Here is a 72,089-nt window from a genome sequence, read left to right as displayed (position 1 = left end):
CGCCTCAGGACAAGGTAAGACGTTTCCACATATCGCACATGGTATTAGAGCCTCCTCTTTGAAACCCTAGCTTTCGATCTCCATTAGTGCTAGCCATGTCTTCCTCCAGTGCCATCCAATCAAACCTAAGCAGTCAGGTCACGGAGAAGCTCTCCCGGACGAACTACGTCTTGTGGCGCACCCAAGTCATGCCGCAGTTGAGGGGAGCCGGGTTTTTCGGTTACGTCGACGGCACCATGCCGGAGCCGCCCCGCCTTCTCGTTACCAAGGACAAGGACGGGAAGGAGATGTCCGAGCCCAACCCTCTTCATCCCATCCGGGTTAGGGAGGATCAGCAGGTTCTTGGCTACCTGCTCAATGACCTCACAAAAGAGGTGTTCGTCTCGGTGACCAAGGTCACTACCGCGCACGCCTTCTAGGCGGCGCTGGCAGGTATGTTCTTGTCGTAGTCTTTGAGCCGCGTCAACAACATCCGCACTGCCTTGATCAATGCGCAGAAGGGGAATCAATCGGTGGCCGCCTACTTCGCCTCCATGCGTGGTCTTGCCGATCAGCTCGCCGCCGCTGGCAAGCCCATCCAGGACGACGAACTCATCTCCTATCTGCTGCACGGGCTGGACATGGACTACCAGCCCCATCTTTTTGCCCTTGATGCCCGCGTCACGCCGGTCTCCCTCGACGAGCTCTACGCCATGTTGAGCAACTTCGATCAGCGCGTCGCCCAATACCACAGCACCGACAGCGGGTTCAAGTCTTTTGCGAACGCGGCGACCCGCGAGCGTGGTGGGTACTCCTTCCGTCATCGCGGCCCTCCTCGTTCTAAGGGCAAGCACGGCGGCGGCAACACCAGCAACTCCGGTTCTGCGGCGGCCACCCCATCTCCACCAACAACAGGGGTCGCCGCAGCGGCTCGGGCCGATCACGCCCTGACGCCATTCGCTGCCAAATCTGCGGGAAACCTGGACACACTGCCAAAGATTGCTGGTATCGTTTCGATGAAGACAATGCCTCCTCTGAAGATGATGATAAGGTCGCTGCTGCCACTGATGGATTTTATGGCGTCGATACCAACTGGTATCTTGACAGTGGCGCGACAAACCACCTCACGGGGGAACTTGAGAAGGTAACCCTCTGCGAGAAGTATTACGGGAAAGACCAGATTCACACTGCTAGTGGTGCAGGTATGAGCATACGTCATGTTGGTAATTCGGTTATACGTACCCCTTCTCGTAAAATTCACCTTCGAAAAATTCTACATGTCCCTAGTGCCAACAAGAATCTCCTTCATTACCATTGACTATCATGTTTTCATTGAGTATCATCCTTTTTTATTTTTGATAAAGGATCAGGACACGAAGAAGGTACTATATGAGGTAGATGTGTTCGAGGGTTTTACCCGTTGATTCCGGAGCTTAGGAGATTCAATAAACAAGCCTATGGTGTTGTCAAACTTTCCTCAACACGTTGGCATGATCATTTAGGGCATGCTTATTTTTCTCTTGTTGAACGTTTGCTTAGGAAAAATAAGCTCCCATTTGTTGGTGAGCGCAATGTTGAAACCATTTGTGATTCTTGCCAGAGAGCAAAATGTCATCAATTACCTTATCCTATTTCTACAAGTGTTTCTACTCAACCGTTGCAATTAATATTTTCTGATGTTTGGGGTCCTGCCCCTAGTTCCATTGGTAGACACACATACTACGTAAGCTTCATTGATGACTATAGAAAATTTTCTTGGATATATCTTCTTAAGAAAAGATCCGATGTTTTCCATGTCTTTAAAAATTTCCAAGCACTTGTTGAATGCAAGTTTAATAGAAAAATCATTGTTGTCCAATCTGACTGGGGAGGGGAATACGAGAAATTAAATTCCTTCTTCCAAACACTTGACATATCACACCATGTGTAGTGCCCCCATGCTCACCAACAAAACGGTTCTGCCGAACGCAAGCATAGGCATATAATTGAAGTTGGTCTAGCTCTTCTAGCAGGTGCTTCCATGCCCCTCAAAATTTGGGATGAAGCTTTTCTCAGTGCTGTTCACATCATCAATATGCTTCCTAGCCGTGTCATAAACAGTAAAACTCCCATCGAACGGCTTCTTCACATCAAACCAAACTACACATCCCTACATGTCTTTGGTTGTGCGTGTTGGCCCACTCTCCGTCCATACAATCCTCGGAAACTCATGTTCCGATCAAAACAGTGTGTTTTTCTTGGCTATAGTGCCCAACACAAGGGGGTGAAGTCTCTAGATGTCTTCATCAGCAGTCGTAGAGGATCCGATCATAGATCCTGCCGCCGAATCTACTGCTGCCTCGCCTCGCTTTGCCTCGGGATCGATTCCTGCAGCAACTCCCACAGATCACACGGGATTTTCTGTGCCATCCATGCAGATCACTTCATCTCCACGTTGTACACGGCTGCAACAGGGGGTAATAAAACCAGTTAATTATAAGCATGTTACAAAATATAGCATGGTGTATTCTACAGGTGAACCACACACACTTTAAGAAGCCCTTGCTGATGAAAATTGGAAGATGGCCATGCATGAAGAGTACATGGCATTGAAGAGAAACAGAACATGGCACTTGGTTCCTCCACAACAAAGTAAAAATCTTATTGATTGCAAGTGGGTGTTCAGGATCAATAGAAAATCTGATGGCACCATTGATCGCTACAAGGCAAGACTTTTGGCCAAAGGATTCAAACAACGGTATGATATAGACTATGAGGACACATTTAGTCCAGTTGTAAAAGTTGCAACCATCCGTCTTGTTTTGTCTATTGCTGTGTCCAGGGGCTGGAGTCTCAGACAGATAGATGTACAGAATGCGTTCCTTCATGGTGTTCCGGAAGAGGAAGTGTACATGAAGCAACCTCCTGGGTTTGAAAACCAACATGCACCGTTGCATGTGTGCAGGCTTGACAAAGCATTATATGGGCTAAAGCAGGTTCCAAGGGCGTGGTATTCACGTCTCAGTCAGAAGATGCATACACTTGGTTTTGTTCCTTCTAAGTCTGATACTTCATTGTTTATTTACAACAAGTGCAACACCCACATCTTTGTTCTTATCTATGTTGATGATATTATTGTCACAAGTTCATCTGATGAAGCCATCATAGGACTGTTGAAGGATCTCAATACAGAGTTTGCTCTTAAGGATCTTGGAGATTTGCACTACTTCTTAGGGACAGAAGTGAAGAAACATGAGGATGGACTTCATTTATCCCAAGAAAAATATGCAACAGATCTAGTAAAGAAGGCTAGCTTACAAGGTTGTAAACCCTCACCTACTCAACTATCCAGCTCAAAAAAATTGCGTCTTACAGATGGGCAAGCCTTGAGTCAAGAAGACAACACCAAATACAGTAGTCTAGTAGGTGCACTTCAATATCTCACCCTTACAAGACCTGATATTTCATTTGCTGTTAACAAAGTCTGTCAGTTTCTATGCACCCACTATTATTCACTTGACTGCTACTAAACGAATAGTTAGATATGTCAAGAGCACTCTTAGCATTGGTCTCAATTTCAGCAAGTCATCGTCCACACTTATTAGTGCTTTCTCAGATTTTGACTGAGCAGGATGTTTGGATGACAGACGTTCCACCGGGGGATTTGCAGTGTTCTTTGGTCCTAAGTTGATTTCGTGGTGTGCAAGGAAACATGCTACTGTCTCCAGGTCCAGTACTGAGGCAGAATACAAAGCATTAGCAAATGCTACAACTGAAATCATATGGGTGCAGTATTTATTGAAAGAGCTTGGTGTAAAAAGTAAACAAGCTCCATGCCTATGGTGTGATAATCTGGGTGCTACTTATTTGTCTGCTAATCCGTTTTTCATGCCAGGACAAAACATATTGAAATTGATTTTCACTTTGTCAGAGAACGAGTGGCTCAAAAACAACTTGATATTCGCTTTGTGCATTCCAAAGATCAAATTGCAGATGGTTTTACCAAGGCTTTACCCACTAGAAGTTTTGAAGACGTCAAGCATAATCTCAACTTGATGAAGTTGTGATTAAGAGAGGGTGTTAAACATAATATACACAATATACATTGTGTCACGTATGGAGACTTGGCGTATGATCTAGAATAGATAGTTGGTTCAGTTCACATGTAATCTTATATCTTGTAACTACTTCTATCTCTTGTCCTCCAAGTTGTATACCTCCTGTAATATCTCCAACAATGTATGCGCTTCCAGGGACGTGCGCCCCTGCCTATAAACACGAAGCACGTCGCCTCAGGACGAGGTAAGACATTTCCGCGTACCGCACAGCTCATTGATCGACTAGCTTTGTGTACAATGTGATCGATGAGAGCATGATGATCATATCGATTAAGATTAATTAGGTCACCGATTCTTTTAACCCTCCAGGTTAGCTCTTCACTGATTGACACCTACCCTCGCCTATAAGACTAGCGCAAAAGTCAACCCTTTTATAGTCTGGCTTTAAGCTTTTCGTTGTCCATGGATTGGTCACCACCATGGTGGCTTTGGTTAACTAGTCAATGCAGGCAACTTGTTATGATTACACTGACATTACATCACAAAATAACCACCAGGGGATTCACAAGTACTATACTTGGCTGGCGGTGCCATGGACTTTCAAGTAAACACTACAATATAATGATGTAATTAACCACGACTCAGTTCCTTTGGTGGCTTAAAAACAACCGCCCCTTCTCTAAGCCGCTAAATTAACCGGGCCTATACACAAGCTAGGCAAGCATGGGGCACTTATATCCTTCAGTGAAATGCTTCCTATAGAGAAATTGTTTGCATTTCTATGACCAGGTGGCCTAATCCAATGCGTTGAACATGCATCGGCTCGACCAACTGACCCCGATGGAGTCAAATCTCCCCCCAGGATCATCATTTACCAGCAGAGTTCGGTTAATTATTGAAACAAGTACCCCTCATTTTCTTAGTTTATACATCATATATATGTGAATGCTATTTGTTTAGTTTAGACATCATATGCGAATGTCATCTGCTTTGTTTATAAATCATATGTGTGAATTATATCGTGTCATCTTGTTTACTTAGACAGCATGCTTGTGAATTATGTCATGCATACCTATTTAGTAAGGCATCATATAATTATATCATGCCATCCTGTCTAGTTAGGCATCATACTTTGTGTAAAGTGCCCTGTTCTGTTATGTAGGTGCAATTTTCTGCTTTACTCTCTGATGTACATGTACAGTAGGAAAGGAAACTTTCTCTAGAGAAATAATTAGTAGTAGAACTTTTGTTGAGGAAAGCCCCCTTTCCTCTTTGATTTAATGTGCTTATATAGTACAATTATTAATGGTGGTGTTGCATTCCACTTGAACTGTTGCTTAGGCTAAAAGGAACTGTTGACTGATAAGAGCCCCAATGCCAACAGCTACCTGAAAGCTCAAAAGGTCCAAAAGCACATATAGGCTAATAGACTCTTCACACCTGGATATTATTGGAATATGCATCACTAAAAGCAGAGAAGAGCGTCCGTCCAGGAAGGAAGGAAGATGATCATGACTGGTTGAAGAAGCTGTCCAATTCCTAACCCAGCCAAGGAAAATATCTAGGCCAGCGTGCACTTTAATTGAATACGAATTCAAAGACGGCAGAAGAAAAACATCTACTACTGAAGTGGAGACAGTTGCTCCTTAAAATCAGCCTTGCCTTGTTTGCCAATTCAAAGTCGGGGATGTAATTACAAACATTTTATTCTTTGTACTTGTGCCGTGTTGATAGGGACGTCGTCAGATCCGATGTATGTGTCCACCAGCTACGTGTAGCCCCATAACAAGGCCAACTGTAGTAAACAATCCATCTCCCAGTGGGTGAAAAGGACCGAGCTATCTTAATTAACCAGCACGCTCCATGACAGCATGAGAGTAACTGTAGCAGCCAGTTAAGCTCGATCACTGTATCTGCATGTGATGTGATTCTCACTTGCCACATGATGAATCCTGGCCATCACGGCATACCAGACCGGATCAAGACAACCAAGACGCATGGTGCAGGAACCAAGATGCCGACAGCGGCACGGCGGAGCGGAGTGGACGGTGGGGTCGCCGTCGGCTGCACCGTCAGGTTCGGACAGCTCCTCCCAGTGGAGCACCACCCACCTAGGTGAGCCGAGCTGAGCTAGCCAATCGATCCGTGTGTCCATCCGCCAGGAGCTGCCTGCACCTTGCACGGCTGCACTTGGACAGAATCCAGATGGGATCCTTCACCTCTTTTCACCTGGAGCCAGCCTGCATCTATCTGCACGGTCAAGTTTGGCAGGCCAATCACCAATGGTATAATTTTTTTTTGAGCAGACCAATGGTATAATTTGCAGGGGACTAAGCAAAGATAATACTTAACAAAGCAGGTTTGATTAACCAATCTGTGGCCAGCTTAATTAGCACCACATGAAACCAAGGAGGAGACAAATCCGAAGCGTATATTTTATACTAGTATCAGGATTGGATCAGGGCATGGTGCCACACATACATGCGTGCCCATGCATCATGCTGGCCACTTTTAGTTTCCTTTACCCAAGTGAAAGTCCCTGCCTAATTCTAGCTAAGCCTGGCTAACTGGCTTCCATGTGGCTCATCGACTAGCTTCCTGTACGATGTGATGAGCCCATGATGGTCAGGTCCGGCAAGTTTTTTCCTATTTTTTTTGAAAACCAGGGCTAGGTAATTAACTTCTACTCCCTCCGTCCCAAAATAAGTGTCTTCATCTTAGTATAACTTTGTATTAAAATTAGTACAAAGTTGAGACACTTATTTTGGGATGAAGGGAGTACTTGGGTAGCTCTTGCTAGTAATTGACAGCTAGGTTTGCCTCCAAGATTAGTACAAAAGCCAACTTAACCCTTTTTTAGTCTAACTTCAAGCTCTCATTGTCTACGGATTGGTCATGTCGTGACGATGGTGGCTTTGGTTAATTATGACCAACTTGTTTGTGATTACTGTGATATTGCATCACAGATTAACCACCGGCAATTAAGAAATTCTACTCGATTGACGGTGTTTGGACTTTCAACCAAATATTAGTAGAATATTTCCAAGCTAAGCAATGATGTTTTGGTTATATTAGTCGACCATTCCACATACGAGCTTCACTTAAAAATACTAGAAAGTCAGTCTTAACCAGTTTCTCCGCTGAGATAATCTTTTTAGACAAATCTCGAGATTCAGGTGCACTGCAATCGATTCGTCAATCATGCATTTCCTCGATCAACTGATGTTGATGCAGTCAGAACTTACTCTGCGTCACCATTTAAACGCAGGGTTCTTTTCAGTTGAGCTAATTAATACAGGTGGTAGGCCTCATTTTCCTCTGTGACGTATATGATATTTTGATGCTGACATAAATATGATATCTTGTGGCCCACTGATATACTAGCCAGGGAAGGAGAATCATACACGGTCTTCTTTTCGTATGCATGAGAATGGCACCACACTAGATTTATATCTGCATGCCCATCATGTCTACTTTTCGTTTCCCTTACACAAGTGAAAGTGCTCACCCAATTCTACCTTAGCTTGATAAGTTTCCACGTGCCTGATCGACTAGCTTTATGTAGGATGAGATCAGCCCATGATCAGATCAAGTTAGGTCTCCACCACTTCTGCCTCGAGGTAACTGACATCAGACTGAATACCATTGGACAAATAGCTTCACATCCAAGATAACTGCATTCATCCGCCCATGTGCAAAAACCTATAAACATGGCGTCCTGTTTCTTTCTTAATTCCCCTTTTTTCGCCTAAATGTCAAGCATCCGCTGTCAATGGTCTTGATCATAACATCTTTGCTTAATAAATGCACACCACTTATTATGATTACCGAACATTACATAACAAATTAATCATCTGCACTTAAGAAATTATAGACGATTGACGGGGCCTTTGGAGTTTCAAGTAAATATTAATTTGTAGAATCCCAGTCAGGATATTCGTTTTTCTAAACCCTTTTTTGTGTTAAAAGGCCATCATGGCTAGCTTTATTACGATCAAATAATAAAGATACATCGTCTACGAGCTTGCTGAACAAAACATCAGATGACTTGTGCAACCAAAAAGAAGAGATCTTATTACAATAAGTATGATTCGCTAGCACATGAGCTGCTTGATTAGCAGACCGATAACCATGTTTATAGACCACATACACGTTTTTTCTAAACCTGGTGCACTGCACCCATTATCTGTGTTGTCCAATACTGCTTTGAGATCCATGCTAACCAACTAACTTACAACATATATTTTTCTCTTTTTTTGTCTCTCTAAAATGTAAAAAAAGAAATGGACTTCAAACTTTGTAGGTCAACAAAACTTTAGAACTACAATATGTGAAAAAAGTTCAAGATTTTTTGGCCAAAAAATAAATATACAAAACTTGTATTTTCTATTAAGAAATACTATTTTTAGTATTTCATTCATTAAAAAAAATCAGATTTTTTGGACACATTGTACTTATAATATTTTCTTGACCTACAAAGTTTGAAGTTCATAGTTGTTTCATTTGGGAGAAACAAAAACAAAGTCATGCACGGATCAGGAAGCAACATATGGATGGTTGGATAAGGGGGTGTGGTGCACCAATGCTCAGCCACAACTTTCCCGACCTCAATGCGCCCCCAACCTCTCGTTGTTAACCCCGTCAGACCGGATATTTTTGGCCCCGTCAGATCCGATGTATCCAACAGCTACGTGTAGCTCCATAACAAGACCAACTGTGGTAGTAAACCATCAATCTGTCAGTGGGTGAAAATGACCGAGCTGCCTTAATTAACCTGCATGTGATGTGACTCTCTCAGCTGCATCCTGGGGATTCCTGGCCATCACGGCATAAACGGAAGAAGACAATCAAGCTTGTGCGACCAAGATGCATGTGCATGTGATGTGATTCTCACTTGCCATGAATCCTGGCCATCACGGCATACAAGACTGGGTGAACACAATCAAACTTCTGTGATGTGATGAGCATGCTCCATGACATGACAGCATGAGCGACAGCGTAAGTGTAGCAGCCAATTAAGCTCGATCACTGCATGTGCATGTGATGTTCTCACTTGCATCGTGGCCATCGCGGCATACCAAGGCCAGATGAAGACAATCAAGACGCATGGTGCAGGAACCGAGATACCGACAGCGCCCCGGCGGAGGGGAGTGCACGGTGGGGTCGCCGTCGGCTGCACCGTCAGGTTCAGGTTCGGACAGCTCTTCCTGGCTATCATCTACCCAGTGGAGCACCACCTAAGCTGAGCTGGGCTAGCTAGCCAATCGATTTTTCCATCCACCAGGAGCTGCCTGCACTTGAACAGAATCCAGATGGGATCCTTCACCTCATTTCACCTGGACCTAGCCTGTATCGACCTGCACTTGGGATAAATCAATGGTTTAATTCGCAGGGTCAATTTGGGCAGACCAGTGGACAGTTTGGTTAATTTGCAGGGTCAAATTGGCAGACCAATGGTTAATTTGCAGGGTCAATTTGGGCAGCCAATCACCAATATGGCTTATTTTGCAGGGATAATTTGGGCAGGCCCATCACCAACTGTACTAGTTTAAACAGGGAACTAAGCAGGGATAACCCTACTACTTGACACAACAGCTAGCTGCAGCCTTGATTAGTCAATCCGTGGCCGGCTTAATTAGCACCACATGAAACCAAGGAAGAGACAAATCCCAAGTGTATATTGTATACTATGAGGATTGGATCTCGATGGACCAGCATGGGCATCAGGGCGAGGTGCCACACACACATGCGTGCCCATCATGCTACTAGCCACTTTTAGTTTCCTTTACCCCAAGTGAAAGGTGCTGCTGGCCTAATTCTAGCTAAGCCAGGTTAAGTGGCTTCCATGTGGTTCATCAACTAGCTTTCTGTGGTACGATGTGATCGATGAGCCCATGATGATCCGATCAATTTTGGTTTACGAGGTCACCGATACTATTAACCCTTCAGGTTAGCTCTTCACTAATTGACACCTAGCTTCGCGTCTAAGACTAGTGCAAAAGCCATTCCTTTTTATAGTCTGGCTTTCAAGCTTGTTGTCCGTGGATTGGTCATCACCATGGCGGCTTTCGTTAATTAGTCAATTCAGGCAACTTGCTGTGATGACCGTGACATTAGATCACATATTATCCACCGGGCGATTCACATGTACTCCCTCTATAAAGAAATATAAGAGCGTTTAGATCATTATCCTCTCTAAAGAAATATAAGAGCGTCTCTTATATTTATTTACAGGGGGAATACTCTATTTGGTCAATACAAACGTGGACTTTCAAGTAAACACTAGTACAACCATGACCCAATTCTTTTGGTGGCTTAAAAAATAAACCGCTCTGCTCTAAGCCGCTAAAAGAACTGGGCCTACATAGGCTAATCAAGCATTTGGTGAAATGTTTCCTATGGAAAAATTGTGAACATTTCTAGGACCAGGTGGCCTGGATCCAATGCGTTGAACATGCATCGACTCGAACGGCTGACGCTGAAGCAGTCAAATCTTCCCATGCATCATCATTTACCAGCAGGGTTCGCTTAATTATTGTAAAATGTCAACTCAAATCTTCTTACATAAATGGATGTTGGCTGACAGTTTCGTGGGTGTTCCTACCACTGAAGCATATGGCCCATCTGAATCTCTACTAATAGAAGGGAGTTAGTGATTATTCATCATGTGTTTTCGTCCGTAGATCCTCCACTTCATACATTTCCCCTCCTGCCAATTACCCCTTTTCACCCATACTAATTATTTTTTGCATGCCAACATTCCTCGGACAAAAGCGAAAATGCCAAACGGAGACCGAGCTCCATGGAGCCCTTTATTTGAAAACTTCAAAATTCAAACTTTTCAGTTTCAAAAAATTCTGAAAATAAATACACATATACCTAGATACATAATGTACATGTGTGCAAATTTTCAGGTCGAAATACATTAAAATGTGAGCTACACAAAAAAGACAAATCTGGGGCTTTTTAGCATATGTACTGTTCATCTTTAAAGTCCATGATTTTGTGTTTTTTGTGCAGCTCGCAATTTAAGGTATTTCATCCTGAAAAGTTTCACACATACACTTTACATCCTTGCATACATGTGTACTTTTTTCAGATTTTTTTGAAACTGAAATTTATGAATTTTGAATTTTTCAAAATAAAGGGCTCCATGGAGCTCGGTCTCCAAAATGCCCTACTCGGGCAAAAGCCCCTATAATCCTATCCTCTTTTCTCTCTAATTGTGGCGGCTTCCATGTGCCTGATATGTGCAATATGATAGCTGATCTGATCAGATCAGCCCATGATGACCAAGTCGGCCTAGGTTACTTAGGCCACTTTTCCATTTGAGCAACTAGGTAATTAACTTCATTTCGGCTAGCTCTTCACTGGCTGGCACCTAGCGTTGGCTCCAAGGTTAGTGGAAAAGCCAACTTAACCCTTTTTCAATCTTAACTTTCAAGCTTTCGCTGTCCATGGATTGGTGGTCATGGCCATAGTAGTTTGGGTTAAGTAATCAGTACAACCTTTACAGAAGAAGTAACCAATAAAACCAACTTGCTTGTGATTACCGAGACATTGCATCACAGATTAACCACTAGCAATTAAGAAAACTTTCCATCAACAGTGCTTTGGGATTTCATCAAGTAATATTTATATAATATATCCAAGCTAAGCTGTGATATAGCAGTTATATTAGTCTGACCATGGTTCGAGGTATGCGCTCTGTAGTAAAATAACAAAAACAACCTTAACAAGTTTCTTTACATAAATGGTTTTCCTAGGTAAATCTTGGATCTCTAGGATTCAGGTGCCATGAACCCATTGCGTTAATGAGGCACCTCAATCAACTAACGCTGATGTAGTCAAATCTTAATTTGTGTCACCATCTACCGGCAGGGTTCAGTTCAGAGACTCATTTTCCGCTATGACGCATATGCTGTTTCGATGGACTTAATCGATCTCTTGTCCCTATCTCCCACTGATATGCATTGCAGGGTGTCAATCTGCCTAGTTATTTTAGTTTGTCTAATCTAATTGCGCAACACAATCATGCTCCCTATAGTACCAAACACTGAACAACAACAAAAATTGATTCAGAAATTTAGTCAGATAAAAAATAATATAGTCGATACACAGATATGACGTCTTGACAAACCACTACTAGGGAGGAGAATCATAAACAGTCTACTTTTCTTTTGCATGACATGATATGTTCACGCCTATCATGTCCACTTTTCGTTTCCTTTGCACAAGTGAAAGTGCCTTTGCTTGATTAAGTTTCCACGTGGCTGATCGACTAGCTATATATACGGTTAGATCAGTCAATGATCGGACCCAAGTTAGGTCTCCACCACTTTTGCCTTGAGGTAATTAACTACAGACTGGCTAGCTCTGCACGGACAGCTTCACATCCAAAACAAGTTCATGCATCTTTCCTTCAGCAAAATCCTATAGACATGCATTTTTTAGAGTAATACCTTTTTTCGCCTAAGCTGATCGTCAATGGTTTTAATCATAGCAGCTTTCATTAATAATACATATATCGTTACACTTCATCATAGATTAACCACCAACAGTTAATAAATTATACACGATCGATGAAGCCATTGGAATTTCAAGTAAATAGTACTCCATCCATTCAATAATGTAGTGCGTATGTTTTTATTTTAAGTAAAACATTACAAAATTTTGACCATGCCTATAGACAAAATTATGTACGTTTAAAATACCAAATGCATATCATTGGTTACATCATATTATGGAACGGAGGGTGTAGTAGAATACTAGCCAAACACTCTGATTCCTGGAATTGCTTTTCCTTTCATTATATGTTAATTTTGTAGTTCACTTTTACTTTTAAAAATGCGTAGGTAATCTTAAAAATACGTTCATGTTGTATAAGAAACATGGCCTTTTAAAAATGTTCACATATTTACAAAAATGTTCGTGCATTTTAAGAAATGTTTATGAAATTTAAAAATTGCAAAAGCTATTTAAAAAATTGTTCCCATAGTTTACAAAATGTTTATGTAATTAAAAAGTGTTCGCACATTTTGATAAGATGTGTGTGTAACTTTAATAAATTATAATATTGCTAAAGAGTTCTGTAAGTGCATCTAGTGCCCCTTAGTGATTTTGGTGTATTGAAGACTTATAGGTTAAGGGACTAATGTGTTTATGAGTGTACACATGTCTATAAGTCTATGAGGAGTTTGATATTTACAGAGAAAGTCGACCCCTAAAAATGAAGTTCTTCGACTGAAGACTTTGGATTTCTGAAGACTTTCTGAAGACCTTGAAAGTGAAGAAATTGGTGTGACCTTGAAGACTTGGTATTCATTTAGGAACATGAAGCGTGAAGACTTTTGTTTTCGTTGTTTGATATTTACACCGTACTGTTAAAGGGGTCGAGGAAATACTAAGGAAAACTTTTCAAGTGATGCTCAACTCAAAATCCTACACCTATCAATCCCTTCGAGTGAAGCCATTGGAAATCCCATACAGTTCAGTCATATATAACCAATGAATAAAAACTACGGAAACAGTATTCACTTATGGCTAATTCTTCAAGTTGCTTTTTCTGCTAAGTAAATGTGATCGGACTCTTCCCCCTCTATGATATACTCAACCCAATCTATTCACATATTCTTCATGTGCGTTCTATTTGAAAGTCGTTCAAAATCGTCACTGTGTCCTTGTCAGTTGAAGAATTTGCGAATGGAACGTTAAAACTTATCTTATCCAAATTTTTCCGTTTTGCCGCTCAAACCGTTCCGCAACCCACGAAATACTTATCTATTCACCCACGATCTAACACGATCTCCACTTCTCAGTACGTGGGTGACACATGTCAAGCGAATGAGAAGGGTCAGGGGCACGTTCGTCCAAAATCTTCGGGCGAACAGTTTTTCACCGTGGCTATAAATACCCCCTTCCCTTCCTCACTTCCTTTACTCCGCTTGACCTCTCTCTAGCTCGAGCTTCTCAAACCCTAGCGCCGCCGCTACTTCATCGTCGCCGGTGAGGAAGAGCTTCACTGCCTCGACCTCGTCGCTGTCGTACTCGCGTCGGCCGCGGATTTCTTCACTCCGCCGCCGTCGTAGCTGTCTTCCTCCGCCGAGTTAGGGCGTGGAAGATCTACACAGACGAACTTATCATCTCTACATCCCAGTTCATTGTGTTCTTTGTTCAGGGTAATTAAAAGTTACTTTTACTGCCCTCTTTGATTCAAATGATTTCTACAAAATCTTCAAAGGTGTTTTATTCTTCAAATTCTTCACACACTAAACACCTCACATGTCATCTGTTCTTGATTCATTTCTCTAAGCAATATTTTTTCCTCAAGATTCCTCAATTGTGTGGATCTTCGATCTATACAACTCTGGAACCTAAGACAAAGAACGCTTAGTGAAATTCTTCAAGACTCATTTTGTCAAATTCCTCAAACTTGTTCTTTTTACAAAACCTTCTGAGAACGCATATGACCTCTCCAAATTCCTCGCAACTATATACTCTGTTCACAGGTACTCATGTCCGCTGCTGAATCACTAGGTTCTCATCAACTTAACTCATTTACAGCGTTCCTCGAAGAAAAGTTGCATACTTCTTCAGAGAATTCAATTGTTCAAAATCCTCAACTGAAGAAAATGGCTGATGAAAAGAAGCCATAGAAAGGAGGAAAGAGGCCTGAAATCAACACTGCCTTTGAGATCCCTGATGACATATACAAAGACTATTGCACTCCTGATGAGGCCAAGTTTGGTAAGGAGGACAAGAATCAGCGCAAGGTGTGCATACAGAGGATAGAGAGTAGATGGGCAAGGGAGTACAGATATGTTACTCCTAAATACATGAAGAAATTCACACTCAATCCTCCATGCCCAAGACCTCCATTGGCACCTGGCCAAATAGCTGATCCCACCAGCCTCAAGCGCGGTGAGGATTATCCTGACGGATGGGCCAAGCGCCAGTCCAAGTTGGCTAGACAAGCCAGAGAAGCAGTGAGGAAATTCAATGAAGACTCTGCTGCTGCTGCTGCTGCCGCTGAGGCCTCTGTCAAGCCGAAGAAATCCATGGCAAAGAAGCCTGCGCACAAGTCAAGTGCTTCACCTTCAGTGCCCTCGAGGACAAGTTCCTCAGCTATGCCCTCACGGCCAGAATCCTCAAAGCCCTCACGTCCAATTCCTCATGCTGCTTCTCCTCCTCCAAAGTCCTCAGCTGCTCCAACCAAGTCATCAGCACCTGTGCATCTTGCCACGTGCCAAAGGACTACAAGCATCTCTATTGCCTCAGGAGCTTCTGCTAGTTCCTCAGCTGCACCAAATTCTTCAACAACACCCTCTCTGCTGAAGACAACGAACACTGCTGGACGAGGTTCTCGCCCAACTCCTCACAAGAAGCAGGTCGCCTTTCAAGTGCCGTCTGATGAAGACGAAGCTGGTGATGAAGAACTTGCTGAAATCATCAGAGATAGGCAAGTCAGGGCCGCTAGAGCCAAGGGCAGAATGTGCCTCTGCTTTTGGATCCAAAGTTGATTCTCGACTACATTGATCTCGGGCACAAGGATCCAAACACTCTTATGCCTGATTTCAAGTTGACTCCTGGCCAAAGTCATATGCTGACTGCCTTCATCCAAGAAGAGAAATGGAAATTTGAGAAGGCCATGCAGATCAACAAAGCGCAGTACATGAAAGAAAAATTCCTGAAGAACAACGTTGTCACCATGACAACTGATGAACTTGTGAAGATCCAGTCTGAAATCAAAGTCCTCAGCGATGATTTCAATGCTTACTATGCTGATTGGCAAGGAGCCAAGGTCAGGTTTGTGAAACTGACTGAAAAGTTCACCTCCAATGTTGCAGCCCCATCGCAACAAGAAATTCCTCAGGCTGAAGCATCTGCTCAGCCAACTGAAGAACATGCTAGCACCGTTGATGACAATCAGGCTGCTGAAGAAAATGTGAGTTCCAGGGCTGATGACTACATTCCAGCCGCTGATGAAATTGCCAGGGCATCCACTAGTGGTGCGCCTGAAGAAAATGAAGAGGTCAGGGCAACTGCATCTGTCGTGGAATTGTCACGGCAGATGTCCTTAGTGTCAGGACTTAGTCGCGAGGCCAGCGCATCTATGTGGTAGCTTGAGAGGGGTTGGGCGGAATCGAGAGACGCAAGACAAGACAAGGATTTAGACAGCTTCGGGCCCCGGGAAACATCATCCGGTAATAGCCCTACATGCTGTTTGTGGCTAGGTCTCATTATGCTCATGAGAGAGTCGCCGGTAAGCCGGCTCTTTGTGTCTGTCCCTAGAGATTGTTTCTTGTTGCTTGTCCCTCTTTGGGGTGCCCTGCCCCTCCTTATATAAGTTAGAGGGGCGGGTTACATGACTAGTCCTAGTAGCACTAGGACTAGTCTATCTTCTCTTACAAGTTAATTACAAGTCCGGGTCTTGCTTCCTCGTAAAGGAAATATTCGTCATCCCTTTCTTCTTAAACCGGCCCATCATAAACGTGAGCCGGCCTTCTGGGCCTTGGGCCTTGTCCTCTATCTGACCCGTCGTCGGGGCCATCCATGAGTCATCTAGTTCATGAGCTGTCTGACTAATGAGCCACCAGACCCATGAGTCGCTAGTCCTCCGCCGGGTCATCAGCGAAATGCCAAGTCCGGCCGGGTCATACTTCCGGCCGGGTCATACTGCGGGGTATATCCCCGACATTAGCCCCCAGTTTAATTTGGATTTATCCATGTTAAACTAATCCTGCAACATAAACACAAGAACAAATTTGACAGGTTGTGCTCCGGGTTAAATATTCTTGTAAACCGGCACCTGATCATCCTTGAGTCCTTGACATTTTCTCCTGGAATATCCGGGTCAATAGGCCAGCTTCATAACCCATTTGCTGATATTGGCTCTTGTAAATAAAGAATCCATTTGAATTGGCCTTCAATGCTCTGACTTGACAAAAATATTAGTCTCTGAAATATTCAACTGATATCCAGCTGGCTTGAAGATGTAAAACTTGCCGGTTTATGATTACCACCATTGTCGGGTTATAAAAGCTGATAATTCCGGGTCATGATTGTTGCCAACGCCGGTTCATGATTATTGATGACGCCGGATTGTAGACACATGGTCATAATGATTGGTGACGCCGGGTCAATCTGGTTTGCTCAAAACAAAGAATTTGAAAATATTTCTTCGATAATAATATAATACCTGTAGCCCCCAAGTCTTGAGTAGAACAAAGTGATGGCTTAAGACTTGCTTCAATATAAATGCTGCCACTTTGAAGAAATCCATATTGTTCATCTCAGTCACTAGTAAAAACTGAATACTCCATATTATGTAGCCCCCAAGTGCCGGGTTGTCATGCTTGCAGCAACCTGGGACTTGTAATTGCCTTATGCTCATATAAACTTCAACCAGCGTAGCCCCCAAGGGCCGGGTCATTATGCAATAATGAGCAGGGACTTTGTAAATATGATCATGTAAACTTGACCAGCAACGTGTAGCCCCCAAGGGCCGGGTCAGTAAGATATTACCGAGCTGGGACTTTGTATATGATTCATTGATAATAACAGTATATGATGTAATCTCCACCATGGGGCTTGAACCCACCTCGACAAGGTTAAGAGCTTTGTACTCTACCAACTGAATAGTGGATCTTTCAATATAATGGATTAAGGCTTGTGTACCTTGAATTTTTGACAGGAGCAATTGGTAGCCCCTAAGGGCCGGCTCATTTAGAATGTGATGAGTCGGGTCTTCAATAAGTTGAGCAAAAAATGACTTTGCATTAGCCCCCAAGTGCCATGGTGCATGCTGGCAGTGACATGGGACTTGTATGTTTGATGTAATATCAATTTGAATAATGTAGCCTCCAAGTGCCGGGTCGTAAGCCTGCAGCGACTCAGGACTATTTCCTCCATTGTAAAATAAATCATGCCCATTGATAAAAATAATAGCCGTTGCGCTAAAGCGACTTTGAAAACCTCAATCATAACACTGGTTATTGATAATCACAATAGAAATCCAGCCATGATGGCTATTCAAGATTTGAATAATATAATCCGGTATGAAAACCTCAATCATTCAATATCATCATGAAAATCCAGCCAGTTTTGGCTATTAAAGATTTGAATAGCTCATCGGTTGACAAGTAAATCCGGAGTTTAAATACCTGGCGGCTCTTGGCCGATGACGACTTAATGCGCATTCATTGTAAGCCGGAATTTTTGTAATCCGGTGGCCCATATCCCTTGAGAAAATCAATAATTGATAACCCTTTTGAAACACTAATTTCAGTGATGAGTTTGGACTGAAGCATTTATATAAGTCATAGTTCTGCAAATCCTGCACAGAGTTTAAACAACATATGCCCTGGCGACTTAACGTCAAGAGCCAGGGCGGGTAACCACCCAAATGTAGTCTTACCCTGCACACAAGTAGATCACAAGAACCCTTGGCGGTTTGCCGCGGGGCGGGTCATAATACCTCACATATAACCACTGTGATATTGAATTTGTACTGCCGGTTTACATGACCTGTGTAGTAAGGGTGATAACCCAATCCTTAGAAGCCAATGCTTCCACATAGATGATGATTGTCATAAGCTGGCGACTTATAGTCAAAAGTCAAGCCGGGTTAAGCATAAAACACTTATATACATTTGAGATATAATCCAAAAAAGGTCTCAAGTCAAACCCAAAATTGTTCGGCAAAAAGACTTAAAAAACTTAAGGCTTCTGATTCGTATACGATCAGAAAACCGTTCCAAAGGGGTTGAGCTAAGATTCAAATACGATCATATAGCCCCCAGTGGCTTTGGCGTTGCCGATCAAAGTGGGTATCGACAGCTATGTTCTCTTTGGTTCGAATACGACCTATATTTGAACAGGAAGCCCCCAAATGACCTTAAGAGTTGTTTAGCGACGCTGATTCGAATACGATCCACGTCGATTCCCAAAGGGGTTGAGCTATGATTCGGATACGATCAAGAAGCCCCCAAGTAGGTTCAACAGTTTGCCAATCAAAAGGGTATCGACAGCTATGTTCTCTTTGGTTCGAATACGACCTATGTTTCAACAGGAAGCCCCCAAGTGACCATATAAGTTTTGGCATTGCGCTGATCAAAAGGGTACTGATAGCTATGCTCGATGAGCAGGAAGCCCCCAAGTGATCATAATAAGATAAGCCGTAAAGCAGGATACCCAAGTTTGAACGGCGCATCATGGCAGCAGGTTCTTTGGCAACCTTTAATTTTTCTGAGAACTCGATCTTGCGAGAGATTAATTCTTTTTGAACCGGAAGTTTAAACCGGATGTGAAAGCTTCAAAACTTTGTGAGAGATAAATTTACCTTGAGCCGGATTTGAACCGGATTTGAGAGCTTCAAAGCCTTGTGGTAAACAAATTTCCCTTGAACCGGTTTTTAAACCGGATATTAAGAGCTTCAGTGTTTTGTTGGAGAGAGATGTCTCTCGAACCGGATTTTAAACTGGAATCCTTCTTTTTAAACCGGAAATTTTTCTGACGGCCTTTAAATTTGCATTGATAGAGCAGTAATCTCCAGGGCCGGGTTATTTTTTCCTCCAATGACCCAGAGTTCTTGAGCCTGCTGAAACTGGCACGAGTTGTTGAGTCATGTCATTGTAGCCCCCGAGTCTCAAGACGACTCAAGGAGTTGGCTTGAGATTCTCCATATTTGACCATAGCAGAAGGTGTATATCATTGGCGTTGTAGCGCGATGTGAATCCACAGAAGGTTGAAAGTGACTGTGGCGGGTTATAAATGATTCCGTATGAGCCATGTCAGCAACTCGGTCAATGGTTCCTTCCAACTGGCTACTTGAAGTTAACCTGAACTATAGTGGCGGCGATTTGTGCGCCTGCCCATTGAATCATCCAGTGCAGACGGCGGCTGATAACATATGATAATTTGCCTCCAATTTGTTGGAAGAAAACCGGGCTTCCCAAGTAGTGACCTGCTCATACTCAATACACAGCTCATCCAGACAGGTGCGGCTCGGTGTGTTGATGTAGACCAGGCCGCGAGAGGCGAACGGAAAAGATGACCTCAGCATCAGAGGCGGCTCAGACAGATGAACTGGCCGCGGTGTTGTAAACCGGCGCGGTCGGGCGAGTTAACCACGTCGTTTTGATGTAGTGAACAATTGTCCTGCATCAAGAATATTGCAGACCAAGACAAAGATAAACTGCTCTTTGACAAAAAATAATATGTACCAATAAAATATATTTTAGATGGATATCACCTGATGTGCCAGGCCGGAAGTAATCCGCCATGAAATTGATGATCGCTAGGTGAAGTTGAAGTCGCTCACGGGTGAACCGGCCACGGCGTGGCAAACCGGTGTGGACGGGTGAGTCGGCCGTGACATTTGTAAGCCGGCGCGGACACGTGAACCGGCCGCGAGGGCGGACGGGCGAGTCGTCCGTGGCGTTGTAAGATGGTGCGGACGGGCGAGTCAGCTGGCGCGTTTGATGTAAACTGGACCGCAACACGCGTGCCCGTGAAGCCATGCAGCACCGCCGAACGTGCATCCGCGGTATAACACCACCCTTTTTTTTAATAGTCGTCCTGCGTAAAAATATTACAGGCCAGAGTAATTGTTCCTTGATGAAAAAATATATGACAAAATAGACTCAGACGGATATCACCTGATTTGCTCGGACGGCTGATGGTCAGTACTGTGCACGTCGCCGGTTTTGTTCAGATCATAGTACCGGCGACCCGCAGCAACAGCAGTACGCGGTTGATGAGGCGAATCCGTGCGACGGCGGCTCACGCAGGCGCGAGGGCGCACGAGCGGCAGACATGTGGCCATGTCAGAAGGGCACCGACGACTTGAGGCGGACCGTGGCTTGGCGCTTTTGAGCCGGCGGTGGCTTACAGTAGCGAAGGCGATTCGTGCGGCAAGGCGGGCGGCGGCTCTCAGCGCGGCGGCTCAGGGCCGTGGGTGCGAGCTCGTGCGGGGGCAGCTCAAGGTGGCCGTGGACCGCAGCGACTTGAGACGCCCATGGGCCGCAGCTGCTGGAACCCATTAGCACTCCGGCAGCCGGCGGAGCAAGTTGAACAGGGACGGCGTGTTGCAGCGCCGGAAGTGGCCAGTCATCAGAGGCGGCCGAGGCGGCTTGAGGGCACAAGTGGAATTATCACATGGATCAGTGCGGACGGGCGGCTCGAGGAGTAGAGGTACGGCCGGCCCGTGGCGCGGCCGAGACGGCGGGTCACAAAGCAGGCCATAGGTGGAGTACGAGCCCGCAAACCATCCGTGTCTGGGTCGTATCCATCTGAATTGAATCCGGTTTGGAGCAGCAATATTGATAGTCTCAGCCTGATTTTGGTATATTCCCAGTCACGTGTATCCTAGGCAACCCGTACAGGCATTGACTTCAGGGTTTTCCTCATGGACTTATCCCATTGATTTGCTTTTGCTTGGAAAGATGCTTTCTAATCCACTGCTTTTGGCAAACATGCTCTATCGCGCACATGCATGGCTAGTTGGAGTTTCCTTCGGGAGCACTAGCTCTGTCCAAGAGTATTTCATGCCAGCTGTTCTTATCTTTGGGCTTACAGCAGAGGCGAGCGGCTTGCGAGACGACTCAAAGCCGGAGCGAGGCGCGGCGACGGCGGCTCACAACAGACGCGGGCGGCTCAAGGTCAGAGCGAGATACGGCAACGGCGGTGGTCAGTTCAGATGGTGACAGCTTGGAGCAGGCGATGGTGACTCAACGCACAACCAGAGTCGTCCGAGTCCGTGCTCATGCTTGGGTCCTTCTCCAAGTCGTGGCCGGATTGACCAATCCGTCTCAGTCGTGGTTGATTTCCGATTTTGTGTTTGACTGCGCGCGTGTGGATCCGATCGGCAGCGTGTCTTCCTGACGAATAGTAGTACACAAGTAATACTGCTTGATTAATCTTGACAGGAGTAGTTGGCTTGTTTTTGATCTTCACCTGGAATAAACAATAGCTTTGATTGACGGCCCCTGGACTTGTAGCGCCGTAGCCAATAATTCCTTATCCATCGACCTGCATCATGATGAATCGCACAAGGCTAACTCGGACTCGGCAGAACCTCCACTGCCCGTGAGGCGGCGGCACAACAATTAACCCTAAAATAGTCTTCAATCTCATGCCCGCCATCGCAGCACACTTCGTCAATCTTGACCAATGAACTCATAGTTAATGTGAATTTTTCCACGCCGGCTTGTTGAACCGGAAAAATTGTAAACTTCTCACTCCCTGTGACAGATCCCTTCAAGAACTCAACACCACCGTGCGCAGGTCCCATGGTGGGCGCCAACTGTCGTGGAATTGTCACGGCAGATGTCCTTAGTGTCAGGACTTAGTCGCGAGGCCAGCGCATCTATGTGGTAGCTTGAGAGGGGTTGGGCGGAATCGAGAGACGCAAGACAAGACAAGGATTTAGACAGCTTCGGGCCCCGGGAAACATCATCCGGTAATAGCCCTACATGCTGTTTGTGGCTAGGTCTCATTATGCTCATGAGAGAGTCGCCGGTAAGCCGGCTCTTTGTGTCTGTCCCTAGAGATTGTTTCTTGTTGCTTGTCCCTCTTTGGGGTGCCCTGCCCCTCCTTATATAAGTTAGAGGGGCGGGTTACATGACTAGTCCTAGTAGCACTAGGACTAGTCTATCTTCTCTTACAAGTTAATTACAAGTCCGGGTCTTGCTTCCTCGTAAAGGAAATATTCGTCATCCCTTTCTTCTTAAACCGGCCCATCATAAACGTGAGCCGGCCTTCTGGGCCTTGGGCCTTGTCCTCTATCTGACTCGTCGTCGGGGCCATCCACGAGTCGTCTAGTTCATGAGCTGTCTGACCAATGAGCCGCCAGACCCATGAGTCGCTAGTCCTCCGCCGGGTCATCAGCGAAATGCCAAGTCCGGCCGGGTCATACTTCCGGCCGGGACATACCGCGGGGTATATCCCCGACAACATCAGTTGTGCCTGAAGAAAATCAACCACATTCCTCTGCTCCTCTTGCACCTACCCCAACTCCAATTCTTCCATCTGCATCAGATGCAACGAAGACCAAGGCTGCAGAGCGTGCAGTAGTGAAGAAAAGGAAGGCATCAGCTTCTTCAGATTCTTCAGCTCCGAAGAAGATGAAGTCAATGACCAGCTCATTTGCAAACCCAATTGATGCCGTTCCTCTCACTACCATGCCATCAAAGGAAATCGTCCCTTTTGACGAAGAATACGTGATCCCTAGCGGATCTGATGAAGAAAGTCCTTCTGCTGCTACGTCAGAGCAGATGGATGAAGGAATTGAAGTGGATGAAACGCCTTCAACTCCAGTTGTTTCCTCGCCTATGCCTCAGTTTACTACTGAAGAGGCCGGCGTTGAAGAAATGGAAGATGAAGATGTGGACATTGGCTGTACCACACCTGTGCTGAATGATGACTTTTGGGAAAGTTAGCACCCCAACTCTCCACTCTTCACACCATTGCAACAAATTCCTCAGTCCCCAGCAACTACAGTTCAAATGGGATCTGATGAACCACATGCCACACCGTCTGTCCATGAAGAACCTGAGATTGCGATTCCTGATGTGATAATGCAATTGACTGACACTCCTCAGCCCAAACCAAAGGATCCATTCTCAAAGAAGCAGAGATTCAAGGCTGATGATTTCTTCAGCGAGCACGTGTTCTTCACTGACTACAATCCCTACGATTCTTCTCGTCTTAGAAGGAAGCACTTCTGGACCGCCAGCCAGGCCAACTTCTATTCTTCACTGCTCTTCAACAAGGACAAAGTCTTCGACCACGAGCATATTCCTCATGTGGACATGGAATCACTGCCGTGTTTCTCACCTGTCCTCAGTGTGCTTCATGACACAGGCCTCCTCAACTTTTGCACAGACAAAGTTGATTGGAATGAAGAACTCATTCTTCAATTCTACGCCACTTTGCACATCACAAGAGATGCTGACGATGTGAACTCCTGGGTTTTGGACTGGATGACCGAAAATACTCACTATAAGGCACCAGCCACTGAATTACTTCACGCCCTGCCCATCAATCCTCCACCTGAAGGAGCTCGTTGCATGTACCAAGAGCCTGAGCTTACAGATCACTATATGCAAGTGCTGATGAAGCCATTGAAACCTGGTCAAGCCTCAAGGACAAAATTCCTCGTGAAGGAATTGTAGTATGTACCAAGGACAGTCTATGGCATTCTGACGAAGACTATGAGTCCAATCAAAGGCCACGACTCATCTGATGAGGAAATTGTTGGCATCATGAAGAATCTGGTATTCAACATCATTCATGGCATTCCTGTCAATTATCACGATTTCTTCATGAGGACTTTGGCAAACGTTGCACTTTCTCCGTTTGAGTTGAAGCCTTATGCTCCCTGGATCATGAGATTCCTCAGAACAAGGTCTTCATCAACTACAAGGCTGATTTTCAGAATCACCTCAGCTACTTGCCCCCGATTGAAGTCCTCAAGCGGACCTATTCCTCAGCTGACGAAAAGGGAAAGGCACCAGCTATTATAGATGAAGGCATTCATCCATTGGATGGTCAATTTCGCAAGGCCGCATCCTATTCCACCAATGATGACTCTGCCACTCATGATTCTTCTGCCCATGCCTCCAAGCCAAATCCTCAAGCTACTGCTCCTCGTGTGATGACTGACCGTGAGCTTCTGCTAAGTCTTCACCAGAAGGTGGATCGAAACCATAAATGGGTTAAGCGTCAGTTTGGTTCAATTCTTCACAACATGACTGCTACACATAATGCAGTGAAGAAAAACCATTACTACGTCCATGAAGTCTTCGATCGCACCTGGGCTATTTTGTCACATGTATATGGTGAAGAAGAACTGAAGAACATGGGACTCAAGGAGGACTTTGACTGTCTGCACCTCCACCGAAGAAATACAAGAAGGTCAAGGTTCTTCCTTGGTGGCCAGCTCCTATTCTTCATCGCGCGACACCGATGAGCATGAAGACTTGGACGACACTGCGGCAGGCCCTACTACGACAAACGACCCCAACAACGCTGGCGCTCCTTCATCAACCTGATATTCTTCAGGGGCATTAGTCCTCATTTTCAATCCTTTTGGTCATTCGATGACAAAGGGGGAGAAATTTGAGTTAGTCTTCAAGCGGGTCTATCTTATATGGGCGTTTTTTTCTTAAGTTACAACTCTCGTTCTTTTCATGACTTTGCTGGATCGAGTTGTAAACTTAAACTCTATGGTGGTCTGATACTTTTGCTGTGTTTTTCTGCATGCTTATTCCTCATTAATGTTAATGCACGCATGCTGAATTACATCAGTCACCATATTTCATCATGCATTTCAAATTCTTCATATATTATGTCAAATGCGTGTGATCTCCATGATTCTACTTTTCAAGTGTGCATTGCTTCAAAAGCAAATTCCTCACTATGCACATCTTCAGGGGGAGTTCTTCTATATCTTGCAATCAAATTCCTCAGTTTCAGTATTTACACTTCATATGTTTATCCCCGTTGAAAACTTAACCTATATTGTCATCAATCACCAAAAAGGGGGAGATTGTAAGTGCATCTAGTGCCCCTCAGTGATTTTGGTGTATTGAAGACTTATAGGTTAAGGGACTAATGTGTTTATGAGTGTACACAGGTCTATAAGTCTATGAAGAGTTTGATATTTACAGAGAAAGTCGACCCCTAAAAATGAAGTTCTTCGACTGAAGATTTTGGATTTCTGAAGCCTTTCTGAAGACTTTGAAAGTGAAGAAATTGGTGTGACCTTGAAGACTTGGTATTCATTTGAGGAACATGAAGCGTGAAGACTTTTGTTTTCGTAGTTTCATTTTCTCTTTCTTGAGTCATAGGAAACACCGTACTGTTAAAGGGGGTCGAGGAAATACTAAGAAAGAATTTCCAAGTGATGCTCAACTCAAAATCCTACACCTACCAATCCCTTCGAGTGAAGCCATTGGAAATCCCATACAGTTCAGTCATATTCTTCAGTGACAGAGACGAAGTTCTTCTGGTCTGTGAGGAATTTGTTCTGACTGAGGAGTTAGGAATTCGCCAGTGCGGATTGCCTACACAATGAGGAACATGATAGCCCTAAGGAATTTGATACTCAAATTTCCGACCGTTGTTGTGCTTTGTGCCAGCTGTCCCAAAATATCTACCCACCTAACGGTCATATCATTGAAGGGCATTTATGTCTTATCATGTCGGGCTGCTCCCTGGGCTATAAATAGCCGTCCCCTACACCCACTAGCTGGTTGGCTGCTCCAAGAGAAACTGACACTAGTCATTTGAGAGCATCCAATCCTTCGAGGACTTTGAGTGAAAATCATCGAATGAGGAAAATCCAAACCTAAACACCTACAAACCCAAAGTGATTGAGCATCACTGAAGAGATTGATCCTGCGTGGATCCGACGCTTGTTACATTTGAAGACTGTGCTTCTTCCAGACGGTTAGGTGTCATGGTCTAGAGCATCCAAGAGGAATTGTGGATCGCCGAGTGACCGAGTTTGTGAAGGTTCGAAAGTCACCTGAAGACTTACCACGAGTGATTGGGCGAGGTCTGTGTGACCTTAGCTCAAGGAGAATACGGTGAGGACTGTGTGTCCTCAGGTTTAAATACCTAGCCGCTCCAACCAGATGTACAACTGAGACAACAGTTGGAACTGGTCTACCAAATCGTTGTCTTCACCAAGCCAACTGGTTCTATTTCCTCAACTCTTTCATTTCCTCATTACTGTGTTGTGTGCTTGTCATATCTGTGTTTGAAGACTTTGACTGAAGACTTTCTCAATTTCCTCAGTTCAATTTCTTTAGTCTGTTTGTCTTCATCCTGTGTTATCCTGTGTTTACGCTTTCTGTACTCTGTGCCTGTCTTCATTTCATCATGATGACCATACTTGTATTATGTTATGTTTACTTCTGAGTGCTTATTCCGCTGCAAGTAGTTCTTCGCTAAGGAATTTCCTCACCGGCAAATTCCTTAGTGAAAATTTTATAAAAATCGCCTATTCACCCCCCTCCCTCTAGTCGATATAACGCACTTTCAAGTCCATCAAGATAGGTCCAATTTGCACGGTTAGTTTGGACAGGTTAGAGAACATTTAGTTTGTTTAGTTTAGGCAAGGTAGATAATTTTGGGACCTAGGGGGCACTTGCAACTGTATTAGTTTCAAAATAACTAAGCAAGGATAATACTAATACTACTGAACAAAGCAGGCCTAATTGGTAGGCCTGATTAGGCCAACTTTGGCCAGCTTAATTAGCATCACATGAAACGAAGGAACAGACAAATCCCAAGTGTATATTTTACTATCAGGATTGAATTTCACAGTTCTCGACCAGCGTGAGCATGCAGTACGACATGGTGCCACACATGCAAATATGATACATACATGCTACCCACTTTCCGTTTCCTTTACACACATGAAAGTGCTGACCTAATTCTATCTCAGCTTGGCTTAGTTCCATGTGGCCTAATCTGTACGATGTAATCACTGATCTGATCAGATCAGCCCATGATGATCACATAGGGCTAGGTTAATTAGGTCACCCCTGCTATTGAGCCTCCAGGGAATTATCTTCAGTTTTTCTAGCTCTTCACTGGTTGACAGTTGACACCTAGCTTTGCCTCCAAGATTATTTCAAAAGCCACCTTTTTTTTCTAACACTGAACTTTTCGTTGTCCATGGATTGATCATCCATATTAATTGTTGCTACTGAAACAGAGGTATCTAGATGTGTTTTAGTGCTAGATAGATCCATTTGAGTGACAAGTAATATGGATCGGAGAGAGTACTAGAATACATCCAAGCTAAGCGATCATGCATTCATGTGGCAGTTATGTTAGTCGAACTGTTTCACGTACGTGCTCCACTGTGAAATAAACTAATAGACCTTAACTAAAGTGATATTTTACACACAAATCATAGATCTCTAGGATTCAGGTGCCCTGAATACAATTGGTAATCATGCATCTCCTCAGTTGACTAACGCAATGGAGACGGGCCTCCAGGAAGGAAGTATCATAAATGGTGTTTTTTTCTAACAAAGGAAGGATGAGTCTCTTGTAGTCTGCACAACTTCTGCCATGACACTACTAAAATGTGAGGACACAAAACAGTATTCAGGCGGGTGGGCAGTTGCAGTCGCGGATAAGATTTCGGCAAAAATAAAAGAAAGCAGAGAGCATTTTGATGCAACCCAGGCTCCGAGAAAACCATACACATAGAAAAAGCTGACCATGCACCGTTTTCATTTATCTTAGATATATACTCCCCCGTCCCATAATATAAGAACGTTTTTTAAGCTAACATTGTTTGAAAGAGTAAATGTGAGATAAGTCATGGTCGATACAAAAATAGTTGGACAACAATATCCAATCGATACATAAATACTAAAACATCCTGACAAAAACTAGGGAAGGTGAATCATATATGGTCCCCAATATTAGACACAAGGAGAATCAATCATGTCATCTTGGACTCAACAAGTTAGTGGGCGTATTCTACAGTGGAGTTCCAGACCCGACACATTGCTCTCTTACTTCTGTTTCCACTTTCCTTTACAACTATTGTGAGTAATATGGCTTAAGCTTTCAGCTCTATCGATTAATGAAGGGAATTCAATGCATCATTGTACTAAATATTCATGCAATAGGTCATACGTTTGAAGAGAAATTGGAAGTCAATAAATATCTATTCATTTAAGTTCCACCCATTTTATTTCTTACTAGTTATTATTCCTAGATATTTATATGTGGCCTTTCATCACATTTTATATTAACATTCTTGTCCTTCTTGTAGGTCGACTTGTAGTAGCATGCATACAACACGATCCCGAATAGTGCACCGAGGCCACTGGGGGTCTACAGTGTATGAACAAAGACAAGAGCCATCATGGTTGGAGAGACACTCTCAAGTTATATAAGTTGAGGTTGGAACCTGGAGATGGAGATAACACTAACCTCTATCTCATGGTCAAGATTATCTCCATGTCAGGTTCACGGTTAGTAATCGAGGCACTTGTCTTCTTTCGTGCACCACATATCCCTAATGGGCACCGTACACTATTCGGCCTCGTCCCGTATGTTTGCTACTACAAGTCAACCCGCAAGAAAAAGAACAACATCAAGCTAAAATGTGATTGAAGGCCAAACATCAATATGTTGGAAGAATAACCAGTAGGAAATAACATAAGTGTGACTAAAATGAATAGATTTTTAATGTCTTCCATCTTCTCTTGAAATGTATGACCTAACACATGAATAATTAGTCCAAGCATGAATTGAATCCCTTCAGTAATTGATGGAACCGAAAGCCTTAGCCATATCACTTACAATAGTTTGGAAGGAAGGGTATTTCGAAGTATAGAGCAATGTGCCAAGTCTTGAACTCCACCAAAGCCTACACCCACTAATCTTTCAAGTATAAGAGGGTGTCAAACAATCTAGCCCAGTGGGTCTTTTTAGCAATGTGAGAAGCATCGGTAGGCTAAACCACGATTCAAGCATCAACTCACAACAGGGCTTGAACATATTGGAACTGCTTTATTTTTTACTCGTGTAGGATGGGTCACCTATTTTCCTCCGACGAAGCCTACAGTGACTCTAGCTGAGGTACTTAGGCCTATCAATGACATTCTAGGCATCACTTCTTCTCATTTGATAATATCATCTATCTGTCTTGCAAGTCGGGCTAAGAAAAAAAGTCCTAATAAGATGAGTTGGCCAGAAAAAATATGGCATTCATTCCAAACTGATTCCATAACAGCTCTGTCAATTCGTATGTTGCTCTAAGTATGGCATTCATTCCAAACTGATTGGTTGGTATATGTCAGTCAGCCATCAGTCTCGTATCCATTCATGCATTCTCTTATTAATGTAGTCTTGCTCACTTGATGGTTGGAAAGACAAGGATAAGAAGAATAGATAAAGATCTTGAAATGAATTTTCGAGAAGCCCATATGGATTGCAACGAAGGCGCTTGGAATATCAAACCATGAATGGCAGGAATGCCCGGATGTGACTGTCTTCTCCTGATGTGAACATATTTTCCATACAACCAATTTTTACGGGTGGTGTAATGCCAACGAAAGTGCTGACATTGTAGGTGGGCACCTCGCTTGGGGTAGCCTCCTTATGGGCAGCATGGTTATGAGAGAAGGTTTGGAACCATGTGGTGAGAGGTGTGTTGTTATGTGAATGTCTGACTTTTGTAATCATTTAAGGGATCATTTTCTGTTCAATTTGAATAAGCATGGGGTGTCTTTCTTCCAAAACCTCACAATCATCAGTGTCTAAAGTTTCATGGTGAATATTGGTTTCACATTTTACTGCTTAGGTGAGGTAATATAAATTTGGAACTACAATTTTTATTTTAGTTATGATCATGAGTGATGAAGATTCAAATAGTTTTTTTTCGCGAATACGCAAAAGCTTTGCGTATCATTGCATTGATAGGGGGAAAAAGGAGTAGCAATTACAGCGGTAGCCTCACAAGCATGTACACTAGAGGCGTGAGCGAGAGCTACAAGGGTCAAATCGTTGGAAAAGTGAACAAAAAGGATGATGCTATGGATTGGTTGTGCCTCTTTTTTCTTCGAGGCTGCCTCTTTTTTCTGTTGACTAGTCTCGGGCATAATGGTTTCAATATCTTTTGTAAAGAAAATGCGGCATAGTAACAATAATAGCATGAAGTAAATTGCCGGGTCCACGAGTGCATGAAAGATCCGGTAACATGGAAACTTTGGCTATAAAAACTTCATATATTAATTTAAAAAGTTACTGTAATGGTAAAGAGAAAATTCGAATATGCGAGCAAACCTATTGACTTATACCTATGAACTTTTGGAAATAGAAAATCTCGACTATAGGAATACTGGAGATCCAGTTGTTAATGTCGAGGAGCTAGCCCCGGCGTGCAGTGTGCGAAGTGCATATGTAGGGCACAATGCGTCTGCAGTAGCAAATGAAATAAGTGACAGTCATACACATTCTAAGTTTCTAAGATTGGATGGTTATTTATGCATGCATGCATACTCACAGGTGCGTCTTCCTAGCAGCATCTGGCAAAGAGGCTCTGCCTCCTCCATCTCCTCCTCGCTCCCTAGAGATCCAGGTACGAGCGTGTGAGGTCATCCCGTGGCAGCTCCGGCGTCTCCCTCTCCTCCCGCTCTAAGGTCTCGAGCAAGCGGGCCTGCATCGCCGACGCCGCCCTATCAAACCGGTTTCAGGAGGGCGCGGAGGTTCTGACTCTACGACTAAGAGATCCGGCGCCGAGGCTCCGAGACGTCGCCGTCGTTTCACCGCGCAGCTGCCTCCCTGCTCCCCCTGCTGCTGCTTGATGTCGCGGGTTTGATCATTGCGCAAAGCAAAGACGCCGCCGCATCCATCTCCATCTGATCGTGGTGGCGAGTGGTTCCCCGGCCCATCTCCATGCCGTGCGTTCGCCGCCGCCTCGATCACCAATGATCTTGTTGTGGTACGCTGACCTAGGGTTTCACGATTTATATAATTGATTGAGTACTGGCAGAAAATAAGGGGGCCACCAGCACGTCGCCTGAAAGTTCTATTTGGGCCGGTTAATTTCCGCGAGCCATTGCATTGAAAAAGGAACCGCCTGATGGCTTTCTTCTTGGGCAGATCCTATTTTGCGCTTTAGGCGTCCTGGGAGATGGGCCGACCCGCTTAAATTTCTCAGTCTTCTCTGTTAAAGGGCAAAAAAAAGGGGTGCGGCAGCTAGGTCCAAACTAAAGACCTCTCTGTCCAGAGCATACAGAATTAATCACTATGTCATTCAATCAGCTATGCCAACTCACATCTAATCATCTTTTTATCATCTTCATTTTGCGTAACTTTTTTCTTTTTCTTTTAGTTTTTATTTTGTTGGAACAGTTTTCTTTGGTTTTTTACTTTCCTTTTCTTTTTGCTAAATGAGTGAAATTTTTCTTCAAATTCATTAACTTTTTTCAAAATTGATGAACTTTTCTTCGATATCGATGAAGTTTTCTTTGAGATCCTTGAAAGTTTTTTCAAAATCAATGATCTTTTTTCAGAATCGATATTTTTTTTCAAATTCCGGTGAACTTTTTCAAATTCGTGAACGTTGTTCAAAATACCAGTGAACTTTTTAAAAAATTGTGAACTATTTCCAAAATTGATGAACGTATGCTTGATTTTGTGAACATTTTTTAATCCGATGAATTTTTTCAAATTTGTGAAGATTTTTCAAAACTGATGAACTTTATTCGATTTTGTGAAAAAAATCGAGATCTGTGAATTAATTTATGAAAATCGATGAACTTTTAAAAATTTGTGAATTCTGTTTCAAAATAAGGTTTTCTTTTGTCAATAATTTATAATAGAACTGAAACAAGAGTGCGGCGAATCTGCACCCGGGCTCAGCTGCACCCGCGCTCACGGAAAAAATCAAAAAAAATACTAGAAAAATTCAAAAAATTCCAAAACAAATTGGGGTGGTAGATAATTAGATGCGTGAGGTTCGCTGCGAAATTCAGCTCGTTTGGACATTTGAGCAGGTCTGTGCAAAAAAGACAAAATCGGGGTCTGTGAAAAAGTTTACTGTTCACAAACTGTTTTGACCCGATTTGTCTTTTTTGCCGAGGCCTACTCAGATATCCAAATGAGTTGAAATTTGGAGCGGACCTCATGCATCAAATTATCTACCACCCCAATTTTTTTTGGATTTTTTTGAATTTTTCTAGTATTTGTTTTTCCGTGAGTGGGTGCAGCTGAGCCCGGGCTCCAGGATGAATTATCGCTGAAACAAGGGCTAAATAACACTGTCTTCGGATGTAAAACGTCAAAGTTATTGTGGTGCATTGGTTATTGCCTTCAGTGTGTCCATGATTCCGTGTGAGTTCGAACCTCCAAATGTTTTGTGGAGTAGATAGCGAAATAGTGCACAATCTCAACCCCCCCCCCCCCTAATGATTCTTCTCCATCCGTCATCCGCTATTTGATTTTGGCGACGATCAAATACGAAAGGACCTTTGCCCCTCAACCAACACATGTTAATCCTCGTCCTCATTGCCGCCAGCGACTGTACAGCTCGCGTCACCGTCCTCGTCTCCGGCGAAGACCTGGCTCGACCTCGCCAGGGCCGTAGCGTCCAGTCCCATCACCCATGTCTCGGCCTTAGAGCTCCACAACGCTTGCCCTTCTTCATTTGGAAATCGATTATAATAAGTATTACCAGAAGATGTCTCGTACAAAAACTGTTACCAACATATAACAAGTATCTTCTAACAATTCATAGTAGTTTTTTTCTTTGAGAAATTACTGAGTAAGCCAAGAAGTAGAAAAAACCATAGACTTAATTAACTAACTTGATACAATTAATGGAAATAAAAAATCTTATAAAATAATTAACCAGCACAAGAAGTAGAAAGTGGACTAGGAACGATGGGTATAAGTAATGTTTGATCATGTCATGAGTGATATGATGCATATGTTATCCCTTGGTTAGATTTGGAGCTTGCTCCTGCCAAAATCACCAGAATGCACGTCCCAATATTATTTGCAAGAGATTTAGGCAAATATAAGTCCTTCACTCAAATAGATCATTCAAGGAGAAATACTTTATACTTAAATTTTTTGTTTACAATAAATATGATATAATTATCCTAGATTGTAAATATTATGTGAAAATTACATACAAAATTTGAATATATTTTCACAACTGTAAACCGCTCATTTAAATAGATCCTTCATTTATTTCATCTACAGGTCAAAAGACTATAGTTAAAAGAATTCTATCAAAAAAATATGGGATAAGTATGGTAGATTTCCATTTTGGGAATTGGAAATTTGTTTTTTAGGGGAAATTACTCATGGTGCGCACCACATTCACGGTAACCAACTCGGTAGCAAATTTTATTTTAAGATTATAAACTCACTAAAAAAGGTTTGGACAAATATAAATATCTCTATTAAATAGATATCCTTATTCATTTAAGTCTAGTGGTAAAAAATTTACAATTAAAGTTTTTTTAACAACATGCCAGTAGGCAGCAGGGTCGACCTGAGTTGCACGATCAGAATTAGACAACTCTTCATGACTATCTATCTAGTGGAACAGTACATAGTTTTTCTAGGGGTGGAACAGTACGTAGCTAAGAGCATCGTCAGCAGATTTCCAAAATAACTTTCCATATAATTGCTTATTGGGGCCCAGTTCTTCTGGCGGTTCTCGGAGAATCTTGAGAATTAGACCTCCTCCAGATTCTTCCGGAATGTTGAACCCATATTTTTTGACAATCTTAGCTAGTTAGGGTTGTCAAAAAAATTGGGTTCAAGATTCTAGAAGAATTAAGTTGGAGCTCCGATTCTCACGATCCTGGGAGAATTAAACAAAAGATCTGGGCCTAGAGCTCTCCCAATAAATTTATGAAGCTTAACAAGTGTTTTGTTTTAGCATATCCCCAATATAAACCTGACGTGTCAGTGGGTTAAATTTGCTGCATATGTCACTCTTTTTCCCAAGCTCAGGCCGAGGAGGGGCGGAGCCATACATCGGCGCGACCCGGCAGAGGGCAGTCGGCGACGCGCACCAGCGGAGCACGATGACTGGCTTAGGATTGGGACGCGGCAAAGTGGTGGGGCGCCCGCGGCTGGCCGGTTGCAGAGGTGCAGTCAGGCATGGCGGAAGGCTCGGGAAGGGGACACGGTTACGTGCAAGGCCAGAGGGAAGTGGAGGCGGCGACATGGGGCTGACTTGGGCAGCTGCCCACGAGGCATGCTAGAGGCCAAGGAAGTCGGTGTGGCACCCAGCAAAGGCTATGGCTGGCCAGCAGGGATGCGACACGGTGGTCCCGGTGGTGGTATGACATTCGCTAGCGAAAAGGCGATCGTCCAGTGGCGTGCTGACGTGTGAAGCTCCAGGTGGTCGGCTCCCGCCAATGCCAACTGGGTATAGGGGGAGATGCAATCTTCCCCTCTATATAGGGGAAGAAGGCTTGTTTTTTGGATGAGCAACAACAATATTTTGGGAAAAGGGAAGCTGATGGAGCGCATTTCTGTGTGCCAAATTTGCTTATACCAGGATTCTTTTAGGCATAGGGGAGCTGTTGGAGATGCTCTAAGGGCATTACAAGCGCATACAACAAAACTCCCTCATTTGTCCGCCAGGAACGGTGTTCCTAGCACCATCCACCATATGTTCTCCTCGTATGTTCAAACCATTTTGTTTCACTATCATCATATTCCACACATTCAACAATAAATATGGAGGCAAAACAATTTCTACACATTCACTATTAAATTAATACTGAGGACTAATAGTTCAACAAGTCAAACAACTCAACAATGCAAGCATAGTCGATAAATGTAATAATTCAATGTTTACGGAACTCATCGATGTATTTCCGTATCATGCGTAACCACTCCTTGGTTTGATCAAATATTAAGAAGAAAAGGTTGCTACATAACATCATGTACAATGGTTTGATCATTGTGTGAGTAGATCGATTCCTCCTTAGCTATTATATGATCAGTCCTCCTCCTTTCTCCGAGCTTGAAACCGGCTATGCAGCAATAAGTGTCACCTTTGAATTGGCATAGGCGGAGCTCCCAACCAACACCCCATACTGAAAACACCACCAAAAGAATAAGACACATTTGTACAAAAAGTAGAAGCATATTCTTGTATGTCTTTTCTCCTTTTTTTCCGAGATCAAATATGAAACAAGGGACTGCTAGCACTAGATGCCACAGAACAACTCTATCTAATTTAAACACAATTTACTAAAAATGGGGACAGTATTAAAAAAAGCAAGCAATAGAAAGACCTATCCCTTGAGCCAGGAAATAGGTAACATAGCACTCGAATTCTACCATTAGGAAACATATTGTTCTGAATTTTTGTGTGTGTGTGTGTTTTCTCCCTTCGAAGAAGAACTATTAAGCTAAACGACTAGCAAGGTGATCTGTAGCTGGTGACATGCTAAGCCCGTGACATGGGTGCAGGAGTTGGTTCGCTGCATGGTATCCACCTACAAACTGAACGAACGCATCAACGAACCACCGACAAACGAACACATATCAGTGATAAAAAGAAACAAAGAAACCAACGAAGGTACAGCGAGCAATCCTCCTAACTAGGGATTGAAATAAAAATCAAAACAGGTTGGTCCAGTTGAAGACAGGGGAAAGGAAAATCTTCAGCGAGTCGGAAGGTATACTCGCTATAAGCGAGATATAGCCTTCACGCTCAAAACCAGCGGTGGTGTGCGGGCTCACACGCATACCCATGGGCCCCAGCCTAGCTTGCCACAAGCCCACGCCCAAATCTACTCAGCGCGGGCTAGATGAAGGGTCAGCCCTTTGCCGACTTTCGGAACACGGCATAGGAATCCCAACTGTCAAACAACCATTGCCATGCAGTGGCGGAGCTATGTTGGGGGCGGGGGTGGGGGGGGGGGGGGGGGGGGGGGGTGGGGGGGGGGGGCTGCCCCCAGCCTTTGACCAATTTCTGAAGAATTTTTTTTAGGGAGACTTAGATTAGAACATTTTTAGCATTTGGCCCCCCCAGACACTGATGATTTGTGTTTCGCCCCCCCCCCCCCCCCACCCCCCCCCCCCCCCCCCCCGGAGTTTTTCGGCTAGCTCCGCCACTGTTGCCACGCCTAGTTCTTTGCCAAATTTTTATGTGCGGTGCTCGGCATAGACGTGACCCTGGAAATTCAGTAATAAAAGAAAGAAAAGGCAAAATGATTGTCGAGTTTTCATTATTGGATACTGCAAACATAGATTGTTGTCACTTCTCCGTCACCTAGTCTTTGGTGCGGTCCACCTGTCGGGCACTGCCGACTTTATATCCATCATAACTCGACGAATATGCGACACTACCAAGTTTCTTCCTTTCGCCGAGTCTCTTTTTCCTGGCACTAGGAAAATGGTGTAGTTAGTTTAGTGAGTTGCACGTCACTGCAGAGTCCAATCATCAGCAACTCGGCAGACAGCCAGACACCTAACTATGCGAGATCCCGATAGATTGAACTCGGCGAAAACTTGAAACTCGGTGAAGTCCCAGATAGATTTCAGTAGTGTGCATTAATTTTTTGCCACCATATTTTGGAAAAAAACAAAATAAAAGGAAATTAAATTAGCATTAAAATTTCCCAAAAAAAGGAGAGTAATTAGCATTCAAAATTTCCAAATAAAAGGGTGATATGTGCACCTTTCACGAAAGAAAAGGACAGGCAGCCGCTGCTAAACCAAGATCTATGAAAAGATTTATGCAATATTGCTTGACCTTTTGCAAGCAGAATGGGACCCCGAGATCTTTCTGTGGTTCCTATATAATAGGATTATGTGTTGCTGGACAAATCATCTTTCTGTTTTGCTTGGAACACACAACCATAAACAATCGCCATTGTTGCATCACATTTTTTGGATGGACAAGTTGCTGAATCTTATGCGTGGGCCGGTCCTGCTCTCTCTACTTCTTGCATGGCTTGCTACTACTACACAATGTACGTTGTCGATTCACAAGCTACGGTTATTTCTCTCCTTCCTATAATCTGGTTCGTCTTTGTTAATAAATCTGAATCACAGTAATGTCAATTGTTCAAATGTTTTACCATAGGTCAAATCATGGACAGCATGGAGAATGGTAAGATCAGTTTACCAACCGGGTTGTGCGTCTATAAACGGGACTCCGATGCCTGCCATGATTACAACAAGTGCTACTGTTGCTATGTGACGGATTTGTGCTATCTGACAGTCAATTTATGCCAGAAATATTGCAAACGTTCTGCAAACTAGCGGCAATGGAAATCCGCCCTTTAGCTACCCCCACCCCCCCTACACTTGCATCAGATTGAACTATTGTTCCAAGAAATAATATGCTGTTTGGAGGGCAATATTTTTTGAAATAAAAAGTAGTATGTCAGCTGTTGTGTTATTGGTCATGTTTGTAAAGTTTCGTGGAAGTGTTCCTACTCTCTGTAGAGAGCCGCGTGGGTTATATTGATCGATAGCAAGAAGAGCCCTTGCATGGCGTACAAGTTTCACCCGATCGCTAGGATACAGGTGGTTACAGGAGATAGAGATTGAGAAGGTTACGGGAGAGAAAGCTAGAGGAAAAATAGTTGGGATTACATCGTATGAGTTTCTATCTCTAACACCCTCCCTTAATCTCAACTATCCTAAATTAAGATTGTTCTTGAACTCTTCAAAAGGCTTGACTGGTGATGCTTTGGTGAAACCATCTGCAACTTGATCTTTCGAAGGAATGAATCGTATCTCCAATTTCTTTTCAGCAACCCTTTCTCGAACAAAGTGAAAATTCATTTCAATATGTTTGGTTCTAGCATGAAAGACAGGGTTGGCAGACAGATAAGTCCACTACTAGGAAAATGGCTATAGATAATATGGACACTAATGGCGCACCACACATGTGGTGCGCCACTACTATATATACTAATGGCGCACCACATCCATGGTGCGCCATTCCGTGGGTGTGGTTCTAGTAATGGCGCACCACACCCACGGTGCGCCATTACTAACTTTGCCCAAAAATTCCACCGAATACACCCCCCTGACCGCCTTTTCAGTTTTTAAAAAAATAAAAGAAAATGATGAAAATATAAAAAAAATAAAATAAAATAAGTTTCCCATGTGATATGTGGTCTAGTTGTTGGGAAAATTTACAAATATGAATTTCGACTTTATTTGCAAAATCTCTCTGGAATTTGTAAAATGGGCATAACTTTTGCATACGAACTCGGATTAAAAAGTTTTATATATGAAAAATCATCTACTCGAAAAGTTACATACGATTTGAACGGGGGAACCCGGTTCAACATCTCCAAAATCCCCAAAAACTAACAGAACGAAAGATACGGGGCTTTTAAGATCTAGAGGGGGGAAACTGAAAAAAAAATTCAAACTTACTAGTGGCGCACCATTTGCTAGGTGCGCCACTAGTAACAGAAAAAAAAATTGGTTTCAAAAAAAAATTTGGGATTTTTTTTAAAATATGATACGTAATATGACCGGGAAGTTTGAAATATTTTTTCAAAATTTCATCACACTCATGAACATGAACGTGGACAAAGTCTTAGACATCAACAAGGTTTAATAGGATTGATATGATAGATATATCAACAACTGCCTTTGAAGTGAGCTGGTGCTGGGGTTGGATAGAACTCTGAAGTTAAGCGTGCTTGGGCTGGAGTAGTGTGAGGATGGGTGACCTTTTGGAAAGTTTTACCACGGAGTGCGATTTGACTTGAGATTAAGCATATTGAACCGAGATTAAGTCATAGTGACCCGAGATTAAAAACACGAAAAAAATTTGAAAAAAATATTTCTGAAAAAAATTTGAAAAAAAAATGTTAGTAATGGCGCACTTCTATGTGGTGCGCCATTACTAAGTCAGACAGTAATGGCGCACCGTGTGATGTACTAATGGCGCACTGCCTGGTGCGCCATTAGTATACCAGATACTAATGGCGCACCGATCATTAGTAAAAAAATTCTAATGGCGTGATGCTAGTGGCGCACCTGTAGTGCGCCATTAGTAGGCAAAAACAGGTGCACCACTAGCAGGCCTTTTCCTAGTAGTGGTGGCACCCAAATTGTCACAACATAGACATGAGATACGTTGCCGCTTTATTCCTAGTTCTTCAAGCAGCGATTCCAACCAAATGATCTCAGCAGCAGCATTAGCCAGTGACTTGTATTCTGCTTCAGTACTTGATCTTGACACAGTTGCCTGTTTTCTAGCACTCCAAGAAATAAGATTAGAACCAAAGAAAACTGCAAAACCTCTAGTTGATTTTCTGTTATCACTGCAGCCTGTTCAGTCAGCATCAGAAAAAACACTAACAAGTTTGAACTGAATTCCCAAACTTAAGGTGTGCTTGATGTACCGTACAATTCTCTTGACAGCTGTCCAGTGAGTGGAGGTAGGTGCATGCATATATTGGCAAACTTTGTTAACAGCAAATGAAATATCTGGTCGTGTCAGAGTCAAGTACTGTAAAGCTGCAACAACACTCATGTACTTGGTGCTTTCTTCTTCCCTGAGTGGCTCCCCTTCATGTGCTGAAAGTTGTTCGGAAGAGGATAATGGTGTAGGTGAAGGCTTGCAGTTCTTCATCCCCATGCGAGCCAAAAGTTCAGTGGCATATTTTTCCTGATTCAATACTATACCATCTTGAATCTTTCCAACTTCAATGCCTAAGAAGAAGTGTAAGTCACCAAGATCCTTCAAGGCAAATTCTGAACTTAAATCATGCAAGAGTGCATTAGTGGCATTCTATGAAGAACTTGCAACTATGATGTCATCAACATATATAAGCACGAAAATAACAGTATTTGCCTTGTTATAAATGAAGAGAGACGTGTCAGCTTTGGATGCAATAAAACCAAGGTACTTCAATTGTGAACTCAACTAAGAGTGCCATGCTCTTGTTGCTTGTTTCCGTCCATAGAGAGCTTTGTCCAGCTTGCACACATAGTGAGGTGTTTGCTTATTTTCATACCCTTGTGGTTTCTTCATATAGACCTCCTCTTCCAGAACACCATGCAAAACGTGTTCTGTACATCTAGCCATCTCAGGCTCCATCCCTTGGATATTGCAATAGCTAGCACAAGTCTTACAGTTGCAGCCTTTACAACAGGACTAAAAGTATCCTCATAATCAATACCATAACATTGTTTAAAACCTTTAGCAACTAGACGTGCCTTGTACCTGTCAATGGAGCCATCTGCCTTCTTTTTGATTCTATATACCCATTTGCAATCAATAACATTTTTACCTCTATGATTAGGTACTAGATGCCAGGTTTTATTCTTTATAAGTGCACCATACTCTTCATCCATAGCTGCTTTCCACCTGGGATCTTTAAGTGCATCACTCAGTTTTGTTGGCTCACCTGAAATACACAACATACCATATGGTATAGTACCATCAGTTCGTACTTTGGGGTTTTTAATACCTTTCTGTAACCTGGTCATCATCCTTGAAGTGATATTATGTTGCGGGTGCACAGAAGGTTGAACATTCTGACTTGTGGCAGAAGATCCAGGGGAACCCTCCACTTGTGCAGAATCTGTTGATGCAGATGATCCCGTAGCTGCTGGTGTGGCCGCACCTGAACTGGAGTTGATATGGGCCACAGAACTAGGTTCCGCAGAGGATCCCGCGTCGCCAGTTGGCTGCATGCGCGCACGCGCGCCCGTCGCTGTCGCTGGCCGCGCGTGGGACGGCCGCCTGGTCCCGCTGTCAGGCGCATGATCAGAGGAAGATCCCCACCCGCGATCAGATGAGGACAGGCAGATAGGAGTGGCAGGCGCAGGCGTATCGTCCTCGTGTTCCACGCCAGCCGGTGCTCCTCCATTAGCATGAAATAACACATCATTTTGTGCTGGATTTTGATGATTTTGATCATTTTCTTCACCGTTTTCTTCAAGTACCTGCACAGGCAAACTACCAAGAGTAGAACTAGCAGGAGTATCATATTGGTCAGCACAATTGTTATCGCCCCCTTGATCGAAATCCGGAAGAAGAAGAATTTCTTTACGGAGAAGAGCACCGGCATTTGGATGGAGGGACTCAAATGGGAAAATTGATTCATCAAAAACAACATCTCTGGATATGTAGACTCTACCCGTGGAGACATCAAGACATTTGACTCCTTTATGCATAGGGCTATAGCCTAGAAAGACACATTTTTATGAACGAAACGCAAGTTTGCGTGTGTTGTATGGTCGAAGATTTGGCCAACATGCACAACCAAAGATACGGAGGGATATGTAATCTGGAGTGACACCAAAAAGTCGTGTGATGGGATTTTCAAATTTGATGACTTTGCTAGGACGAATATTGATGAGATATGTGGCGGTCAAAAAAGTTTCATCCCAGAATTTCAGAGGCATAGATGCATTTGCTAACAATGCCAATCCTACTTCAACAACATGACGATGTTTTCGTTCGGCGGAGCCGTTCTGTTGATGAGAAATTCCAATCTTTTGAAAGAAGGAATTGAGTTTCTCATACTCACCACCCCAGTCGGTTTGCATGGCAAGGATTTTGGAGTTCAATTGGCGTTCAACAAGATTTTGAAAATTGGTGAACACTTGGAAAACTTCGGATCATTTCTTTAACAGATAAATCCAAGTAAATTTACTATAGTCATCAATGAAGCTTACATAATATGAGAATCTACCAACTGAAGTAGGGGCTGGCCCCCATACATCTGAGAATATAAGTTGCAATGGGGTAGTGGATACACTGGTAGAAATAGGGTACGACAATTGATGACTTTTAGCTTGTTGAGACGAATCACAAACTGACTCAACACTAGACTCATAAGGAAGTTTATTTCTACTAAGAACATGTTGAACAATGACCCAAGACGGATGACCCAACCGACTATGCCACTTTTAAGAAGATGGCTTGATGACACTCCATGCTTGTTTATTTGTCCATGATGATGATGATATGAGAGGGTAGAGTCCTCCCTCACATTTTCCTCTCAGAATGGTTCTCCCCGTTGCCAAGTCCTTAACCACAAAAGAGTAAGGATAAAATATGATAAGAACATTATTGTCAAGGGCAAAACGATGAACTGAGATAAGATTTTTCGATGCTTGGGGACTATGCAAACTTTGTTTAGATGCAAATCTTTTATGGGGGTTCTAACAATTGAGTTTCCAATATGAGTAATATCCATACCAGAACCGCTCGCCGTGTGCACTTGATCACCTCCGTGATATTTCTCCCGCATCGTCAGCTTGTCGAGTTCCCCGGTGATGTGTTCGGTGGCACCAAAATCTGCATACCAATTGGTATCGATTCCATAGGAGTTGGTGATGGCGTTGACATCCTTTTCATCATGATGATCATCGTCATACCGATGCCAGCATGCCCTAGCGCCACCAGGATGATGCTTGTAGCATATCTCGCACTCCGGGTAGTCATGATCTTGTTGGTGCTGCTGCTGTTCTCGTGGACGCGGCTGGTAGTTGCCACCACCGCCACCTTCAGGAGAAGAAGAGGGGCGATCTCCACGCCCCCGCACCCTGTTGTTGGAAATATGCCCTAGAGGCAATAATAAAATGGTTATTATTGTATTTCCTTGTTCATGATAATTGTCTATTGTTCATGCTATAATTATATTAACTGGAAACCGTAATACATGTGTGAATACATAGACCACAACATGTCCCTAGTAAGCCTCTAGTTGACTTGCTCGTTGATCAATAGATGGTTATGGTTTCCTGACCATGGACATTGGATGTCATAGATAACGGGATCATATCATTAGGAGAATGATGTGATGGACAAGACCCAATCCTAAGCATAGCACAAGATCGTGTAGTTCGTTTGCTAAGAGCTTTTCTAATGTCAAGTATCGTTTCCTTAGACCACGAGATTGTGCAACTCCCGGATACCGTAGGAATGCTTTGGGTGTACCAAACGTCACAATGTAACTGGGTGGCTATAAAGGTACACTACAGGTATCTCCGAAAGTGTCTGTTGGGTTGGCACGAATCAAGACTGGGATTTGTCACTCCGTATGACGGAGAGGTATCTCTGGGCCCACTCGGTAATGCATCATCATAATGAGCTCAATGTGACTAAGTAGTTAGTCGCGGGATCATGCATTACGGAACGAGTAAAGTGACTTGCCGGTAACGAGATTGAACGAGGTATTGGGATACCGACGATGGAATCTCGGGCAAGTAACATACCGATAGACAACGGGAATTGTATACGGGAATGATTGAATCCCCGACATCGTGGTTCATCCGATGAGATCATCGTGGAACATGTGGGAGCCAATATGGGTATCCAGATCCCGCTGTTGGTTATTGGCCGGAGAACGTCTCGGTCATGTCTGCATGGTTCCCGAACCCGTAGGGTCTACACACTTAAGGTTCGATGACGCTGGGGTTATAGGGAATAGATATACGTGGTTACCGAATGTTGTTCGAAGTCCCGGATGAGATCCCGGACGTCACGAGGAGTTCCGGAATGGTCCGGAGATAAAGAATAATATATAGGAAGTGAGGTTTTGGCCACCGGAAGAGTTTCGGGCGTCACCGGTAATGTACCGGGACCACCGGAGGGTTCCGGGGGTCCACCGGGAGGGGCCACCAACCCCGGAGGCCTGTGTGGGCCAAGTGTGGGAAGGGACCAGCCCCTAGGTGGGCTGGTGCGCCTCCCACAAGAGGCCCAAGGCGCAGGGAAGGGGAAAGGGGGAAAACCCTAGGCTCAGATGGGCCTAAGGCCCACCTAGGGTGCGCCCCCCTCTCTCCCCCTCTTGGCCGCCCCCTCCATCCAATCTAGGGCTGGCCACCACCCCTAGGGGGGGAACCCTAGATGGGGGCGCAGCCCCTCCCCTTCCCCTATATGTAGTGGGGTTTTTGGGGCTGCCAGAGACACGAGTCTCCCTCTCTCTTGGCGCAGCCCTACCCCTCTCCCTCCTCGTCTATCGCAGTGCTTGGCGAAGCCCTGCTGGAGTGCCACGCTCCTCCATCACCATCATGCCGTTGTGCTGCTGCTGGACGGAGTCTTCCCCAACCTCTCCCTCTCTCCTTGCTGGATCAAGGCACGGGAGACGTCACCGGGCTGCATGTGTGTTGAACGCGGAGGCACCGTTGTTCGGTGCTTAGATCGGATTCGGCCGCGATCTGAATCGCTTCGTGTGCGACTCCACCGACCGCGTTCTTGCAAAGCTTCCGGTCCGCGATCTTCAAGGGTATGAAGATGCACTCCCGTCTCTCTCATTGCTAGTTAATCCATAAATTGATCTTGGTGATGCGTAGAAAATTTTGAATTTCTGCTACGTTCCCCAACACCTGTCTCCTCGGCCGCGAGGGCCCTTGCCCCGAGCCTGGCTGCGCCCTCTGTAGGCCGCGTTTGCAAATGAGTTGAAGCCACCTGCATGAGTATCTCCAAGCATCTCCATCCTTTGATCGAAGGCAGCAATCTGTGCAAAGAGTTCATCAACAGAGATTGTATTTTTAATAGCACCAACCACAACAACTACTGGATCGTAGTCGCGATCTAAGTCGGCGAGGATGTAAGCAACCATCTCCGGATCAGAGACAGGTCGACCAGCAGCCGCCAACTCATCCGCTAGGCTTTTCATCTTGGACATGAACAGGGTGCTTGGCATGTTTCCCTTCTTGGTGGTGGTAATGGCGATTCTCAGATTCGTGATCCGAGATTGCGACTGCGAGGCGAAGAGGGTTGTGAGCGCAGTCCATAGGTCGAAGCTGCTTTCTTTTCCTACGACCTGTGCAAGTATCTCTTTTGATAGAGAGTTCAGCAGGAAGCTGAGAACTTGCTGATCCTTGGATAGCCATGGTCCGTAGACCGGATTCGGCACGTTGGTCGTGCTCTTATCCGACTGCTGCTGCTCCACCGTCTTCGGGGGCGCTGCGTCGGTGCCGTCCAGGAGGCCGGTGACATGCGCTCCTCGCAGGGCCGGCATAACTTGAGCCTTCTAGAGGAGATAGTCCCCCCTGGCCAACTTCTCGCTTGGCGGCTGTCCAAGGTTGAGGGCAACCGGAGTTGAAGAAGACATGGCGATGAACTTTTGATCGAAGGCTAGTTAGATTGGAAGAGGCTGGCTCTTTATACCATGTAAAGTTTCGTGGAAGCGTTCCTACTCTCCGTAGAGAGCCGCGTGGGTTATATTGATCGATAGCAAGAAGAGCCCTTGCGTGGCGTACAAGTTTCACCCAATTGCTAGGATACAGGTGGTTACAGGAGATAGAGATTGAGAAGATTATGGGAGAGAATGCTAGAGGAAAAATAGTTGGGATTACATCGTATGAGTTTCTATCTCTAACAATGTTCTTATAAAAGTAAACCTTGGGCAATACTAGGATCCTGGGGTGAGAAACAGGCCGGCATAAAACGTCCAGCTTTAGAAGTTGTGAAATGTACATTTGTGATGGAAACATTTAAGCACGGTTAGGATAAAACCTCCAGCTTTAGAAGGTGCTAGCTGCGCACGGCAAACACATCTGATAAACCTCCCACAACGATTTGACCTCCTAGCAATGTGATATGCTCATGTTCACTGGAGATCACTCTTGATTTATGAATTTACCCCATAACCGGCATTCATTCGCTCTGGCCAGTCTCGGGGTCGCTGATCCATGGTCCAAGCTGGGCATGGTCTCCCCTTAAATCAGTTCTCACGAGTGCAATGTGTGCCAACACCCATGTTGTTGTGTTTCATGTCCATATCCGGACTCAATAAAGAATTGGACGCGGCTTGTCTAACATTGCACATGGCATGTCACAACTGTTTAAAGTGCACTGCTAGTTGTAGAGTACGAGAAGCGTGCACGCTATGAGGCCTGCTGGTACTAGTGCTAATTTGTTGCCCTAAAAAGCAACAGTTCACATCTACTTGCTCCGTCCCAAAGCAAAGCTAATACGAAGTTGAGTCATTTATTTTGGGACAGAGAAAGTAGTTTGTTTTTTTATGAAATTAATTGAAACTACAAACAAGGATCATCTTACATATTTATAGGATATTCATTGCTTTCTCATGGACATTAATCTGCAGTCGTTCCCGCCATTAAGCTCGTTCTGCCGCAAAACCTTTCATCTATGCATGCCTCGATCCCTTGCCTCTTATCGACTACAACATTGTTCCTCCATATGGTCCTACAGTATGTCGTTGCAATTTCAAATGGAAGTTTCAAATCTAGCATGTATACACATGGGACGATGAATTAAAAACACTAAACCTCGAGTTGGGCCATCTTAGATGCATTCGGCTTTTGTCGATTGTGTATGGAAGAACATTAACTCGTGCTTTCCACTCAGATCTGGGAAAAGAGTGGGAGTGGAAGATATACAACCCCATCATAAACATGGAGAGGCTAGAAGGCAAGAGTCGACGGAGATCGTTCTCGTTTTTTTTTAATTAATTTACCCCGTCACCGACGTTCATTCGCTCGGCCCACCATCCCAAGCCACAACTCCATGGGCCAAGTAAGCGCGTCAGCCATACCTAATGAGGTCCGACAAGTGCAATGTGCGGCAGCGCTATGTCTCTCTTATAGCCAGACCTACCATGTGCTCGCGTCAGGAGCCTTACTAAATGGACCGGCCCAGCGCCCTAGGCTACAGGCCACTGCCTGGTTTTTTCATGTTTTTTTTCGTTTTGTGCTTTCTTTCGTATCTCGTATAGTTCCAAATATTCTAAACATATATATACAAAAACAATTTACATAAACCATTGAAAAAAATGTCAACCAAGCATTTATAAAATATTGAATGTGTATAAAGAGAATGTTACTCGTGTATACGGAAAATGTATACAAGAAATATACAGTGTGCATGAAAAAATTTGATCATGTATATAAAAAAATTAATCAAGCATTGGAAAATTGTTAATCAAGTATTTGAAAAATGTTAAACGTGTATAAAAATGTTTGTCATGTATACCAAAAATATATAAAAAATACAATCTGTACGAAACAATATTTATAATGTATTTAAAAAAATATTACACATGTATAAAAAAGTGTTCCTTTTGTATAAAAATGTACAATATACATTAAATAAAACTGGACATAAAAATACATTTATTAATTATTAATTTCATATTCAAAAAATATCAAACATGCATATAAAAATGTTCTTGGTATATATAAAAAGTGTACATTGCGCGCGAACAAAATATTATAGCCATTCAAAATTATTTGCCGTGGATTGAAATATGTTGATCATGTATTAAAGACTATTAATCTTGTATTTGAAAATGTATTAGATATATACCAAAATTTTAGAATTTCTATGAAAAAAATTAGATATGAAAAATATATTATCATTCCAAAATATTAATTTGTATTTCAAAATGTTAAACGTGTATATCAAATACGTTTCGGATGTATACAAAAAATGTTGAATGTTTACCGAAAAAAGTTGACATGTGTCAAAAAAAATGATGAAATTGACAAAGAAACAAAGAACATGAAGAAACCCAATGAAAACCGAAAATTCAAACAAATAAAACAACGAAACTGAAAACCGAAGAAACCAATGCAACAGAAAACATTAAAACCCAAGAAAGAAACAATGACAAATAAAGAAAATTGATGAAATCGAAGAAAGAAACAAAGAAAAATGAAGAAAGAAAGAAAAAAACAGCGAAAACAGAGAACAAAACAAGGATAAAAAGAAAGAAAAATCAGTGAAAACCATCAAAGAAACAAAGAAAACTAGTGAAAGACGAAAAAATGAAGAAATCCGATGAGGAAACATAAAAAACAAAACAAAACAAAACAAAACAAAACCAAAAAGGAAAAAGGTAATGAGCAAATCTATCGAGAACTACAAAGGAAAATAGCGAAGGAAATGGGCCGGCCCAGTAGCTACATGTATGCTACAAGCAAGATATAGTCACCGCATGGAATGTGTGCCAACGCTCACAAGAAGAAAGTTATGATTTGTTGTTGTGATTCGTGTTCATATCCAGACTCAATTCACTCTATATGTATTAAAAAAAACTATGAGTTCTTAAGAAAAATTGGAAGCGGCTTGTCTAACATTGCACATGGCGTAAAACACACGTACGTGGGGCGCAAAAGGCGAAGCCGGCGAGGACTACCCAAGCCGTCGAAGATCACGCTCCGGGAGCCATCGTCACAGGAGAAGAGCGCACCCGCAACCGTCATATATAGGAGAAGGCGCACGTCGTCTACGCTCCGTGCTTGTCATTTGTTTTGTGCGGCGTGGTCACGACTAGCGAAGAAGGTGAGGCTATGGATAGTAAGCGCGGTATAACCATGGACGGCGGGCACAACGGGACGTGACGGGCGACAAGCATGGTGCATGGACATGGTAACATTTCGCGTCGATGGTTCGTAGGGGGAGCTGTTGTCATACGGGTCAGCGTCGTCATCGCACACCTCTGTACACAGTGTATTAGAGGGAGGACACGTCTTGGAGGATTTCCGGGCCCACCGGGCTTTGGTGTTGCACTGCCCAGGAGGAGTCACTTGTGGCGGGGCTCAGGCAGCCGCATAGTGGCCACGCGGGATTGGTGTGGGAGCCAGAGACTCACCTGCAGGTAGCTGACTCACCCCTATCATGGCCTTTGTCTAGCCATGCATGTAGGAATCCCCCTATTTGGATACGGCCTAACGGTCAAAACGACCGGGAGCCCCCTATCCTGTCCTTTTTCTAAATGTGTTATATGCCATCAAAATCGTACCATTGAGTTTGTATTCGAGTGTTGTTTCTATATATCATTGAAAAAAATGTGTTAGTCGCACATTTTTTTGTGTAACTCTATTCTGAATTGCATCCATAATTTTTAGTGAAACTAAATTGCATAAATGAACAAGTACAGATCAAGAAAGGAAATTCGAAAACAAAATATTTCTTTTAGGAGGACAACATTTGTAGATGCGCGAGAGGCGGGAGCCCAACCTGGAGTTACCAACCCAACTACACTTGCCTAAACTCTAGCCCAACCCGACATAATAACCGACACAAGATAGATAGATTCATAGATCTCCAAGCCGACCACAACCAAGGCCCACCTCCGCTCCTCTTTCCTCGCTTCGCTTCTCCGACGACGATCATGGTCGCCGCCGCAGCCGCAGCCGTCGTGGTGGAAGCTGCGAATCCTAAGTTACGGGCACCGAGCACCGCCACCGCCGTCGCCGCAAGGTCAAGAAGGGCACCAATGCTGCGGTCGGCGAGGACTCCAAGGAGAACGCCGACCCCAATATCCCAGCCCCCACCTGTGAGCCGGCGGCTTCGACTACACGTCGCTGTTCTGCCCTTCTTTTCCTTGGCCGACCCCAGCCTTTGGGAACGGAGCAGCAACTCCGGCTGCTTCTCCTTCTCCTTGGTCGACGTTGATATTCGCGAACGGGGTAGCTCAGGCGGCCGGCCTCGGCGGATACTTCGACGGCAGCAGTTGTCCGTCTGCTTTGCACGCTGTCGTCGAGAGTTGGTGGAGCTGGTACATGGACGACGCCGAGCACACAGAAGGAGCCGTGGCAGCTGACGCCGGAGCAGTTGCTCGCGGCGGACACCAGGCTCTATGGCCCCATGAGCCGGCCCAGGCGGCAGGTTGTGGAACACTTTGTTGGGCCACGGCGGCAGGTCAAAAGTGCTTCCCAAAACATGAAACACTCGGTTCAAATTGATGGTGAAACATCTTTTACGGGCCATGGCGGTGCCCGAAAGTGAGCCCTGGGTCGATGTAGCACACCACCGAGGCACCGATCGTGTGGATCTTCCTCACCTCTCCCACCCAATATTCTCTTGTGGCAAAAGCCTCAGATCTAGCTCTTGGAATTGTACGGTAACAACATCTTCGATGTTGTAATCTTGTGGAGGCACGGTCTTGGAGTCACTAATCACTCGTAGTTTTTTTTTGATGTCTTGACAGGAGTGTGGGGCCTCTATGAGGTATATTGATGCTGACATGGCCTCTATCGATACGACCAAAAATATTATCCTCATAAACAATAATCAGGTGATTTCTGGTAATAATTATGTAATTTATTATATTGTTACTCTGAATAGAAATACAACACTTTTTTTATTATATGCACAATAATAGAATATTTTTGCAAGCACCTTGGAGGCTGCCTCTACCAACTAAACAATTCACAAATATTGATTTGCAGTTCGGTTGAGAAGAGAGCAAGCTGTTGAGGATGGAGCCAACGTTGCACCGCCACCGATCTGCCTCGTCTCTTGTGGACTTAAGGCCATGCAGGCGTCATTGATACCTGCCCTTGCTAATGTTAGGACTACTACTTTGTTTTTAGGTGTGTTTTAGTCTATTAAGGGTTTGTGTCATACTTAGAAAGACGAGGCAGTAATGGCCCTCTGAAGATGTAACAGGGTTCTCTCCACCTATTCCCCGCCGAATCGATGCATCTAGTGCCATTGGAGGGTGTGTGTGGAGTTGTGTTTCTTGTGAATACCACAAGATTAAGTCGGTGTTTGTCTTCAATAAATCCGCATGGACTTGATCTTCATTTGTTTGCACTCATGTCTACGGATTGGATTCTTTAAATCTATGCTTCTCTTTATTGATGATGGTTCTTCTCTTCATTGATGATGGTTGTTGTTCTGGTGCTCTGGTCCTTTGGGCCTTATCACGAAGACTTTCCAACTATCTACTAAAACAAGGTTCGTCCGGCTATTGTGCAGGAGGGGCAAAGATGGTGGCGCGTCTTTGTCTCACTTCAGTGCTTTTAGTCGTCGCTAGATGGTCTACGAGATGAGTACAATTTTTTGCTTCTTCTGATGCTCTTTGTATTGTCATGATGTTTGATAAATAGATCAAAAGTTTTTAGTGCAAAAAGTAGAGGACAGAGCGAACATGTGAGATACTCGATTGATTTAATTCCAGGGGGCCTACCATGGAGGCTTTATCTTTTGCGTCATGGAGAAAGCGGAGCTTCTACATGGAAATACACTTTGGTTTCTGGTTGTATATGCATCCTATATGGGGTTTTTAATATTTAAATAAAAAGTCAAAATAGATAAGAACTATTTTGACAAAAAACTTGAATTACTTTTGCACTAGTATATAAATTTTCACGAAAAAAACAAAGTTGACTTCACAGCAAAATAAATAAATTTTACTTGCTATTATTGGTCACTATTCACACTATTTTGGCCAAATTTTTGTCTTTTTTTGAAAAGAAGTCAAAGCAAGATTTTATCTTTGTGGATTTTTTTCTCACGAGTACAATAAAAGGTCAAGTTTATTTCAAAAACTATTTCAGAAATTTTTGACTTTTTTTGAATTACTAATTTTTTTTCCATATAGAATGTCGATGTCCCTATAAACCAAAAATCTGCCTCCAGCTTCTACACCGTTTTTCAGGGGTAGCTTCTATAGAGTATGGGGCAAGAGTCCTTTTTTTTTGGAGCCCGGCCAGAGTTGAACTTGAGGAGGAAGCAAAACACATGGCTGGCCGTGACCACACGTAAAAGGATAACTGAAAAAGTAAGTGGCAAATGTTCGCCAGGTGAAAACTGCTAACGAATGCCCTAGTTTCTTTTTCTGAACACAATACAGACGCAAGCGTTCATATATACACACATACACTCACTTTTATGAACGCACACACATCTTCAACTTACGTAGCAGTTTGGATGAATTTTTTGCACACAAAATTAAACAAATGCCATGAAAGTTTTGGAAAAAGGGCACCCAGTTTCACTGAAAACTGCTTGACGAACATAAAACAAAGGACCTGACGAGCGGGCGCCCGAGCGCTGGTTGGTGGGATTGAGCGCTCTTCCAAATATGGAAGGAGCAGCCGACGCACCTGACCCGGTCCATCAAAAAAGAAATCTTGTCTCCACGTGTATTTATTTGAGGTTAAAAAAATTGAAAACCTGTAACTTTTAATTTAAGTGTAGAAATCCAATTTCGTTTTCACAGCTGGGTTTCTCGCGACAAGTTCTTCGAACTTTTTTCGAGGCAACTTTGGGTCCGATGAAGGCAACTTTGGGTCCGATGAAGGCAACTTTAGTGCTATAGGAAAGCAACTTCATTTTTGCGTAGTATGACTGCTTATTAGGTTGGTTTCTGTAAAAATGAGAAAATCGCATAAAACATGAGACACCTTTAATGCTACAAATAAGAAACTTCATTGCACCATGTGTATCAACGAGTTTTGCTAACATTATCACAACTTGTCTACCATGGTTGCTCAGTTGCTTACCATGGATGTTTAATTTCCTATTATTGATGCCCAGTTGCATACAATACTATGAAATTGGCCTATTATTGATGCCTAGTTTACCTACTATTGGTAATTAGTTACCTACCATTACTGCTCAGTTGTCTAACTTCACAAATTAGTTGCCTACAATATTATGAAGTTTCTTATAATTGTTTTTTCTAAGTTGCCTAAAAACATTATGAAGTTGCCTGTTAGTGATGCTCAGTTGACTGCCATTTCTATTCCAGTTGCCTACAATATATTAAAAACTTGTCCGTGAATGTTGCTAAGTTGCCTATATATGAAACGAAGTTGGTTACCACACTCAAAAAGTATTGTATGCAACATAGAATAATGTAGGCTACTCACTAGTCATGCAGACAACTTTCAGTATGTTTTTGTGCAACTCCAGTGCATTCAACAAGCAACTCATGTATGTTTTTCATCATTATATCAGGAGATTTCAATGATTTTCGCGGGCAACCCCTGCCAAAATATGAACAACTTGTGTAAATTTGCAGGCAGCTGTCTGATCTGCCCCCTATGAAATTTCTCATCACCCCTACGCAACTTCTCATCTATCCCGCCTTTTACAACTAGTCAACACCCATGACCTGGTTAGCCAACACCTGCGTGCTCAATAGCGTAGGCGGGCAAACTACCCTGAAAAAGGAAAGAAAAAGGCTCTCATACCATCCATCCGCACATAGTTTCGAAATGTGAAATCATGATAGACATCCCACAAAAAACATTCGACATTGTAGGCAACTTATGTCCCTTGATTGACAACTTCCTTAGTATTTTAGTCAATTGGGGATCACCCGTAGGCAACTTCGCAGCAATATAAGCAACTTGGTTTCTGAGGGAGACAACATAGAAACTATGTTAAACTACTTTCCACTCTACGGTAAACAACTTTCACAGTATCGTTGGCAACTAAACTATCTACAAATTAGTTTCCGATGTCTGCAACTTAGCAACAATGGTAACCATATACTATTAGACTATTGCACACAACTATTAGTATGCTACTATTGCACACAACCATGGTAACCATCTACTATTAGACTATTGCAGACAAGTATCGTTGGCAACTAATACACACGATGCAATTTATCTAGCATCAAAGTTGCTCCGGTTTAGCACTAAAGTTGCCTCATCTAGCATCAAAGTTGCTTTTGAAAAAAAAACTTCAAAACATATTCATATAGGATCTAGTTTTGAAGAGTTTGTCACGAGAAACCCAACGGTGAAAACAGATCATAATTCTGACACATGGTTTGAAAGTTATAGCTTTTTAAAATTTTCTCATACCAAATTAATTCATGCTACATCATCGTTGAGTTCACATGGTTGGTCGGACCAGGTGACGAAATATCAACGTACTGTTGTAGAGAATCTTTCCATATATAGAATGAATGGGTGGACAGCTTTCTAAATCTGAATGATGATCATGCGGGCCGCGAGCCAGTGAACGGCTGCAGCGCGTGCGCCCGGATTCGTCAAAGAGCGCAACTGCACTTTTAAGAATTCAGGTAAAACAAATGCCATGCTCTATGGGAACGTTCGCCAAATATGCCCATCCATGGCTAAAGGCTCCCGAAAAAACCCATCTCTGATCAACCGGTTCGTAACGCAGAATCATCAAACGTGACCTTGTTGCAGACCGGCCGAGAGTAGTACTATACGTACGTATCGTAACCGAACTCTGACACAAACTCTATATATCTGCACGGAAGTTTAATTTAAACGAGCGGATATCTACGTTTGCCTCGTGTTGTGTTATATATACTCTACTCGCCTCCGTGGATCCTCACGACGCATATAATCTACATCCTCACGACGCATATAATCTACGTACGTGCAGGCGCTAGCTTCTCCTTGATCCCTTTGCTTTCGGCGAGTCCGTCTGTACGTGCAGCAGGAGGCCATGGACGACTACAAGGTCTTTCTCACCCCGCCGTCCTCGCCGCCCATCTTCGTGCCTCCATACGACCGCGGCTCCTACTATTCGCCGCCGGCGCCGGCCCAGATCATCACGACGGACGCTGGCGGCGAACGTGGCTACGGCTACAGCGGCACGCCCATCTACCCGTCTCCTTGGTCGCCGCCGGTCTCGGGGAACGGGGTGGCTCCGGACTACCACGGCTTCTACGACGGCCAGTTGCGGCCTGCGGCGCCCGGTCTCTTTTACGCTCTGCCGATGGCTGGAGGCGAGACAGGTACCTTGCAGTTGACGGCGGTGCCGAGCCCAGAGTCGGAGCCATGGCAGTTCACGCCCCAGCAGTCGATCAAAGCGGACAGGGTGCTCTATGGCCCTAGGAGTCGACCCAGGCTGCCGGTCTTCGAGGCCATCTGCCCCTCAGAAACTCAGAAAGAGTACTAGTAGTATACATACCTAGCGGACGTGGATTTTTAGAACCCCTACACCCCGGCCCTGGTATCCTGGCTGTTCAATATTGCTTTAAGATCTGTGCAACACAACTAACTTTCCATATGAAATTTTCTCTTTTTTGTTTCTCTCACATAAAAGATGTCTTGAAGTTCAAACTTTTACAGCATGGCAAAGCTTTCTATCTAGAATCTAGGACAAATCTTTCAGAATTTTTTGTCAAACATAAAAGTTTGAACTTTGCCACGCTGCAAAAGTTTGAACTTCAAAACATGTTTTATGTAAGAGAAACAAAAAAAAAATCGATTTGCATGAATCGCGATGCGAAGAATGGATGGCTAGATAGAGAGGGCTTGGGTGCAGGTGTTCTATTATATATTTTCCCATACCTAGCTCATTCTTCATTGTATGCCCGATCAAGGGGCTAGACGTTCCTATGAAGATCGTATTTTATGAAGATGAGGAGGAACGACGACGACAACATATAATCGTCCTAGCAATTTTATAATGTCCACGTGTTGTGAACACAGGACATGATTAATTGTATTTCTTTCATCCAATTTTGAACCGTTTATGATGTTTGCTACGATTCGTCATTTTTCGCCTTTTTCATCGCACTAATCTGAGACAAACAATGTACGTGAACATCCTCACCTTGGTGACCACCAACGTGCCTCCTTTTTTTTTAAGTAAAATGGCAGGTGCTCTGCCTTATAGATTAGGGATGTACTCCCTTCGTCCGAAAATACTTGTCGCAAAAATGGATACAAATGAATGCATCTAAAACTAAAATATGTCTAGATACATTCATTCCTCCGAAGAGTATTTCCGGACGGAGGGAGTACAAGGGAAAACAAGTTGGAGACAGAGGACAGGAGAAAGGGTCAAAAGAGAAACAAGCTGCAGTCGCCCCAGGCGCTGCCTATACATGCTTGATCAGCTAAGGTTCTCCTACATTCAGTCTAATCAGCTGCAGGTCATTGATCAGTCCATCTACAACAGAGGCGGGGCTAGATGCCGTATTAGTGAAGATTCGCATATTCCTCTCTTTCCAAATATGCCATGCGAAGTATGCTCCGGTAACAGCCGTTTGCTTTGGCCCTTCGGCGAGATGTTGCCACCATTTGTCAATGGAGTGGAAGGAGCTAATGGTTACATGAAGGGTAGCAGGAATCAAAGTACCAAGCTTGTACCACACTTCAGCAGCGAAAGGGCATTGACAGAAGAGGTGAGCCGCAGATTCTATAATCTGATCACAGAGAGAGCATTTGTCATCATGTTGGCTGCTACGGTCACGGAGTCTATCGGCAGTTGGTAGTCTGTTCTGAATCAGCAGCCAAGTGAAGAAGCATACTTTCCCTTCCATCTTGAGTTTCCATATGGCATTCAGGTAGGGCTTGTTGATTGTTCCAATGTGTTGACAGTTGTAGGCAGACTTGGCGGAGTAAGACCCTGAAGCCGCCCAGTGCCATGAGATGGAGTCAGGCACTTGGATGAGCTGAACCTGCTGAAGTTTGTTCCAGAGGGCGACGAAGGATTCGATCTCTTCAGAAGAGGTGATGTGTTGTAGTCCCTTCATCCATTTGTCCTTCGAGAGGGCAGCGCAACCGTCAAGTTCTTTCTGATTGCCAACCTGAAAAGCTTTGGGGCAAGGTCTATCGGAGCTGAACCTAAGAGCCATTTGCTGGTCCAAAAAGTGGCAAGCTTCCCGTCTCCCAAAGTAACAGTGGTGGAAGCACGGAACAGACTCATCTCATCCGCTGAGCAGGGAAGAGGGGCATTGGTCCAAGGCCGAGATGGGTTTTTCCAGGCATGCCAAGGCCATCTTAGGCAAAGGGCACGACTGTAGGCTCCCAGATTTTTAATGCCAAGCCCCCCATATGTTTTGGAGTGCAAACTTGCTTCCAATTGACAGCACAATGCCCTCCTTTGGCTTCTTCATCCCTTTCCATAGGAAGCTACAGCGAATCTTGTCAATGCGCTTGATAATCCACTTGGAAGGTGCAAAGAGGGTGAGGTAGTAGGTAGTGATTGAGGTTAGCACGGAGTTGATGAGCGTGAGTCTACCCGCCTTGTTTAGGAGTTTTCCTATCCATCCCGCAAGCTTGGCAGCAATCTTGTCGATTAATAGCTGAAAATCAATTCTTCTGAGCTTCCTTGTGCTAAGAGGCAGACCGAGATATCTGCAAGGGAACGAGCTGATCTTCCCCTCGAAAGTATCAAGCACCTCTTGAACAATGCTTGCGGCACAACAGATAGGATAAGCTGAGGATTTACTGAAGTTGGTCTGCAGCCTGGAGATGCGGCCAAAGGAAGCAAGGATGGCCTGAAGTGCCTCAATTTCAGTCTTGATTGGGTTGAGGAACAGTGTTGCGTCATAGGCGTACAGGCTGATCCGAAGGCAAGCATGTCGATGTCAGATGGTACTCAAGATGCCTGCTTCCGTTGCTTTCTCCAGAATTTTCTGCAAGGTGTCAATGGCAAGCAGGAAGAGCAGCGGAGAGAGTGGGTCGCCTTGACGTAGACCTTGTTTGTGAAAGAAAGGTGTGCCCGGCGAGCCATTGAGGATGACGCGCGAGGAAGTAGATGCCAGGGAGATCGCCACCAGGTCCCGGGTGCGCTGACTGAATCCATATTGAGCAAGAACAGAGAGGAGTTACCGAATCAATATTTTAGGGTGGAGAGACATGGGGCGCTCTCGCGACTCGCCTGGCGACCCGCCAGGTGACGCCGGCGACCCCTCCACCTCCGCGGCCACTCCACCTCCATCGCACCCACCACTCCCACCATCCCCCGCCGGCGCCGCAGATGCGCTAGAGGGGGTGTCGGCTCCGCCCCTTGTCCGTCGCCCCGGCCACTCTGCTGCTGCTGGGTGCCCCGTCGAGACGCCCATCGCCAGCGCTGTAGACCTCGTCCCCCACCCAGGTATCGCCTTCCGCTCTCGCGTTATGGCCTCCTTCCTTTCCGGCGTCCCTTTCGATACCTCGCGTTCCCATCGCTATCGGTCCCTGGCACCGTCTGGGTCGTTGTGCCGTTCGTCGCCGAGTGCTTCTCTTGCGACGGCGTCTCCTCCCTCCTTTCGTACTTCTTCTGCGCGCCGCCGGAGCGGCTGAAGGCGGTTCAGGCGGGCGCGCGGGTGTTCTCGGTCCAGGTGGCGAGTGAGGCGGTCACCCAATTCCTGGTCGCCGTTGCGCCGGGGCTTCTCGTCGCCGTCAACCTCTGCCTCCATGCTTCCCTCCGCGAGGCTGCTGCTGACGTCGTTGCGTCGCGTAAAAGCGAGGCGCGCGCGCGGTGCCTCCTGCGCCAATCGGGGGTTAATGCTCCCAACACCGCCCGTCGCGATCGCATTAAACCGCTGTCCATTCGGTGTCACGTCCACGCGGCGCTGCAGCGTCCCCCCTCCCCCCTGCCCACGCCGCTGACCGATCCTCTCAGTTCTGATTGGTCGAACCCGGACCCTGCGGTCGCTGACCCTCTGGCACGCTCCCAGCCCATCCGTACTGTCGCCTGCCTGGGCGACACCGCGTGCGAGGGGGGAGCGGGCTCTCCTCCTGCGCCCAGCTCGGGGGCGAGCGCCTGCGTTAGTCCCTTCGAACCACTCCCATCTACCGCCATTACTGCTGCGGGGGGAGAGGCCAGCCCTTACAAGCACGCGCTTCTCTCTCCCGTCGCCAACCCCTCCCACTCCAGCCCGCGCCCACCCCATCCGCCGCTCTCTCTCCATGGCTGCTTCCGTTGCCTTTCCACCCGCCACTACGTTAAGGACTGCCGGGACCCCGTCCGGTGTCGGCGGTGCCGCGTGTCCGGCCACCGCGCGTCGTCCCCTCGCTGTGCCATGGCCCCCAAGCGCCGTCCTACCTCTCCCAAGGCTGCGTCCTTCCCCGGCCGTGCGGCTCCAAACCCCCCGCTCCCACCGCCCGTCGCCAGTCCACGCCCTACCCGCGCGCGCGTCCATCTGCTCCCTCTGCCCGTGCTGCGTCCATCCCGCCCTGGAGGCTGGAGGTGGGCGAGTCGAGCTCCACCCCCTCCCCGGCGGTGACCGGGGGCGGGCCCCCGCTTGGGGCGCCGGCCTCGCCTTGCGATGACCTGGTTGCGCCTCCGCCTCACCTGGCGGATGTAGCCCTTGTTGCGCCTCCCCCGCACCCCCGCGACATCTCCATCTCTGGCATCGTCCTTTCGCCGCCGCCTTCCCCGCCGGGAGTGGCAGTGCAGGGGGTGGCCCCCGATGCGCCGGCCCCCACTCCTGCCTCGACCGGCATCCCTCCCGAGCTGCTGCGGTTCCGCGACCATGTCTCCTCTTCGTCGGAGTCGCGGGTTTCCCTACGCTCCGCATCCTCCGTGTCGTCCGGGAACTCACTCCCGTCCGTCATTGCGGACTCCGAGCGCCCGGACGCCATGGAGGTGTTCATGCCGGAGGGCGACTACGCGGCTACGGATTGCCTTGCGGTCGTGGTCATCGTCCCCCCGAACGCCTTCCACAACGACACTCTCGCAGTGCAGGCTGCAGTGCTCGACAACATCGGCCATCTCCTTCCCGAGGTGGTTCCGTCGTCTGTTGGTGCCATGTACCTGCGCTTCGCGTCTTGGGAGGACAGGCCGGAGGCGCTCAGGCGTCAACCTTTCATGCACGAGGGCGCGCGCATCGACCTCTTCCCGGAGGAGGAGTACGACCGTGTCTCTCCCCGTCTGGACGTGTGCGCGGTGCTGGCCGCCACCGGCTTCCCAGCGGAGTTCATCAACCCTACCTGCATCCCTGCTATGTTCTCGGGGTTCGGGAAGGTGCTGGAAATCGATCCGTTGGTGCTCTTCGGCCGGGAGCTGGCCACGGTCCGCGTCTTGGTTCTGCTGAAAAACCCGCGGAGCGTGCCCTGGGACGTCTGGCCGCTTGGCGGCCACTGGGGGGTGCGCATTGTTGCGGTCCGTCCAGTCCGTGCTTGGAGCCGCGACGATTCCTTCTCTGCCGACGGGACCTACGTCCCTTTCTTCGCCGAGCCGCCTCCTCCGTTCGCGCACAATCGGGCGGTCCTCCTTTGGCAGCCTGTGGGCGAGAGGGCTGGGGCCCCCGCTCCCATGCACGTCGGTGGCCGCGGAGGCGGGTTCCAGCTCTCCTCCATGCTGCGGCTCTTGGGTGCCCCCCCGCTCACCTGCAGCCCGCCGCGGCGTCTCCTTGCTCCCCCAACTGTCGCGGCCTCGCCGCCTGACTGCGTTCCTGCGGGTTCGCCGGGGCGGGCCTCCGTGACCAGTGGCCGCTCCAGCATGTCGCTTGTCGACATCGAGGAGCCTGGCGAGGCTGTGGCTGCGCCCCTCCCCGAGCATCGTCGGAGCGCCAGGCTTGCCCGGGACGAGCCAGCCAAGTGGATTGGCATGGAGGAAAAAGCCATGCGTCTCCGAGCCCTCCGTGACGCTCTCTCTGGTTGCTCGCCACGCCTCAAGTCGAAGGTGGCAAAAGACAAGATGCTTGACGGCGTTCTCAAGCCGTTGAACTCGGTGGCTGCGGCGGCTCTACGTGCGGCTGCGGCGATCCCGCATGCCTCGGTGCCCCCCCCCCCCCGTGTTGATGATTAGGGCATCGCTCCGGGACTGTGTGTGTCGCGCTTTAGCGCCTATCCCCCCGTTTCGGCTAGTATCATTAGGATGCATGTGCGGATTACTACAGCGTTTGTGCTGTCCGCCCTTGCCGTTTATGTCTGCCTCACTACCCACGGCATGTCGCCTTGGGTGCGTCCTCCTTTAGTTGTTGTTGGTGTCTTGGTCTGTAATGGATAATTCTCCCTGCGTTAAGTTTTCGTTCTTGTGCTGGAACATACAAGGGCTCGGGGATGTTGACAAGTGCGACGTCGTCCGGAATACTATCAACGCGGTTGATCATGTCCTCGCTTGTATTCAGGAGAGCAAGTTGTCGGAGTTGTCCCCGCCTAAAGCTCCCTCGTTTCTTCCCTCCCGCCTCGACTCCTTCGTGGCTAAGGACGCTGATGGGAGTAGAGGAGGGGTTGTGACTGCTTGGGATAGCCGTATCCTGATGCTCACTTCCTCCTCGTCGTCCCGTTTCTCTCTCACTGCCAGTCTGACCTCTACGACGAGCGCTCTTTCTTTCACGATCACTAACATCTACGCGCCCGCGGATCACGCCCTGATGGCAGATTTCGTCGATGACCTCATCGCGGTTGCTGGGGGCGTCTCTGGCCCGTGGCTTCTGCTCGGGGATTTTAACCTGATCCGGTTCCCCCATGAGAAGAACAACGATCGGTTCGACGCCACGCGGGCCATGACTTTCAACTCGCTCATCAACACCCTTGCTCTCCACGAGCTTGCGCTGTCCGACCGTCGGTTCACCTGGTCGAACAAACGTGACCCCCCCACGCTGGCTCGTCTCGATCGAGTCTTCTTTGACTCCGCCTGGGATGTTGCCTTCCCAGACTCGGCCTTGTCGTCTTGCCCGCGCCCTACCTCGGATCACGTGCCCCTGGTAGTGGAGGCGGCAACAAACATCCCCTCCTCCTCGCGTTTCTTCTTCGAGAACGCCTGGCTCCGCAACCCCCAGTTCCTTCCCTTCACGCTCCCCTCCTGGTCTGGCGCTGGTGGCGGCCGGTGCGAGGTGGGGTGCCTTGCAGCTCGCAAGAAACGGTTTCGGGCTACGGCCAAGGTTTGGAAACGACTTCACAAATTCATTCCAGGTTTTGATAATGATTGCAAATTCTTGATTGACCTGGTGGATTTCTTCGAAGAATGCCGCCCCCTGTCCTTTGATGAATTGCAGCTCCGCGGTGACTCCAGGCTGGCGCTGGCCGACTCGATCAAGCGCGAGAGCTCATATTGGAAGCAGCGCGGGAAGTGCAGGGCGGTCTGTGAGGGGGATGAAAACACCGGATTTTTTCACGCGAGTGCCTCCCATCGTCGTCGGGCCAACATGATCCGTGCCCTAGACGTGGGCGGGGCGACGGTGCTCGACCACGCGGGGAAGGCGGTGGCGCTGCTATCCTACTACTCCGAGCTGTTGGGCAGGGCGCGCCCATCCATCTGGCGCTTTGATTTGGCCGCCCTGTATCGCAACGCCGCGCGGGTCGACGTGGCGGCTCTGGTTGCTCCGTTCTCGTCTGAGGAGATCAAGGACGCGGCCGGTCTCCTCGATCTGTCCAGCGCGCCTGGCCCGGACGGCCTCGGCTCCGCGTTCTACCAAGCCGCCTGGGGAGCCGTCTCCGGGGACCTGCAGCGCCTCTTTGATGCGGTCCACGCCGGGACTGCAAACCTTGACGCGATCAACCGGGCGTATATCGCCCTCCTGCCCAAGGGGGTGGGTGTGCCATCGCCTGGCGCCTTCCGCCCTGTCTCCCTACAAAACGGAGATGTGAAGATCCTATGCCGCGGCCTCACCTCGAGGTTGCAACAGCATATCGGGGGCATCATCGACATCGACCAATCTGGGTTCCTGGCGGGGAGAAGCATCTCCGAGAACTTCGTGTACGCCGCCGACGTGATCCAGTGCTGCCACTGACGCAGCGCCCCAGCCCTCGTCTTCAAGCTCGACTTCGCCAAGGCGTTCGACTCGGTCGACTGGGGGGCGCTCTGGCAAATTCTCATGGTGCGCGGCTTCCCCGACCGATGGTGTACCTGGATGGACTTGATCTTTCGGTCCTCCTGGTCGGCGGTCCTTCTCAACGGCATGCCTGGGAAGTGGTTCACGGTGCGCCGTGGGCTGCGTCAGGGGGACCCGAGCTAGCCCTATCTCTTCCTCATCATCGCCGACGTCCTCCAATAGATGATCCGGCAAGATGAGGAGCTCCGCCACGCGCTCGTGGAGGGGGACCCCCCTGGTGCTTCAGTACGCCGACGACACGTTGGTCATCCTCAGGGCGGAGCGCGGGGCGGCTGCCCTCCTACGCCGCATCCTCGACGACTTCGCGGCCACGACGGGGCTGGACAACAACTTCTCCAAGAGTACGCTGGTCCCCATGCACGTGCCTGCAGAGGTGTTGGAGGAGACAGTTGGTGCTCTCGGATGTGCCGTCCAGGGGTTCCCGCAGGCCTATCTCGGGCTTCCTCTGTCATGGGAAAAGCTCACCTTCGCCGACTTCCTCCCCATGATTGCGAAGGTGGACAAGTACCTGTCGGGCTGGAGGGCTCGTCTCCTCTCCCCTGCCGGGCGGCTGGTTCTGCTCAGCGCGGTCCTAGATGCTCTTCCTACGTACGCAATGGCGGTGATGCTCCTCCCGCCGGCGGTGCTCAAAAAGCTGCACTCGCTGCGCCGCGCGTTCCTCTGGAACGCTGCCGACCGTGCTACCGGCGCGCAATGCCTCGTGGCCTGGGAGCGGGTCTGCAGAACCAAGGAGGAGGGGGGGCTTGGCGTGCGGGACCTCGCTATGCAAAACAGGTGCTTGTTGATCAAGATGCTGCACCATCTCCACGCGGCTCCAACGTCCTCGCAGTGGGCGATGTGGGTGTGGGCAGAGCACGTCGGGCGCTCCCTGCTCTCCTCTACGGGTTACCGGTCGGCTGGGGAGCACGGCAAGTCGCTGTCCAAGATGCTCCCGCTCTACCGCGGCCTGACAACGGTGGTGGTCCGCGACGGGCGGCGGACGTCCTTTTGGTTTGATCACTGGCTGCCGTGCGGGGCGGTCTCTGCGGCCTTCCCTGCCCTTCTCTCGCACGCTACGGACACGGAGGTCACTGTGTGGCAGGTGCGCGCCCGCGGGCATAACCGCGTGCTCATCCCCAGGCTCACCACCGTCGGGGCCGCCGAGCGGGGCGCCCTGCTAGCGTTGATCGCTGGCGTTCGGGTGACCCCAGGCGACGACGAACGCTGCCCTGGGCTGAGCCGGGGCGCGCGTGGGGGCGTCTCCACGGCTGCCGTCTACGCCCTGGAACGCTTCGGTGGCATGCAGGCTTCCTTCGCCGATTTCATCTGGGGGTGCGCTGCGCCGTCCCGCGTCCGGTTCTTCGGGTGGCTCCTTGTTCAACGGAGGATCCACACAAGAGATGTCCTGCTCCGGAAGACGATTGTGACGGCTGCGGAGGCGGCATGTGTCATCTATGCGCACGCGCTCGAGACGGCCGATCACCTCGTCTTCGACTGTCCCCTCGCTCGGTCGTTCTGGCTGACCGTGGGGGTTGACGTGGCCGGGAAGGGGTACCATGTTGGCGCGCTCCAGGACCTCGACGTGCGGGGTGTGGCCGGTGATGCTGCCCACGCCTCCTTCACTCTCCTATGCTGTTGGCAACTATGGAAACATAGAAATGTCGTGGTGTTCCAAGGCGCTCCGCCTTCCCTGGCCCGTTTGCTCGGTTGCTGCCAGGAAGACTCTGTACTTTGGAAAGGCCGTTTGAAAGTGGCTGACCGGCCGTGCGTAGATAGGTGGCTACGCGCGTTCTCGCGAGCAAGTTAGCCTCGGGGTTCTAGTGTGGCGCTTGTGCCACCCCCTCCCTCTCCCCACATGTGTAAAACTCTTCCCCCTCACACGGGTGTGATGCAATAGAAAAATGAAAAAGATTCAGGTGGAGGGCCTTGCCCACCCCCGGTGACCTTCAATTTTTTTTTACCGAATCAAAAGCTTTTGCTATATCCAACTTCAGGAAAATTGAAGGTTTCTTCTCATCACTACAAAAAAATACACTTTCGTGATGATACGTGTTTGTCACTGTAGGTCGCGTTTTCTGTCATGCATGTACATCCATGACAAATTTATGACAGAATCAAGATAGTCATACCTGTGCTATCGTAGAAGTGTTCCATGACATTCCCAAAATTATCATCACGGAAGTGTCCACTTCCATGACGATAAATCGCGCGTCACAGAAGTGCTTTCGTCAAGGGTGACCGACATGTGGCATCCACCGTAATGGAACGCCGTTAAGCTATCGGGTCGGGTTTTGGATCCGATAACCCGTTAATAGCCCCGACCAATGGGGATTTTCCACATGTAAAATCATCATTGGCTGGAGGAAACACGTGTCGGCTCATCGTTGGGACAGATGTCATCCACTCATTGGACGGAAGGCGCCTATGATACGTCGACACGTGGCACGGCCCAACAGAGGCCCATTCCTGTGAAAAGGCTGGCCCGTTTGACTTGGTCAAAAGGTGGAGGGCCGGCCCATGGAAAGCCTGTTAACGGCCTGTTCGCATATAGCCCATTTACAGCCCGCTAACCCAAGGCCCGTTACGCCCTATCCGAATTAGGCCCATTAGCGTCATCTGGGCCATCCAGTATGATTCCAGCCCGTTTTCACTTCTGGCCCATGTATGGCCCATGACGTCTTTCGGCCCATATGAGGCCCTATGTAACTCATGGCCTATTAATGGCCCGTGGTGAAACTGGCACGTAATGAACAGTGTATCACTTTACACCCATTAACGGCCCGTGGTGAAACTGGCCCGTAATGAACAGTGTATCACTTTATACCCATTAACGGCCCGTTATTCCATTGGGCCGTTTCCAGCCCATGTTATCTTTCGGCCTTCTCAGAGCCCATTTATTCTTGGGCTCATTTCCAGCATTCGTTTACTTACGGCCCGTTACTGTCATTTTCTGCTTGTGGGCCAAATTCAGCCCGTGGTTACAGTCGGCCCGTTTGTGGTCCGTTAATACGTTGGGCCGTTTTCATAGCGTCATCAAATACGGCCTATTAACGATGGCCCGTTATGGTCGGCCCATGAATGGACGATTCCAACTCTAGCCCGTTTACGGCCATAATGCGGCCTGTTATTGGCCCATGTTTGGCCAATCGATCATACTGCCCGTATAAGGCCCATTGATGATACGGCCCGTAGAAGGCCCATTGTTTCTACGGCCCGTAGAAGGCCCATTGTTTCTACGGCCCGTAGAAGGCCCACTGTTTCTACGGCCCGTAGTAGGCCCAGTGTCACTACAGTAAATATTAGCCCGTGGTTATTGTGGCCTAGTTTTAAAAAATAGGTTATTGCAGCCACTAGCAATCCGCGGAAAAAGAACTGCAATGACTACAAGCAAACAAATAAACAAGACAACAAGGAAATAAATAAGCAAGCAACTTACACTAGGCTATCACGGCTATCACACATATTACATCCACTGGGCATCAAAGTTCGCCACCAGTGCAAATAAACGCGCCGACAAAAGAATATACAAAACTGAGAGCACTTCAGAAGGCACTAGGCCTGGCCACGTTGGGCCCCCAAACAGCTGAAGAAGCTGAGTAGACCTCAGTTGTGTCAACGATAGATGCATCAACACTAGATTCAAGGCATGATGGTGTGCATGGCAGTCCTCTGACATCTTCATTGCATCTTTGACTTCAAGTCAGAGCTGAGCTGAAGCAAGCCTTTTCGCTTTAAGTTGAGACTGAAGAAGTCGAACTGATTGAGGCAGCGACTGCACAGAGGTTGTCTCACACCTACTGGTGAGTAGCTTCAACTCACTGTCTTCATCAAGACAGGACCTTGGGGTCATCTCGCTGTCCTCAAGATGGTTTGGCTCCCTATCTTCCCTAAAGTTCTGCCTGGCGTAAGAGATACGAGTCTGAAAGAGAAACAAGGAGACACGTAACAGGTTTCACAATTATATAAGCAAATAAATGGATCTGTTCTGCATAAGGAACATGTTTTTACAACTACAATTTGAAACTGGTAGTTGTTGCAAACATCCAATCAGATGTAAAGAGCAAAGCAAACAGCAGTGGAGGAAATGATGCCTATCCAAATCTATACTAGAACAAAGTTTGAAGGCTTGAGAAGGATGAACTTACATTACATGTTAACACGGGCTGGACAAAGCCCTTCTCCATGTTGATGGAAGGATAATTCAATAAATTCCCCAAAGAAAATTCTTTATAAGCGTTGTCATTATTCTACATTTTGCAAAGAGTAAATATAGATCAAATAATATTGGAAGAGACAGAGGATAATGAAGCTCAGGTGCAGACTGATGATACATAATCAAATAGCAATTAATTAAGTACAGCGTTACAAGGCAAAAGGGAGAGAGGTACTGACAAGAGCAATGCAGAGCCCATTATTGTTTTGAGATCGTATGATCCTTTGAGCAAGGAGATTCATCTGAAATTAGTTTTCATACAAGAGAGAAGGTAAGGCACAAGCAGAAATTTAGGAGTTCAAATTTTGAATTGATATCATAGACAGTACTTGACGCTGGGCTCCCAGCAGTTCTAATAGGGGTTTGGCCACTGGAGTAGGGGTAAAGTGTGGTACAGTTGGGCTTGTGTTTTCTGTGGCTGCTGATCTATCTGATTTAACAGGTATCACTATCTTTTCCAAATACCTAGTTTGTACTCCTTGAGGATCTGCACTCACCCTCTTCCTTTTGGACATCTATTATGAAAGAACAACATTTCGCTGGAAAAACGTAGTGTGACGACACATGGAATAGGTACAGAAAATGGATAGGTATGGCATATACTCATATATGATGCTTAAACTAAGCAGATGGTGTAACAAAGTAGAAGTAATGCAAGAGGTCAGATGCAAAATATGTGCGACCAATACAACTTTGCAAAGTTAGAGCAAGCACCTTGATGGGTGAATAAGATAGGCCATCCTCCACCATGCCAAGTTTGTTAGCCAGTGGATCGTTCCGCAATATTCCTCTCATGCGCTCATTCTCATATTCATTTTGATAATGTTCAATATCTGACATGCATGAAAACATAAAAACAAGTGAGATTTTCTTTGTAATGCAGAAGTGATTCTAATCCAATACTGCCTCCCTGTAAATCCCTTTGTGCTATCTCTGCAATTCTTTTAAAAGATGCCATGCATGCTGTAATTTGTTGTGTGCATTAATATAATGTGGCCTACTACTCAAAATATGAGAGCTCCAGAAGTGATGACACTTCGCAGATGATAGCTTCCACATATAGTAAAGAAGAACAAGTCAACCTGACCTGACAGATTCAAAATATACTAAGGGAGAACAACTCGACCTGACCAGTCGACCGCAAGAGAAGAGTGTCATCTTAACGAAGAGCAGAAGAGCAAGCAGATTGAAGATATTACAAGTCTTTCAATACAATGTCGGTTGGCCACCCATGATGAACCAGAGCGCACAGAGAAATACTATTCTTTCCGGTCTCTCCATATGTGGCTCACATGCATTTTGAAACTAAAGTAGGAACATTTAGCTAACCAATTAAACATCTCTCAGTTTTACTAATATCAACAATAATATCAGATATGAATTTGTACAACTAAGCTTTTTTAGCTCGATGGGTGGAGCAGTGCTATTACGACACGAACCACGTAGGCTGATTGTGGTCATCATAAAATGGGGAAAACATAAGCATGATGAGTAGAATGTTGATCGTGGCAGTGGGATGGCAGATCTGAAGCCGCAAACCGCGCAAAGGGTAGTTAGCAACCGATGTTTGCTTTGAAATAACAACTAAGATTTGGTATGGGCAGGAAAGTACGGTCAATAAGTGAAAAGAAATGCAATTATGCTATCTCTCCATATGTCACGACATGCATTTGGAAACTCAAGTGGGACCTTTAGCTAACCAATTAAATGTGTCGGTTAACTAATAACAGTATCATATCACAATCATATTTGAACAACCAAGCTTTCGAATTCTGAGTGTTGTGTTGTTTAGCTTGAAGGGTGGAGTAGTGCTAGTACGATAGAAAGCACCTAGGCAGATCATAGTAGAGTAGATAAAAGGGGAAAACCCTAAGCATCAAGAGAAAAATCAGGAAAGTGGAACTAGCTGGACCAGTGGGTGGCGCACATGCTTTTCGAAACGAATATAGGAACATTAGGTGACCAATTAAACGTTCTCTGTTTTAGTGATATGAGCATCATATCAGATTCGTATTTCAACACGTAAGCTTTGGGTTCAGGTCTTGAGGAGTAGTGCTAGCATGACACGAAGCACCTACGAGGATGGTAGTGAATATAAAGGGGGAAACCATAAGCTTTACGAGTATAGTGCCCGTGCCATGGCGGATCTGAAGGTGCAAACCGGACAAAGCTACTTCGCAACCAATGTTTGCTTTCAACTAGCCACTATGATTTGGTACGAACAAGAAAAGTACAGTAAACAAATTACGATCTATTTTCCAGGTGAGATCAATAACTTAAGCACATATGGAAGAGTACCACCTCTCTTGCGACGCCGTGTAGGCCTATGCTGATACGTTGAGGGTGCTGCGGGTGCGATGGCTGTCGGCGGCGGGGAAGAAGACTTTAGACGGCAGACGGCCGGGCCGGGGGATATATCCTGTTGCCGTGGACGAGGCGGTCGTAGGAGCGGCAACGGCAAGGTGGACGACGGCGCCGATGAAGCGAGAGGAGGCGATGAAAGGATCCTGGTCTAGCGCCGTAGATGAGAGACGTCCATCTCTCGCAGTGGATGACGAGGTAGGGGTAGCGGCTCCGGCAAGGTGGAGGATGGGGTGGCGGACGGAGGAGGCTGGCCGTACTGCGGAGGTTGTCGTGCCGCTGACGGTGTATGAATGGGGAAATGGAGGGGAGGGGGGATCTCAAACTTTGGGACGCGCTTCTCTGAAATGGGGGAAAGTTACGAACTTATCCCCCGTTTAAAATTTCGGACATCGCGTCGGTTGGGGATAGGACGGTAATCTTGCATCTCCCAAATATTTGCCGGTAACTATTTCGGGCGAGGAGAGAGTGTTTTGCCACCCACGGTTGGCGCCCACGGTGTATGAACGGGCCTGATAGGTAGGGCGGTTGTGTCACGTCTTATGGAAGTTACACATCTGCCCCTATTTAAAATATTAGCCTACATCGATTTCGGACGAGGAGAGTTTGTTTTGCTGCCCACCGTGTATGAATGGGGAAATGGAGGAAGAGACACATATCTTTCGGACGAGCTTGAATCAAATGTGTTTTGCCGCCCACGTTTGGTGCCCACCGTGTCTGAATGGGCTCAGAGGCCGTCGTGTCACGTCTGATTGAAGTTACTAGTCTACCCCTATCGACAGCAGTGTAAATCCGGTCGATAAGGATGTCAAGTGTCAGGGGTAGACAGCAATTTCCATCTCGCAAACACTTGCTTCGGGCAGCCCACAAATTATAGTGGGTGTTTAGCCGCTTCGTTCAAAACTGGGGAGAATTAGCATTCACGTTTGCCCTGGGACCTGGCAAACTCAATTCATATCCAATTTGTATTCGATTACGAATATCCACAGATAATTATACGTTTTGTTATTTATTTCTTCAAAACCACAACAAAGATTTATTCCACCTTTATATATGATTATGATTTAGAAATGCCGTGATGTTCGAATTCAATAGGTTGGATACACTCTGAGTCAAACAGTTATTTCATCCAATACAATATGCTCACACGAAAAACAGTTCACCTTATGTCAATCATACAGGTACTGAGGATTACCTCGCCTAAAAAATTCGGATCATTACAACACATGGACAACATAGGGGGTCTTGCAACATAATCCATTCAGAGACATGACACAACATGCAAGTACAATAATCTAATGACAATTTCAACTGGTATCTAAAGAAGAACCGGGGTTACCTTGGTCTTCAGATAGCAGAAACAGCAGGACCTCCTCCGTCTTCAAATGCAACATTCTTACTTCCTCCAATTCTTGGGTTGCTTGCATAATGCGTGCCGCTAATTCCGTAATTTCCAGCCTCAAGATAAAGATTAGCTCATTCATGGCAGCCACACCATCTCTTTCTGCCTCTAGTAGAGCCTCAAGCACTATAATATCTGTGCTCAGACTGCTCTCCGGCGGTGTTGCCTCTGAACTGCTATCATCTGGTAACATGGATGGCGCACTGCTTCCATAAATAGATTCTGGGGTTGTACATTGTGTCCTAGTGTGAACGGCATCCTGAAAGGTTTCTGCTGGACATCAGTAAGAGATAGTTATCGTATGATCCAGGCAGTAAGCTTACATGGTAAACGATGGACGAATTATTGCCGAGCATGGCAAACTATATTTAAATGGTTCGAAGCAGCATCAGCCGAAAAGAAATTGAAATGGTAAGATGAAACTAGGGATGTAAGTGGCAAATAAACGACATCCGCCAGTCCCATCTAGTTAGTTTTTGCTACCTCCCTAGTTCATTTTCCTGAAAAAACAAAAATTCTTTTGAACTATCATACCACTAGTGGACTTTAATCGGGATTAAACGGGACCCAGTTGACATCCCTAGTTGAAAGGGAGTGTACAACCGCTATATTTAAGTTGCCAAGGCATCTAAGCAGTTGAAATAATCTGAGAAAGCACTTAACAGTGTGGCCTTATATAAACTACGAAGACAGACTTGTGATGAAGTTGAGAGGAAAAGTTAAGGACTCAAATGAAATAGGCATGCATTTCTTTACAATAGTACAAGAGGCACTGCTGACATATTGGCCAACTCAGGTATAGCGTAACAACAAATAAGCATTCAAATCAAGCAATACAGCAAAGTAGATAACTGAACTATTTGTAATTCGGTAGAATTACACGTTGAGGGCACAAGCCAAGAAAGCAGCCCACTCGCATTACATTTCACATGTACTAAAACACACTGGCTTACCATATGTTGCTGTGAAGCCTAGCTGCTGTTGCAATGTTCTTTGAAGATATCGTCAGCATCCCGTGGTTGCAAATCTAGTTGTTGTAGTTTATTCTGCACCATCTATTTAGGTAAAATTAATTTTAATCGCATGCACTGGTCCGAATTGATCATCAATGGTTCATCTAAACTAATGAAAGAAGGGTGTGTGCATACACGACAATATATCTGCTTCCCTCTATTTTTATGCTTGTTCGAGGTGCCAGCCCCAAAAGAACAAATATTTTGCTTCATGGGGTTGGCAGCTCCATAATTAATAGAAGCATCAAATTAGTCATGCAACTTGGGAAGATCAAGAACACACAAACAAGTAATGAACAGAGGCTCGGAGCAGTGATGTAATAGCTGGCATCAGAAAATGTAGGGTAAAACGAACAAAAAGCAGCGGAAGCACATGCTAGTTTGCTGATGTGTAATTAAGCATAG

The 72,089-nt window shown here is 45.8% G+C and overlaps 2 protein-coding genes across 2 annotated transcripts; both read right to left on the bottom strand.

The window, feature by feature from the left end:
- Positions 1-39,843: 39,843 nt before the first annotated feature.
- On the bottom strand, positions 39,844-45,490 carry LOC141041443 (uncharacterized). Its single transcript, XM_073507590.1, has 7 exons — positions 44,935-45,490; positions 42,903-43,070; positions 42,692-42,822; positions 40,985-41,462; positions 40,858-40,921; positions 40,647-40,770; positions 39,844-40,251 (listed from the first exon to the last, which is right to left on the bottom strand). The coding sequence occupies exons 1-7, from the start codon at positions 45,488-45,490 to the stop codon at positions 39,844-39,846; spliced, it is 1,929 nt and encodes a 642-aa protein (XP_073363691.1).
- A 10,572-nt stretch (positions 45,491-56,062) lies between these two features.
- Positions 56,063-56,803, bottom strand: LOC141041442 (uncharacterized). Its single transcript, XM_073507589.1, has one exon. The coding sequence runs from the start codon at positions 56,801-56,803 to the stop codon at positions 56,063-56,065; it is 741 nt and encodes a 246-aa protein (XP_073363690.1).
- Between the last annotated feature and the right edge of the window lie 15,286 nt (positions 56,804-72,089).

Source organism: Aegilops tauschii, chromosome 2 (assembly GCF_002575655.3).
Source record: "Aegilops tauschii subsp. strangulata cultivar AL8/78 chromosome 2, Aet v6.0, whole genome shotgun sequence".
Classification (NCBI taxonomy): Eukaryota; Viridiplantae; Streptophyta; class Magnoliopsida; order Poales; family Poaceae; genus Aegilops; species Aegilops tauschii.
The sequence above is the reverse complement of the archived record's forward strand: the minus strand, read 5'-3'. Positions and strand labels throughout refer to the sequence as shown.

Bases quoted from the DNA above. Each gene is read 5' to 3' on its own strand.
- LOC141041442 (XM_073507589.1), bottom strand. From the start codon at position 56,803: ATGGCTCTTAGGTTCAGCTCCGATAGACCTTGCCCCAAAGCTTTTCAG.
- LOC141041443 (XM_073507590.1), bottom strand. From the start codon at position 45,490: ATGCCGGCCCTGCGAGGAGCGCATGTCACCGGCCTCCTGGACGGCACC. The intron at 43,071-44,934 runs GTGGCTTCAACT...TTCCAACAACAG, and splicing joins GCTTGGAGATACTCATGCAG to GGTGCGGGGGCGTGGAGATC. The intron at 42,823-42,902 runs GTATGACGATGA...ATTGGTATGCAG, and splicing joins GCTAGGGCATGCTGGCATCG to ATTTTGGTGCCACCGAACAC.